General features: G+C 43.3%; 1 protein-coding gene across 1 annotated transcript; it reads left to right on the top strand.

Annotated features, from left to right (window-relative positions):
- Nucleotides 1-207: 207 nt before the first annotated feature.
- Nucleotides 208-57,131, top strand: LOC311128221 (neurogenic locus notch homolog protein 1-like). The gene is made up of 34 exons (XM_084160255.1): nucleotides 208-438; nucleotides 2,482-2,563; nucleotides 17,876-18,138; nucleotides 25,411-25,749; nucleotides 30,551-30,673; nucleotides 30,847-31,080; nucleotides 31,375-31,530; nucleotides 31,864-32,049; nucleotides 32,322-32,435; nucleotides 33,714-33,827; nucleotides 34,310-34,543; nucleotides 34,771-34,881; nucleotides 36,005-36,197; nucleotides 36,317-36,462; nucleotides 36,672-36,785; nucleotides 37,758-37,877; nucleotides 38,004-38,156; nucleotides 38,261-38,489; nucleotides 38,997-39,198; nucleotides 39,458-39,611; nucleotides 45,869-46,053; nucleotides 46,611-46,743; nucleotides 46,971-47,228; nucleotides 47,374-47,486; nucleotides 50,017-50,588; nucleotides 50,901-51,341; nucleotides 51,597-51,742; nucleotides 52,044-52,257; nucleotides 52,331-52,421; nucleotides 52,611-52,773; nucleotides 53,482-53,780; nucleotides 54,038-54,185; nucleotides 54,373-54,470; nucleotides 54,760-57,131. Exons 1-34 carry the CDS (start codon nucleotides 381-383, stop codon nucleotides 56,029-56,031), a joined length of 7,458 nt encoding a protein of 2,485 aa, XP_084016381.1. The 5' UTR covers nucleotides 208-380; the 3' UTR covers nucleotides 56,032-57,131.
- Nucleotides 57,132-72,089: the final 14,958 nt, after the last annotated feature.

Consider the following 72,089-nt stretch of genomic DNA (forward strand, 5'->3'; position numbering starts at 1 on the left):
TGCTAATTTGGCACTGACAGTGAAACCATAACGAATGAGTTGAGTTCATAGGCAGCCGTTGGTCTACCTGATAGCCGTTGGTCTACCTGATTTGAAGGGTAACCCCTATTGGCTGAGGACATTGGGGTGGGGAGGAGGAACTTTCAGAATTACGCGATAGACTACTCTTCATTCGGAACTCGAAAGCGTATGCGTCGACATCTCACGTATTGAGTTCTCACGGAGACGATTCTCTCCGGGGTGAGTCGTCTGTCAGTCGAATTTATTTATTTACAAAGGATATTTTATTTTTTTAATTGAGCCACGTCTGCAGCTAACGACACTGGATCTATGCAAACCCTACGAATTGTACGACTTTTTTTTAATTGAAAAGAGGAGGAATGTATCGTTTCTTTGTGAAACTAACGTTTCTTATTCCAGTCATCGTCATAACACAAGGTAAAGTGCCTGGAAAAAAGCTACTGTAAAGTTATTTCTCCTAACGATTTAAACAATTGTGGACTGAATGTTTTAATTAAAATCACTATTATTAAGTGGAGTTGAATGACTGTTATGTTGATTTTGTTGAGTGCTGCAAGGAGATCACTTTTCGTTCATTTCAGTAAATGAGGGTTTAATGTTTGGGAAATAGGCTTCTGGTGTTCTGCAGTCTACGGATTGAAGTGGTACGGTAATCTGATATGGTTTAGAAGGCGCGTTGGCTATTTGATTTGCTTTATTACGGATCTCTGATCTTCTGCGTCTTTCTCAGTGCGAACAAGTTATGGGAACTCATTCCTCTGTGCCTTGGCACGTCAGTCTTTATCGTCTTTGCTTTACATTTTAGTTATTTAGCAGACGCTCTTATCCAGAGCGATGTACAGTTAGTGAGTGTATACATTTTTCATACTGGCCCCCCGTGGGAATCGAACCCACAACCCTGGCGTTGCAAGCGCCATGCTCTACCAACTGAGCTACGGGAGGGCCTTTGAGTTGTGAACTGTGTAATTTGCAATGTAAAACGTTTAGCCCACTAAGCATGTAGGCTATTGTTGATGTGTGCCTTTTTTTGAAAGTAAAAAAAAAAAACTTGCACTTGATTTCGTCTAACTAGGCTATGTCTAGATTTTAAATTAGATACATTTTGTTTTCTTTCTCGTGAAGTAGGCAAAGGCTTAATTTTCACTGTGGAGCGAGAGTTTTGTGGTAGGCTATGGAACGCGTGTGTTGCGGAAGGCGTTGGTGGTATTCTCTCTCTATGGGAGAGAGTGTGAGTCCCATAGGGGGTTGGGGTTTGTGGCTCGTTTTCTGGCTCGTGCTGGACTGTGATTTCTTTTGTTCACACATCTGAGCTCAGCAGCTGTTGCGCTTTCGCGCAAAGCTAGCCTTGACAGCCGCTAGTGGGTACTATGTATCTCCAATCATCTGGGCTTGATGTGCCCAGACGGTAATACACTCGTGTCCCCAGGCGACTGGTTCGTACATCTTTCTAGAGCGCAGACCTGAAGATCACTGACGTCATGATTTGACCTCGTATTTTTCCGAGTTCCCAGTTGTTTTGAATGCGGCATCAATGTGGGCAAACATTATGCATATACTGCCAAGATACAGGTCTCTCCGCGCTAACAATGGGAGTCGGCACCGCGGGCTGTCTAATTCCTGCCTATCCTTTTTTGGGAGATTGGTGGATACATCTCATTATTGTAATCCTTTTTTTCATATTCGATGAGAGTGGTTCACGTTAACCGCCTGTATTCAATGGAGAGAGATGCTATGCTACTAGCGTCATGCCATGAATATGCATAGCCATCTCGAGACAACTCAGATATAGTGTTTTCAAAGTTGTCAGGATGTCACGTGTCCTACTTATCAGTACACTCGTAACAATTTAACCATTACGAAACTTATATTCAATCAAATAAACCTCACGTAGCAAATTAGCCATTAATTTTTTGTTGTTGACCAAATTCGACAAATACAAAAACTCATGTCTTGGTGGGCGAAACAAAAAAAAAACGCCACCTGCTGGAGGGAGACATTGCTTTGGCAATGTAAACATATGTTTCCCATGCCAAAAAGCCCCTTAAATTGAATTGACAGATTTCTGGCCGAGTTGGGCCTCTCTCTTCCTCTCTGATGTGGGGAACATCAGGAAGTAGCATTAGCCACCACCATGCATGCTACTAGCCTCACCGGCCAACAAGTTGTCTAGGCCTACAGGGTCCCCCAAACCACAGCGTGCACATTACATGATTAGTTTCAAAGCACACATCTCAGTTGGCATTTAGCAAAAATGGTTATTGTGCAGGTATTATTAATGTGAATTGGCTTTTAAAGTTCCACTTTCTGCAGCCTATGTCTTACGGTAAAATAATGTTTTTACAGTGGGCCTATTAAGAGTTTCATGACTGAATTATATGTGTGGAATATGTTTTTGTGTGAATTACTGTGATTTTGTGAGAGCGTTACTGTTGCTCCTTTATAACAGATTTTTCTCTACAGGTCTAAGATGCTCTCGAACTACTGAATCATGTCTGAACGGAGGGAGGTGTGAGGCCTCCCCTGATGGAAACGGAGAATGCAGGTAAGTAGTCCATAGTCCACATATTAACAACACTTCGCTGAATGGCTTTACTTGTTTGATATCAACATCAGAACTTTTCCCCCAATACCAGGCCAGTTATTACAACCGTGATCAGGATTTTGAGTTTGGGTGTTTCTGAGCACTGGAGTTCAAAGTTGGGTTATTGGAACTCTGAAGTTATCCTTGGGTATTTTGTAAGGTGCATGGTGCAGTGTTATGGGTATTGTAAGGTTTTGATAATAGTGTGTGGTATTAGACATATTAGATTGTTCTTTGGTAGGCTATAGAGGCAAGGGGCCTTGTGTTCCCCCTCATTCCAGCCTTTGAGAGGCAGCTCTGCTCGGCAACTAGAGGCCCTCAACTTTCCTCTGAGCAAGGTCCTTCCTGTAGCCACAGAGCACCGCACGTCTGCACTTAAAAAAAAAAAAAGACTGAAAGAGAAGTGCCCCCCCCCCCCCCCCCCCCCCCCCCCGCTTATGAATGCAGGACCCTTCCCCGGCGGAGTGAGGGACGCGTCCCAGTCCTAAATCTTGTTTTTCTGCTCTTTCATGGGGCGACAGCTGGGGATTGCATGCCGCCCGGCGACCATTGTCCCCTAGTCAGAGTAATGCTGTGTGACTAATCAGAGTGGGGCTTCCCAAGAACGCTACAACTACTATCCCCCCCCCCTGCAAAAAACGCCACAACACACCCCAAAACCCTTGCCGTACCCCGTTCGAGGGCTTGTCTCCTGATTTATGAATAGGCACTCTCCCCCTTGTGAACTCCAGTAGAGGGCCAGATGGCGCTGAAATGTAATTAGATTGGATGTTATTGGTGGAGTCAGATTAATTGGAGTAAACTGAAGAAATTTGAAAGCAAACAAGTGGGAGTGAGTGGAGCAGATGAGGGCTCTCTAGCCTGGGCCTGATGCTGGTGCAGGGATGGGCAGTGTATGTTACAAAATACTATGTATTTATATACTTAGTATTTTTACATTTGTATTTAAAGACCTGCTGCAAAAACCCTTCATGCAATTTATAATGAAGATACAAAAGACCTGTGTTCATCCCTGAAAATATGTTGTTGCAAAAAATGATGTCTCTTTTTTTATCACCATGGTGCTGGTGGCCTCTCTGAAGGAGTTCAGTGGTGGGCTACTGGGTGGGTGTGGCCTGATGGCATTTGGGGAAGGCCCCACTCTTGGGACAGAGGGACCCATGCTAGCCCATGGGCCACAACTCAATTACATCTGAATTGGATGTGCCTTTTGTTAAGTAAATCAGTTTTTAAATGAGGTTAAAAGGAGACTGGATTGCCAAGACAGGATAGGGGCATCTAGTGGGCCTCATCAGAGGGAGATGTGGATGTCTCTGTCCACTCTCTCCTTAGGCCGTGTTTACATAGGCAGCCCAATTCTGATATTTTCAAAAGACCAATTAGTGAAAAAAAGATCAGAATTGGGCTGCCTGTCAAAACGCAGCCTTAGTCTTCCTCTCATTCATCATTTATCTCTACTTTCCTCACCAAGCCAAACAACCATCTATCATACTGGACATTTAGGTGTGTCAGTGTCAATATTCAAGGGTCAGTGTGGAGCATCACTGGGAGGGAATTGATGATTATCAAGCTCATGTTTATTTATTAAGTTTATGATACACACATGGGTCGTTCCACCTCAAAAAATACAAGAAAGAGGATTTAGACACCCACCATCTCAGATAGTTCTGAAATCGTTTGTTTTTAGAAACAGAAAAGATACGGATTCCTGCAAGATTGTTTTGTATTTTTGAAATATAATTTGATATCTGAGAAATTAAGCTAATTGATTGAACCCAAATTTGCCATTTTAATTTATAATATTCAATAAATATAGTACCTAACATCCGATTTGGACTAAACTTATTTCTAACAATGAGTTAGATATGAGGAATCCAAACGAATGGTCAAAAGCCACCCATTGACACCCCACGCCAATCCCACCCCAACAACAGTTATATAGTATCAGTTCTCTATGTTTGACAAGTAGTATGGAGCTGCGGCTCAGAGTATTGTTTCTTCATCCTATGTCATTTATTCCCAGTGAATTTGGTGATGTTTTTTCACCCTGCTCAGATAATTTAGTAATTTAAGTTGTTATGTTTGTGTCCCATCCTACATCCTGATATTACCAGATTCTGACCACTAGATGCTGTTTCAAATCATCCTAAAGTATCTCAAATTCGATCGTGTAAAATTATTTGGATATGAAGCGTGAAAATACTAATATAGGTACCACTGACTTGCATTGGATTTGTGCCACAAAAAAGTTAACATTTGAAACAGTGGCTAGGTAAACAAAACCAAAGGACTGGTTGCTGTCATATCTTGTCTATAGACTGCTTACAGGGTAAGGAAACCAATATGATATTTTAAAAAATATCACCTAACAGCAGTAACAGCACCATCTAGTGGTCAGAACCTGGTAATATCAGTATGTAGGATGGGAAATTACATTTACATCATTTAGCAGACGCTCTTATCCAGAGCGACTTACAAATTGGTGCATTCAACTTATGATAGCTAGTGGGACAACCACCTTTTTTTTATCGGGGGTGGGGGAAGAAGGATTACTTTATACTATTCCAGGTATTCCTTAAAGAGGTAGGGTTTCAAGTGTCTCCGGAAGGTGGTCAGTGACTACGCTGTCCTGGCGTCGTGGGGGAGCTTGTTCTAACAACTAATGGATACCCAATAAACCTAACAACTTCAATGACTAATATCTCTGAACAGGGGGGGAAAAAACATCACCAAATTCACTGAGAACACATTACATAGGATGAAGAAAAACTACTCAGAGCCGCAGCTCCGTACTACTCCATACATAGAACTGATACTGTATAATCGTTGGGTTAGGATTGGCGTGGGGTCTGTTGGTTGCTTTTGACAATTTCTTTGGATTCCTCATGTCTAACTCAGTTTAATTTCCCAGAGATCAAATTATATTCCAACAAAATAATGTTGCAGGAATTCTAATCTTATCTCTTTCTAACTACAGAAACGATTTCAGGACAATCTGAAATTGTGGGTATCATGGCTTGCTGAAATGACATGGAATGACCCCCAACTGTTTACGTGGAATAACCTAAGGTAGCTATGTTGTCTTGGGAAAAGTTTGCCCTAGTTTCAGTGTGTGGTTTGATTGATGTGATGGTGCTGAGTTCCATCAGAGGTGGGCAGGTGGCAGCAGCAGAAATGTCAAAGGGCATTTAGCACGTCATCTGGTCATTTGATCACCCTTTTACTTATTTTTAGGAATTTACAAATGACAAGTCATTCTTGATAAAATGATCCAGAGATTGGGCCCATGACACAGATGGCAGTTATGATGAGGTGGAGTTTGACTCAAGAATATACTGGGATAGATTTCAGACAGACTCAATCAGAGACCTGACAGGTCAAAGATTTAGAGGGAGTTAGAATGGGACATGGTAGGGGCTTAGCCTGGTCCAGATATGCATACTTTAGTTCAGCCAACTTCTCTGACAAGCAAAATTAATAGAACGTATTCCCATTCAAGTCAATGTTTTATGATGGATGAACTGGTGGCCATATTCTATATATGGTTAAAGGACCAAGCTAAAACGCATCCAGATCTGGACCAAACTAGTAGGGATTAGGTTTGGGTTTAGAACAGGACATGGTTTTACTGACATTTTTCCGCTGCTCCTTCCTGCAGGATTGCCTCCCCTCCCCGAAAACAGGAAGTACTTTTTTTTGGGGGAAAGTCGCCCATCTTTTCTGTCCTCCACCTCCGGCTCCAAGAATAGCTATTTTATTTAAAGCCTTTCGACATGGATCATCCCCAAAACAGAATGTTCACCTTATGGCTTCCCATCCTTCCCTCCACTTGTATCAACATTAGTTTGGTCTGAGGGAGTTTTGTCTGACAAGGAGTTTGGTCTGAATGGCACACCTGGTCACTTTCACACTGCCTCCACTCAATCTCAGGAGTGACTGAGTCAAATGTGTTGTGCCAATTTACCGTTTATGTGGCACTACAGACAGACCAAATTGTGGTTCTCAGTAGGTTCTCAGTAGCTCAGCTGGTAGAGCACGGCGCTTGTAACGCCAAGGTAGTGGGTTCGATCCCCGGGACCACCCATACACAAAAAAATTAAAAATAAAATGTATGCACGCATGACTGTAAGTCGCTTTGGATAAAAGCGTCTGCTAAATGGCATATTATATTATTATTATAGACCACATCAGTGTGCCCTCATGGGAAAGGCCTCAGCAGCAGGGATTCTGCAAAGTGAGAGGTTATCTCAAGTCCTGTGTTGGTGTGTGGTGAAGCTTCCTGTTTCTCACAGTGTCTGAATGTTCTCTAATAGCCAAAATGTGTGTTTGTGCGCACACGTGTGTGTGTGCATTTGAGTCCAATTTACAGTGATATCAGTCATGGTCAGGCTTTAGATGTTGAGATGTCGTTGCCCTCCCAGCTCTTTTAGCCTTATCGTCTCCTGTGAATAAAAGTTGACTTCAATGGTCTGTGTTTGACAGTCTTCCGAAATTGCAGCCTAATGGATACCCCAAATACTAATGATATGTACATGGTCTGGTTACTTAAGACGTAGGGAGGTTGGTTGGGGAGGATGGGTGGATGTATAACGCAAACATTGGGTGTATAACGCAAAGGTTGCGTGTTTAAATCGCGTTAGAAACAACTTGAACATCTTGGCTAATTAGCAACTTTAGCTAACCACAACCATAGTGTTTTGCAACTACTTAGCATGTTAGCTACCCCTTAAAGTGTCCGCATGCTTCCCATCTGAAACAGTTCGCAAACAGTTAGTGCATATACACTGCTCAAAAAAATTAAGGGAACACTTAAACAACACAATGTAACTCCAAGTCAATCACACTTCTGTGAAATCAAACTGTCCACTTAGGAAGCAACACTGATTGACAATAAATGCCACATGCTGTTGTGCAAATGGAATAGACAACAGGTGGAAATTATAGGCAATTAGCAAGACACCCCCAATAAAGGACTGGTTTTGCAGATGGTGACCACAGACCACTTCTCAGTTCCTATGCTTCCTGGCTGATGTTTTGGTCACTTTTGAATGTTGGCGGTGCTTTCACTCTAGTGGTAGCATGAGACGGAGTCTACAACCCACACAAGTGGCTCAGGTAGTGCAGCTCATCCAGGATGGCACATCAATGCGAGCTGTGGCAAGAAGGTTTGCTGTGTCTGTCAGCGTAGTGTCCAGAGCATGGAGGCGCTACCAGGAGACAGGCCAGCACATCAGGAGACGTGGAGGAGGCCGTAGGAGGGCAACAACCCAGCAGCAGGACTGCTACCTCCGCCTTTGTGCAAGGAGGAGCACTGCCAGAGCCCTGCAAAATGACCTCCAGCAGGCCACAAAGGTGCATGTGTCTGCTCAAACGGTCAGAAACAGACTCCATGAGGGTGGTATGAGGGCCCGACGTCCACAGGTGGGGGTTGTGCTTACAGCCCAACACCGTGCAGGACGTTTGGCATTTGCCAGAGAACACCAAGATTGGCAAATTCGCCACTGGCGCCCTGTGCTCTTCACAGATGAAAGCAGGTTCACACTGAGCACATGTGACAGTGTCTGGAGACGCCGTGGAGAACGTTCTGCTGCCTGCAACATCCTCCAGCATGACCGGTTTGGCGGTGGGTCAGTCATGGTGTGGGGTGGCATTTCTTTGTGGGGCCGCACAGCCCTCCATGTGCTCGCCAGAGGTAGCCTGACTGCCATTAGGTACCGAGATGAGATCCTCAGACCCCTTGTGAGACCATATGCTGGTGCGGTTGGCCCTGGGTTCCTCCTAATGCAAGACAATGCTAGACCTCATGTGGCTGGAGTGTGTCAGCAGTTCCTGCAAGAGGAAGGCATTGATGCTATGGACTGGCCCGCACGTTCCCCAGACCTGAATCCAATTGAGCAAATCTGGGACATCATGTCTCGCTCCATCCACCAACGCCACATTGCACCACAGACTGTCCAGGAGTTGGTGGATGCTTTAGTCCAGGTCTGGGAGGAGATCCCTCAGGAGACCATCCGCCAACTCATCAGGAGCATGCCCAGGCGTTGTAGGGAGGTCATACAGGCACGTGGAGGCCACACACACTACTGAGCCTCATTTTGACTTGTTTTAAGGACATTACATCAAAGTTGGATCAGCCTGTAGTGTGGTTTTCCACTTTAATTTTGAGGGTGACTCCAAATCCAGACCTCCATGGGTTGATACATTTGATTTCCATTGATCATTTTTGTGTAATTTTGTTGTCAGCACATTCAACTATGTAAAGAAAAAAGTATTTAATAAGATTATTTCATTCATTCAGATCTAGGATGTGTTATTTTAGTGTTCCCTTAATTATTTTGAGCAGTGTATTATGATGACAGTTTGTGACGTTTTTGTTCGTTTTGTTCTTCGGCATAGGGTTTTTCGGCTGTTCGTGCACACACACAAAATTCTCGAGGCAAGCCGAAGTTCGGAAGCCGAAGTCTACGCCCTGTCATTGGTCAACATGATTCTTCAATGAAGTGTTTGTTGTTATTCAATGATAGAAGACTCGTTTTCATGCAAATTTTTTCACTTGAGAAATACTGCACCAAACATCTTAGTTAGATGTAAAATTGCACGACTAAGATCTCCTCGGCAAAAACATCAAAATGAGTCAGAAGTTTACATACACCTTAGCCAAATACATTTAAACTCAGTTTTTCACAATTCCTGACATTTAATCCTAGTAAAAATTCCCTGTTTTATGTCAGTTAGGATCACCACTTTATTTTAAGAATGTGAAATGTCAGAATAATAGTAGAGAGAATTATTTATTTCATCACATTCCCAGTGGGTCAGAAGTTTACATACACTCAATTAGTATTTGGTAGAATTGCCTTTAAATTGTTTAACTTGGGTCAAACGTTTTGGGTAGCCTTCCACAAGCTTCCCACAATAAGTTGGGTGAATTTTGGCCCATTCCTCCTGACAGAGCTGGTGTAACTGAGTCAGGTTTGTAGGCCTCCTTGCTCAGACACGCTTTTTCAGTTCTGCCCACAAATTGTCTATAGGATTGAGGTCGGGGCTTTGTGATGGCCACTCCAATACCTTGACTTTGTTGTCCTTAAGCCATTTTGCCACAACTTTGGAAGTATGCTTGAGATGTTGCTTCAATATATCCACATAATTTTCCTTCCTCATGATGCCATCTATTTTGTGAAGTGCACAAGTCCCTCCTGCAGCAAAGCACCCCCACAGCATGATGCTGCCACCCCCGTGCTTCATGGTTGGGATGGTGTTCTTCGGCTTGCAAGCCTACCCCTTTTTCCTCCAAACATAACGATGGTCATGATGGCCAAACAGTTCTATTTTTGTTTCATCAGACCAGAGGACATTTCTCCAAAAAGTACGATCTTTGTCCCCATGTGCAGTTGCAAACCGTAGTCTGGCTTTTTTATGGCGGTTTTGGAGCAGTGGCTTCTTCCTTGCTGAGAGGCCTTTCGGGTCATGTCGATATAGGACTCGTTTTACAGTTGATATAGATACTTTTGTACCTGTTTCCTCCAGCATCTTCACAAGGTCCTTTGCTGTTGTTCTAGGATTGATTTGCACTTTTCGCACCAAAGTACGTTAATCTCTAGGAGACAGAACGCGTCTCCTTCCTGAGTGGTATGACGCCTGCGTGGTCCCATGGTGTTTATACTTGTGTATTATTGTTTGTACAGATGAACGTGGTACCTTCAGACATTTGGAAATTGCTCCCAAGGATGAACCAGACTTGTGGAGGTCTACAATTTTTTTTCTGAGGTCTTGGCTGATTTCTTTTGATTTTCCCATGATGTCAAGCAAAGAGGCACTGAGTTTGAAGGTAGGCCTTGAAATACATCCACAGGTACACATCCAATTGACTCAATGATGTCAATTAGCCTATCAGAAGCTTCTAAAGCCATGACATAATTTTCTGGAATTTTCCAAGCTGTTTAAAGGCACAGTCAACTTAGTGTATGTAAACTTCTGACCCACTGGAATTGTGATACAGTGAATTATAAGTGAAATAATCTGTCTGTAAACAATTGTTGGAAAAATTACTTGTGTCATGCACAAAGTAGATGTCCTAACCGACTTGCCAAAACTATAGTTTGTTAACAAGAAATTTGTGGAGTGGTTGAAAAACTAGTTTTAATGACTCCAACCTTTTCTCGTTTTTCAAGCGAAGGTCTATTAAGGGAGTATGTGAAACTCTAAGATTGTGTTCAGAGGAACGCATTTAGCCTCTGCGATGCTCCGCCACGATTCAAGGAATGCTGCTCTTCATTTGTCCTCCTATAGGATTACTCTGTGCTCTCTGGCAAAGCTCAGCTCATAGTTGAGGCTTAAGGCTGTATCAGGAGCCGGCCAATGTGGCACAGGGTCAAGCGCCAAGCATGTGGGCAGGTGTTGGGCATTTATTGGCTTTTAAGTCTCAAGGGCCGAACCATTCCCAAGTGCTGAATTTCCATTGGAGATTTGCCCCAAGTTTTACCAAAAGGCCCAACTGCCCAGCTCCAGTGACTCACTGGGCCATGGTCTCAGCGGACCTGATCTGACTTGGGGCGAATGCAAGGCCGCTGGGAAATGTTATATAACATTTGCTAACTGTGGACATGGGTTAAAACTTTCCACGGTTAACACCTTCTCACAAAGCAACTGTTTTGATAATGCAGCAGTTGTTGATACTGCTCCTCACAATTCCTCAGTGTCAGCCCTAGCTATGTAAACACGCTTCCCAAAAAATAACACTAGACCTTACATTAATTAACATAATCACTGGAGACACTCTAGTGCTGCTATTGAAAAAAGCTGAAGATGCCTGGAGCTCTGATACGGGTCTAGGGTTGGGGGCCGGTGGTGAGTCAGGTGGGCGCCGGGGGGCACTCTAATCTCCCCAGACGTAGTTTGGCTAGACTTAGTTTGAAGAGAGCAGAGTTGGAGAGAGACTCTTGCACTTTCTCTTGAGCTATGTTTTATAGCCTACCTTTTTGGAGTTGGGCGATTTTCAGACAGAGACAAATATGGGTAATCAATATGTATTTCTAGACAATGTAGTAAATTATATCCTAATCATATTTAGGAAGTTAATATCCTTGGAATGATAACTGCCCCGTGCTTCTCCGCCCATGCATAGGCTATAGAATACAATTTTAATTGAGACCACACGCGCACCTGATCTCACACCTATGGCTACTGAACTTAAAGCAGCAAGAATGATGAGAGCGGACACTTGCACTTTCTCTTGAGTTACATTTGCATGTAGGATATAGCCTACCTTTTAGGAGGACGATTTGCAGGCTGAGACAAATAAATGGGTAATCAATATTTATTGAAAATAAAAAGGCGCAACTCTCGCTCACAATGGTAGCTTAGTCTACACCCCATCGTCAGTGATTGATCAACAGTACTACTCCTAGTAGGAGTGGGAAGATGAAGTGTTGTCATTCAACGAGAGACGACCAGATTTCATGCACATTTTTTCACTTGAGAAATACTGCACCAAACATCTTAGCTAGAATTAATGACAGATTTCTTGATTTATCTTAGATTAATTCGGACTATTTTGAGGAAGTGTTTCTGGCTATGTTGTTGCTACAGTGGCTCAACAGGGACAAATAACAGTAATATTGCCGTTTTTTTTTTCATTTTTTAAGCGAAGGTCTTTAGGGAGTATGAGAGCCCAGACGGTCGCTTCGCCTAGCCAAGTTCTGCTAGGAACAAACCAAACCTATGTACTCGGACGACTTTAAGGTGCTCCGATATTATTACAATTGGAGTTCTACACTTGTAGGCTACTTACTTTCTTGTCCAAATGGTGAGAACCAAGCAAACCGTTTGACCACCTGCAAAGTGAATGCTGATTTCATGGGTAGGGTATAAACAAAGAACTGTACAGCAGTTGATACACCAGCTCAATGTATAGTCGCAGACACGAACACATGAATGAACACACACACACACACACACACACACACACACACACACACACACACACACACACACACACACACACATCAACAGAGTGGTTATGCTCCCAGTCCAACTAGCTAGCAGATGTAGACCTCCAGGGGTCAGGGCCTGGGTAATGATTAAACAAGGGAACTTCTAGAAGACTACAACCTCTCCCTCAACTTGAGCAAGACAAAGGAGCTGATCGTGGCCCCAGGAAAAGGAGGGTCGAGCACGCCCCCATTCACATCGACGGGACTGTAGTGGAGCGGGTCGAGAGCTTCATGTTCCTTGGTGTCCACATCACTAAGGACCTATCATGGTCCAAACACACCAAGACAGTCGTGAAGAGGGCACGACAACGCCTCTTCCCCCTCAGGAGGCTGAAAAGATTTGGCATGTGACCTCAGATCCTCAAAAAGTTCTACAGCTGCACCATCGAGAGCATCCTGACTGGTTGCATCACCGCTTGATATGGCAACTGCTCGGCATCCGACCGCAAGGCGCTACATAGGGTAGTGCGAACGGCCCAGTATATCACTGGGCCGAGCTTCCTGCCTTCCAGGACCTCTATACCAGGCGGTGTCAGAGGAAGGCCATAAAAATTGTCAAAGACTCCAGCAACCCAAGTCATAGACTTAACTCTGCTACCACACGGCATGCAGTACTAGAGCGCTAAGTCTGGGATCAAAAGGCTCCTGAACAGCTTCTACCCCCAAGCCATAGGACTTCTGAACAGTTAATCAAATGGTTACCCGGACTATTTGCATTGACCCCCTTATTTTATTATAATTTTTTGCACTGACTCTCTTGAAAATGCTCGATGTACACTCACTGGACTCTAACCACACACTCACACATACTACACTGACACTCCAACACAGAGACACACACACACACACACACACACACACACAAAACACACACACAAACACACATACATTCACATTCCTTCACACTCTTCACATACGCTGCTGCTACTGTTTATTATCTATGTATAGTCACTTTACCCCTACCTACATGTACATATTACCTCGACTAACCCGTACCCCTGCACATTGACTCGGTACTGGTACCCCTCGTATATAGCCTCGTTATTGTTATTTTATTGTTACTATTTTTCCTTTAGTTTATTTAGCAAATGTTTCTTACTTACTTTTTAAAAACTCTGTTGGTTAAGGGCTTGTAAGTAAGCATTTCAAGGTAAGGTCTGCACCTGTGGTATTCGGCGCATGTGACAAATATAATTTCATTTGAAGACAAACATAATGATGAAGGGGCGGAAAAAGATGAACAAGTAAGAAGGTTGAACAAGTAAGAAAGGGGGTGGTGGTGTGGGGAAAGGGAAAGGAGGGAGTTTACTTGAGCAGTGGCAACAAACAGCTTGAAGTGTCACACTTCTTCATGCACACACACATAAACACCAGAATGTTTTTTTTTGTCCGCGCTACAGACGGCTATATCGGCCCGCTAATAAAGGACTAGTAAAGGCCCAGTGCACTACGTTTGTGAAGGAAAAAAAAGTGGGAGTTGGGGGCTGTTTTTGTGTAGGAGGCTAAAGTCACCCTCAGTGGCAGATGGCAGATCAGGCCCTATATGGGGAAGGGAGTAGGGGAGGAGAGGGGGCTGACCCAAAGTCACAAATGTGTTTGGGGTCAGGGTTCAGGGAAGCATCTGCTCTGGCCCTGAGGGGACATTACATTGCTGGGAGAGACCTGTTGCTGTGGTGTGTTGCCGAGGCCTGATGGGTTTTACAGCGTGGGGGGGGGGGGGGCTGACTTCAGGACAAAGAAGATCCGTTACAGTGAGGGGATGGGGGAAACACACATAGGCAGGCACGCGCATAAATATGCAGACACACACACACACAGACTCCACCTCCGTCTTTGTCTTTATTCGTCTATTTCGCACAAACACAACTCTCTCCATACATATTGTACAATAGTACTGTGAGCCCCTGACACATCCAAAAAAGGTTATCCTGCTGGACGTATTGAGTCATGTTACAGTGAAAAGTGAAGTCTGCATGGGAGGCAAAGAAACTTCAAAGACACGGTTTTGCCAATTGCCTCTGGTTGGACCCCTGGGGAGGGTAGAGCGGTTAGCCTCACCTCCAGTCCTCATATCGTAGTGAGTCAACCACAGAGTCTCCCAACAGGCACGTGTGAGGTCTGAGATGAGGGCTGTAAAAATTACAAAAAAAAACAGGGCTGAGAGCAATGACTGTATATATGAATGGACAAAGCCATCAATCACGTGACACCATTCATTCCTATGTGAAGACTCAATAGCGCATTGAAGCCAAATAAAGTCGGTTAAGATGGCGTCGCATGGAGACATAACATGCGCAGTTTGAGCCACTCCAGGGTGACGTTGCAGGCTAGCTCAGTGCTGCCTCCTCTCATTGAGTAACTCCAGTTGAAGGCAGAACGGGGTACTGCAGGCTGCCATTAGCAACTAAATTATCCTTAACTTCGTCTGTGTGCGATTAAAAAAATAATCTGTTCAAGGACATACATCTGGTGCATTACAAACAATTATTGGTACCATGGTTGTCTTCAGAAAATATATTTTTCTATACACGAAGATTCACCTCGGCAGATTTTTCCATTCACTGTAATGGTGGAATCTGTTTTCTGCAGTACCGTGGTCGGCCTTGAACTTCTGTGGCTTAAATGAGAGGGGCAGTCGTTCTCCCCTGGCTGAGCGTGAAAGAGATCATGGGTCATCACTTTCATGGCAGTAAAGCTTTTTTTGAATTTGAGAGGGAGAGAGAGAGGATTCACAAGTGAGAGTATTTAGAGGAAGTAAGCAGTGGTGTTGCATGGTGTACTGAAACTTCTGTACTTTTTCGACACTATAACACAAAACGCTCAGGTGTTAGAATTTGTTACTTTCTGTTCTTCTATAAAAATGTGTTGCACATTTTGGAAATCACCTAAATGTATTGAACTTATTAGAAAATTAATTAATTAGCCCAAGCTTATCATAAAACATGAACAGATTGCGTCAATGATTCGTATTCCCTGCGACTTTCTGAAGAGGTAACGGCACGGGAATGCCCCTGTCTGTGTGTGCGGTGCGTGTATGTCTACCACTTTGTGTAGCCGTTAGTGATGCTAATGATAACCGTCTTCAGGTAGATGGAAAGGCTTTCCCAAAAATCTTATTAATTAAAAGTTAAGTACAAAGTAGCCTATACCTACCTGGCAGAATCATGATTATTTATGTCAATCCAGTGGGCATTTGTTTTGCAATCTCCATCTCATGTGCGCTACAGAAACCGCTAACCAAACAACAGTGCTAGCTGCATGCACACTTGAATTAAACTGGGAAAAATCTGTCCTTAAATTTTTTTTTTGCTGTGGTATTGTTTTGGTATCGAGTATCATGATACTAAACCTGGTATCGGTATCAAAGTGAAAACTCAGGTAACGTGACCATACTAGGTGAAAGGGTGACTCCGGTAAAGGTCTCCACACAGTTAATGTACGTCGATGTGCTCTTGGGTGGAGTCATATTTTTTGTAGCAACAAGCACCTTTTGGTAACGTGATACCCTCGCCGTTCCATGTGTTCCTAGACCCCCGAATAGCAATATTCACAAGGGGGCGATAGCAGAAATTTCCTTTTCATCTGCCCATTTGTGGTAAAAGCAAAGAAGAATCATGTTGAAAGCATCACCAAAGAAAATCAATTGCATAGTTGAGTAATAGCTACATGTAATGAAAGTTTAGGTTTGTTTTACATTACCTTGTTTTGTGCCTGCCAGTTAGCTGTAGGCTACTCCTCTAGCAGCTTGCTAGCTAGCTGTCTAAAAACAGCACGCAAGCTAGCCTTTTAGCTTCCCACATGTGAAATAATCTGATTTATAATTAAATAATATGCCCTGGCAAATATTATTATACTTACCAGTGTAACCTACAACATCATCCCAGTTTGATATGCTGCTTGAATGTATATTTCGCTCCCATATCAGCTAAAAATAGAATGTCATCATGTTTGGTCACAGAGAAAGCACATGGCTAGTAGCTATTTTTACCATTTGAAAATAGCCTGGAATCGTGTAGTTATACTTCTAAACAAAATACCTTTTGGGGGGGGGGGGGGGGGAATTGTAATAAGGCTACCATGTTGTTTGGTTTATTGTTTGAACAGTCCCTGAGATTATATTTGGTTATCAATGCATAGCCTATATAGATCAAATCAAGGAACCAAGCGAGTTTGGTGGTAAAATACAGGTTAATTGCGTACACAACACTTCCCCCACGGCTGTGCAAGGAAGACGCTCCTTTTGTGACGAAAAACGCATCTGCCCTCTAGAGGACAGCATCCCACCTCTAGAGGACAGAGAGGAGGGGAGAGGGGGAGGAGGTGTGCCTAACAGCTGCCTTCATTAACATGCGCACCTGCTCCCTGTGGAGATTCTACGAGGCCAACAGATGCCCTCTCTGACATGCATAGACACACTTACACTCCCTCTCTATCTCTCTCTCACACACACACACGATTAAAAACACAGATTCTCTAGATCGCAGTCTAGATCTCTTAGTATAAACGTTAGATTATTACAGTGCTGCCTAGTCAGACTAGTTTTCCCCTGCTAACCACATCTGCTGCCAGGGTTGGGGATGGGGGTGAGGGTCTTTCTGGGAATAAAGAGGGTGTCTCATGATGTGATGATGGTTGGGGGTGGGGGGAGGGTTGGACAAGGAGACTGTTGCTGTGTCTGACTATGGTGGGAGTGTGGAGGAGGGGCACAGAGGGGCTTAGTAGCCTTAATGCGGTGCTCCATGTCTGGGCAGCTGGGCCGATCAGGGCCCCTTGATCTCTAGGGTCATGACGGGATGAGGGTGGACAGCCTGGGTTGGAAAAGGTAGCTGGGAACGGGACGGCACAACGAGACTGTCCCCAAAGCCTGTTTTTGGTGGCGTCTGTTGTCCCAGCAGAGTGTGTTTTCAAAGTTCTGAGGGACATTTAATCCAGGGAGACACACTAGAAAAACAGCCCACCCTGGCCTGGCTCTCGCTCCATCCCTCCCTCCCTCCCTCGCAGGGCTGCTGTGGGCCTCTGTTGAGCGGGAAACTGAGAGGGCCACTATCCACACCCATCCTCTTGCTTCCCTCCACTCCTGGCTCGTTAGTATCATGTGTTGATATAGAGTTTGGGGAGATACAATTCTATTGTACTGCTAAGAGAAACTGCAATATAATTCCACCACATTCTATCCTCATATCCTCCACATAAAACAAGTGGTTCACTTTAGACTGTTTTAGACTGTTTTCCACCTGTGTTTCGACCGCCTCTAACTGTCACTGGTCTCCTTTCTCTCCAGGTGTACAAGTGACTACGTGGGTAGCCGCTGCCAGTACCCCAACCCCTGCAACCCCTCACCATGCCGCAACGGCGGCGAGTGCCGCGCCGTATCCCACGGCAACACTTTTGACTTCCGCTGCATATGTCGGCTGGGCTTCTCCGACCAGCTGTGCCTGACGCCTACCAACCACGCCTGCATGAGCTCGCCCTGTCGCAATGGAGGGACTTGTGACCTGATCACGCTCTCCGACTACCGCTGCCGCTGCCCGCCCGGCTGGTCAGGTAAGATATTAAGATGTATATTTTTAAGGTCATTTCTGATTTTAGTGAGCAGATAGTGGGAGAGGATGACAGTAGGGAAATCTAGAGATACACTATCTATACAAAAGTATGTGGACACCCCTTCAAATTAGTGAATTTGGCTATTTCAGCCGTGCAATCTCCATAGGAAAACATTGGCAGTAGAATGACCTTACTGAAGGGCCCAGTGGCTTTCAGCGTGGCACCGTCATAGGATGCTACCTTTCCAACAAATCAGTTCGCCCTGCTAGAGCTGCCCCGGTCAACTTTAAGTGCTGTTATTGTGAAGTGGAAACGTGTAGGAGAAACAACGGGAAACGTCTAGGAGAAACAACGGCTCAGCAACCAAGTGGTAGGCCACACAAGCTCACAGAACGGGACCACCGAGTGCTGAAGCGCGTAAAAATCATCTGTCCTCGGTTGCAACACTCACTACCGAGTTCCAAACTGCCTCTGGAAGCAACGTCAGCACAATAACTGTTCGTCGGGAGTGTCATGAAATGGGTTTCCATGGCCGAGAAGCCACACACAAGCCTAAGATCCCCATGCGCAATGCCAAACGTTGGCTGGAGTGGTGTAAAGCTCGCTGCCATTGGACTCTGGAGCAGTGGAAACACGTTCTCTGGAGTGATGAATCACGCCTCCCCATCTGGCAGACGAATCAGGGTTTGGCGGATGCCAGGAGAACCATACCTGCCCGAATGCATAGTGCCAACTGTAAAGTTTGGTGGAGGAAGAATAATTGTATGGGGCTGGTTTTCATGGTTTGGGCTAGGCCCCTTAGTTCCAGTGAAGGGAAATCTTAACGCTACAGCATACAATGACATTCTAGACGATTCTGTGCTTCTAACTTTTTGGCAACAGTTTGGGGAAGGCCCTTTCCTGTTTCAGCATGACAATGCCCCTGTGCACAAAGCGAGGTCCATACAGCAATGGTTTGTCGAGATCGGTGAGGAAGAACTTGACTGGCTTGCACAGAGCCCTGACCTCAACCTCATCAAATGCCCATGATTTTGTAATGAGATATTCAATGATTAGGTGTCCACATACCTTTGGTCATGTAGTGTAGGTTGTTTCAAAGGGCAATAGGCTGGGTTCGAACTAATGCCGACACTGTAAACGTGTGCCGGAGGCTGCAGCATTACCGTTCGGTCTAGCCAGGACACACAAGGTTTTAAGACGCTGTGTTAGGGGCCAGAAGATTTTCCTGTTCAGGTCACATGGTCAGAGACTGGGAACTCCTGGCTCTATCGATTTTTCTATTGAATTCACAACTTGATTATTCCCTCTGGAGTAATTTGATGGTTGTGGTTGAAGTGTACCCAGCTGGCACATTTGGTTCCTTGGAAGTTGTGGGAATGTACGTTTTTGGTTTTCCATTGGTTCTGGGAACGAAGCCATAAGTACCGGTAAAACAGAACATTTTAAAAACATTCTGAGATGGGAAGTGACATTTTGCCTGTTCTAGGAACCTGAATTTTTAAGTTGCAGGGAGGTTCTGATAATCTTTTACTACTGAACGTTTTCCTGGGAGGTTTTATTAACATTCTGAGAGTGGAGATTTTAGGTTATTTGGAGTTTTTTTAATAACCTCCTTAACTTTCACTGAATGTTTCAATAATACTTTTAATAACACTGCTAGATTAGTTTGTGTTAACTGTTTTGAATTCCAAGCACAGATATGACACATGGAAATTAATTTGCTTCCACATGAATCATGCAAACATCTTTTTTCTTTTTTGTGACATGCTGTCAGTGAGATTCAAACCTATGGTCTTCTGTCCTCATACCAATGGAATTAGCCCAATGTGCCACCAGGATGGAGCTAGCATGCCATGTTTTTTTTTTACTCATACAAAGCTGTTCATTTTAGTCTATTCAAACAGACCCCATTTAAAAGGAAACAAGCACTCACTAAGATCAGGTGTGGCCAATTAGTGGGCGCGGCCAACATACCTGAAAACACTTAACAGGATTGAGGATAGAGAGAGTTTTGTTGATTCTGAGAACGGAATGTATATATTTTTGTTAGCTATATGTGTGACAACTCCACCAGTCCTATTTATAATATAGTTTACAAAGATTATACCGTTTTTAATGTTTATCTTCCAAAAAATAATGATTTTTAAAATCAATTAGTATATTTGAGTTTAACCATAGTATTGGTTGTAATATTTGTTCTGTCTTTTCTGGTGGATTAAACTGAAATTACAACCAACTTTCTATGGCTTGTTTAACTATAGCTACACAATCCCCCGAACTCAACCAAATTTAGATGGTTTGGGGTGAGTCGGACCGCAGAGTGAAGGAAAAGCAGCCAACAAGTGCTCAGCATATGTGGGAACTCCTTCAAGACTGTTGGAAAAGCATTGCAGGTGAAGCTGGTTGAGAGAATGCCAAGAGTGTGCAAAGCTGTCATCAAGGCAAAGGGTGGCTATTTGAAAAATCTCAAATATAAAATATATTTTGATTTGTTTAACACTTTTTTGGTTACTACATGGTTCCATATGGGTTATTTCATAGTTTTGATGTCTTCACTATTATTCTACAATGTAGAAAATATTTAAAAAATAAAGAAAAACCCTTGAATGAGTAGGTTTTCTAAAACTTTTGACCGGCAGTGTATATTTTGGAGATTATTTCATTTTCAAATAACTGAAAGTGAGAGGTTGTAATCTGAATAAAGGGGAAAAAGGCCGTTCTTGGACATGGGGTGAGACATTCTTACTAATCTGCTAGAGAACCAGTTCGGTTTTAAGTATAACGTTTGTATGACTGAAGCCTTTAGTGAGAGGTCTAATGCTTTAATATTTAATCATTTCTGCCCTCTGAATTCATATTCATTATATATATATAGGCCCTTTTAATTTTGTTTGGCTTGCCATTCCAAACAAAATTTAATATTTTTTGCTCATATAATTTAAAAAACAAGTCGATAGGTGTAGGCAAGGCCATAAGCAAATGGGTAAACTGGGATATGACTAAAGAGTTAATCAGGGTGATTTTTTTCACAAATAGACAGGTATTTTTCTTTTCCATGGTTTCCAACTTTCTATTAAAATGTATTGTATTGAGAATTTATTGATTTCGGGATATGAATACCGAGTATGTTCAGTTCACCGTCAGACCATTTTATTGGTAAACTACACAGTAATGTAAAAGTTGTATATTTTAGTGATCCAATACGTAATATAGTACAGTTATCATAATTTGGTTGTAATCCAGAGATGTTAGAACAATTATCTAGATCCTATGAGGCTGTGGACGGATCCAAATTGTGGATTAAAAAAAATATGAATCATCAGCGTACAATGGCACTTTTGTTTTAAGCCTTGGATTTCTAGCCCCTTGATATTATTGTTGGATCTGATTTTAATAGCTAACATTTCGATGGCCATAATAAATAAATATGCCGATAGTGGACAACCTTGTTTTACTACTCTTGACAGTTTAATACTTTCTGAGAAGTAGCCATTATTTACTATTTTATACCTAGGGTTACTATACATAACTATATTTTAACCCATTTTATAAGAGATTCTCCAAAATTGAAATATTCCAAGCATTTATATATAAATTCCAGTCGTACTTTATCAAAAGCCTTTTCAAAGTCAGTTATGAATACCAGGCCTGGTTTCCCACATTTTTCATAGTGTTCTATTGTTTCCAGTACTTGTCTTATATTATCTCCAATGTATCGTCCATGTAAAAAACCTGTCTGATTTAGGATTAATAATATCCGACAATACCTTTTTTAAATTCTATGCGCTATGCGTTTTGCTAGAATCTTTGCATCACAACACTGAAGTGTAAGGGGCCTCCAGTTTTTTTAATGGACTGGATCTTTATATTTAACATTTGGGTCCTGTTTCAGTAATAATGAAATCAGACCTTGTTGAGTATCTGAAAATCTACAGTTTTTATAGGAGTGGTTAAAACATCCTAATAACGGTGCTCTGAGTACATCAAAAAGGTTTGGTATACCTCAACTTGTATGCCATCCAGCCCTGGAGTTTCCCCAGACTTAAAGGCTTTAATTGTATCAAGAAATTCCTCCTCTGTAATTTGGCCTTCACATGAGTCTTTCTTCTGAACAGCTGTTCATTTTACATTATTAATAGAAAAAGATCCTTACAATTCGGTTAGTGGAGATGGAGGAGATTGAAACAAAAACATATGCTTAAAGTACTTTGCTTCCTCTTTCAAAATATCGTTTGGTGAATTATGGTCATTTGTTTCAGTAAATTATTTTTTGGTAGCTTTTCTATGTTGAAGATCCAAAAAAAATAATTGGTGCATTTTTCCCCATATTCCATCCAGTTCACTTTATTTTTATATTACGCTTGATCTTTGTTGAATAAGTTCCTCCATTTGTTTTTGTTTTTCCTCTAACTTATTATGTGCCGCTATGGTACAGTTTTATTGCTATCTATCTGTACTGTTAGTCCCTCTATTTTGTTTGTTAATATGAACTCTTTTGACCTAAATTGCTTTTGTTTTAAAGATGAGTATTGAATTGCATTGCCTCTAAAGGCACATTTAAGTGTCCCATATAATAAGGGGATCTGCTGTAGCTATGTTATGTCGGAAAAAGTAAGTTATAAATTATTCTGTCCTAGTTAAAAACAAGTTGTCATCCAATAGGCTTTTGATTAAATGTTAAATATCCTCACCCACGTGGAAATTCTGTAAGTGTAAAGTATATGCCAATTATTTGATAGTCTGACCGCATTCTGTCTGCTATCAACACTTTTTTTAAACTTTTGGTGCCAGTGAGAATTACATAAGAAAGTAGTCAAGACGACTAGCTTGATTGAGCCTCCACCATGTATATCTCACTAGGTCAGGATATTTAAGCCTCCATATATCCACTAGTTCCAATATATCAATGATAATCCTGATTTCCATTAACTGCATGAGGGTGATAGTTTGTGGTGTGATTTCCTTTACGGTCCATTGCGGTATTTTAAACCGTATTATAATCTCCCTCCATAATAAGGGAGATTATAGTCTTGTCTGTTTTCCACACAACTTCATCTAAAATTGTTGAGTGAGTTTCCTGTAACAATAGATATTATATTCCTTCTCTTTTAGCCAGGTAAATACTGATCGTCTTTTCTTATTATCTGCTAAGCCATTACAATTATAACTGGCAATACTTATTTCACCATTTACCATAATGAGATACAAGTTTCAACTCTATTTATCATAATATATGTTTATAAACTTACCATTAAAAAGTACCGTCATGATTGAGTGTCCATATAGCTGTACCATGATATTTGCACTGCTACTAAGTAAACCTCCAATTGTTGATCTATGGGTCTTTAGCTAAGTCCAGCTAACCTTTTGATATGCTGATGATATGCTGAGCATCATGACTTGCTTACATTTTTTACATTTAGTTATGCTCATGTCAGTTATTTTATTTGTCCTTCCTCTCTTCTTAAGGGATAGAGTCCAGACAAGCTATTTTAGGAAACGTTATATTAGGCCTATAGTGTAATGCTAAAATAATGTAGCATATCAAATGAATTGACAAGGAAAGTTTGAAGAGGGAGAGAGAGACAGCTATAGTATTACTAGAGACGTTGGTTATGTCATTATTATCCCAGCATGTGCCTTATTCCAGAGGAAGATTTGCACTGGATTAGTTTTTCCTAAATGCCCCATGTAATTCTTACTTTTTTAAATTCAATTGAGTCTATGCCGGAAGCCTGGTGGTTTTCATTCTAGGCATAAGGATATTTCAACATCATGTGTAGATGATAAAAGGCTACACTGATCACTTGTGCTTCGCTGCCAAATGTATAGGTGTCCCCATAGGGTTAATATTTAAATTGAGGAAATGTGATCATAATCATTATTTTAACGATCCACGTTAGACGTCCCTCCTAGTCAAAAGGCTCTCCATCCTGCTGAAATGAACTGCTGGACAGTGCACTTGCACTTGATATGCATTTATGGATGAGAAAGTGAACTTGCCATTTCCAAAAAGGAGCTCAGTGGGGAATCGGGGATTCCCTGCTTTGCGATCTGTTGCCTACGTCAACAGCCACTGTCAGCCAGGGTTTCATTAAATAGGCCTAGGCACTATACTTTTTTATTGCACATTTAATTCAACTGACGATTTGGAGATATTCATCTTCAATTAATTGGCACAAAATGGACATCAGAAAAATATATATTTTTGTCTCTGGCTTGCATAACATAGGTGGTGGTCGCCTAAATTCATTGTAGTAGGCAAGGCCTAATATATAGGCTAGCATACGAATGGTGGATTAATAGCCCAGCCTATTAATTAACTTCTAATTTACACATCTCAGTCTTTACTTCTCTGTTCCCTTCTTGCGCAATTCATGCATCTCCGCTTGCATCTCCACTGGCCTCTCTCTCTTCCATCCTCTCTCTATTCCTCTTATAGCTCTTGAACCAGTAGCCTAGCCCAATACGTGTCCCAGAAGTAGCAATATAGTTTGGTCACTTGTTTTGAGCAATTAAAAAATCATTATATTCGAGGAAAGAGGCACCTTGCTCTTGCTTGCTGGATATAAAATAGGCTACAGCTTTCACAATGAACTAGCAGGGAAGTTTGAATGGCAAGAGCTTCTCTGGTGTAATGTGATCACATTGGCTGGTGGTAAAAATGCAATAAACGGGAATCTTCCGTTCTCCACACGCCCCCAATGTTTATGTTTACAATTAAATGTATTACGTCAGCATGCCCAATGTTACCAATCAAATGTATAAATTAAAGTTTTCATATCAATTTAATTTGCATAAATATTGTGATTGGATGATAGCTGTGAGGGTTGTTGAATCAGGATTAAATCCTCTGATCTCCTCGAGCTCAATAATGATATAATGTTCATATTTGAAGATTGCCGAAAGGCCAGTCTCTTTGGGAAATGATAGGAGTGGAATGTAATAGCTGAACAGAGACGGCAACCAGGCTAATGAGATACCAAGTAAATAACGTTTATATAAGTTCCTTAAATGTGCTGAGAATGTTCCAAAGCCAATCAACTATCCTGCACCATTCCCAGAAGGTTGTGGGAAGGTTGTATGCAAAATAACCATAGGACAACCACACTCTCACCAAGCTCGAAGAAACATATGGTTATCAGAACATTATGTGCTAGCTGGGGATGGCCTAAATGATGTAACCAAATGAAATACTTGTTCATGCAGGTATGTTTGACGTGATTTCATTGTTAGTTTTTTCTTTGTTGTTGTCCTATCCTCCTCCTCTAGGGAAGACATGCCAGATCGCCAACCCCTGTGCCTCCAACCCCTGTGCCAACGGTGGACAGTGCTCGCCCTTCGAGTCCCACTACATCTGCGCGTGCCTGCCCGCCTTTCATGGCCAGACCTGCAAGCAGGACGTCAATGAGTGTACCCAGATGTCATCACCCTGTCGTAACGGGGGAGTGTGTGTGAATGAGGTGGGCTCCTACCACTGCCGCTGCCCCCAGGAGTACACGGGTGCCCACTGCGAGACCCCCTATATGCCCTGCAGCCCCTCTCCCTGCCACAACGGGGGCACTTGCGTGCAGAAGGGGGACACCACCTATGACTGCAGCTGCCTGCCAGGTAACCCTTCACCCCTTTGCTCAAATCTATTAAAATACTTTATCTGTGCCTGTTTGAGCGTGCCTGGCGTTGACTTTTCAATAATTTGTGTTTACCAAAGAGGTACTGGCAGGAATTGATTAATAGAGAGCTGTTGTAGCTTGGATGTGATTGGTGGATATAGGGCATTGCCAGTCTCTGGTTTCTGCTGGCAGGATATTATTGCACAGATGTTTCCCAGCTAGAACATTTGGTTCCTTGGAAGTTGTGGGAACGTACGTTTTTGGTTTCCCATTGGTTCTGGGAATGAAGCCATAAGCCTGAACGTTTTTTAAAATGTTCTGAGAACGGAAGTGAAAATTTAGCCTGTTCTGGGAACGTTAATTTCTAGGTTGGTGGGGGGTTCTGAGAACGTTTTACTATGGTTCCTGAAAGTTTTACTGGGAGGTTTTATTAACGTTGTGAGAATGGAAATTCTAAGTTATTTGAAGGTAATTCAACAACGTTCTGAGAACATGTTTCAGTAAGACTTTTAATAACACTGCTAGCTTAGTTTGTGTTAACTGTTTTAAACTCCAAGCACAGATAGGACACAAATTAATTTGCTTAGGCATTAATCGTGCAAATACATTTCTTTTTTATTGTGGCACAGTGTCAGTGAGATTCGAACCTATTAACGGTTCTCTATCCATGGAATTAGTCCACTAATTTGAGAACATGCCTTTTAAATAGAACCATGAGGAAACCTGTAGGAAACGTTATAATGAAGTACTGAAAATCCCACAGAAGAACGTTGTTTCTTAACGTTCTCTGAACTATTTTAGAAAATGTCCAAAGTCAAACCAGTTTGAGAACGTTCCTAGAATATTACCAAAATTACAATGAAATCTAACCATGTTTGAACGTTTAGGAAAGTAATGAAATACAGAGAAAATTATGTTTTTTTTGTTCCTTAAATGTGCTGAGAACGTTCCAAGGCCAAGCAACTATCCTGCACCATTCCCAGAAAGTTGTGCGAAGGTTGTATAGAAAACAACCATAGGACAACCACGCTCTCACCAAGCTCTAAGAAACATATGGTTCTACAAACGCTATGTGCTAGCTGGGTTCCCCCTGATAACTACACGCGCGCACACACACACACACACACACTCTCACACTCACACACACAGAAACACACACATCACACAGGTTTTCTGTTTTCAAACGGTTTGACAAGCCAATTGTGATTCCGCCTAGGTGGGAGAACTACAGTTGTAGAGCTATTGTGTAAGATAGTGGTTAATGGTGGTTAGGGCTGTTATGGTGACAGTATTACTGCAATACCGGTGGTCACGAGTCATGGCCGCAGTCAAATTTTACCTGGACGTTTAGTCACGGTAACTATGCTTCTCCAAAACTGCGCTCTGATGCTGCTGGTGGTCATTAGTAGCCTACTAATACTTGCTAACTGCCAGTCGCTAATGGCCTGGTACTCAGTGATCTATTGTCCCTATAATCACTCTGACGTCAATACAAATGCAATCGAAAATCAAATCAAACACTTCATGAGAGCCCATGAGCTCATGTTGCGCAACATTTCTATAGACATTTACATTTACATTTTCGTCATTTAGCAGACACTCTTATCCAGAGCGACTTACAAATTGGACTATGCAATTGCGTGAGAAAACAGTTTTGATGGCCTCTATTAAAAAGAGGAGGATCCCATCAGCTTTCTGTAGGCTTACTATATTTATTTGTCAACTTTCCTAATATTAAGCACATTGCTTTTGCTTTACAACAGGAATATAGCCTACCTGGCTGGCATGAAAATGAACAACGGGAAAAGAGTCCTCCATTCGCTATTTAAGTGCATAGATGACATGTATTTTTTCACCCTGCCCTTGTTCCGACAGGTGCATGATAATGGTCTATTCTAAATCAAAAATAATTTCACACATATTATTTAGTATTTGTAAAGACAAGATTAAATTAAGAATAGTCTGATGGGTGACTATTATCACTTGTGAATGATGCCCAGCATGTGCAGTAAGGCAAGAAACAGCACGTTTTTTTTTGTGCAAAAAAAAATCATAGTCACACACATCATGTAGCTATAGTCCATAGGCCTATATGTTTTGGTAAGGTTTGTATCACAACTAAAGTGACCAAATAACTCCAAATGTACAGTGCCGGGATAAAGTATTTGCCCCCTTTCTGATTTTCTCTATTTTTGCATATTTTCTATACTGAATTATCACATCTTCAACCAAAACCTAATATTAGATAAAAGGAAACTGAGTTAACAAATAACAAAAAATAGTATACTTATTTTATTTATTTAATTAACAAAGTTATGCAACATCCAATTCACCTGTTTGAAAAAGTAATTGTCCCCTTACACTTAATAACAGGTTGTGCCACCTTTAGCTGCAATGACTGCAACCAAATGCTTCCTGTAGTTGATCAGTCTCTCATATAGCTGTGGAGGAATTTTGGCCCACTCTTGCATGCAGAACTGCTTTAGCTCAGCGACATTTGTGGGTTTTCAAGTATGAACTGCTTGTTTCAAGTCCTGCCTAATTGGGATTAGGTCTGGACTTTGACTAGGCCATTCCAAAACTTCAAATTTGTTGCATTTTAGCCATTTTCATGGAGACTTGATTGTGTGTTTTGGATCATTGTCTTGCTGCATGACCCAGCTGTGCTTCAGCTTCAGCTCACAGACGAATGGCCTGACATTCTCCTGTAGAATTCTCTGATACAGAGCAGAATTCATGGTTCCTTCTATTAAGGCAAGTCGTCCAGGTCCTGAGGCAGCAAAGCATCCCCAAACCATCACACTACCACCAACATGCTTGACCGTTGGTATAAGGTTCTTACTGTGGAATGCAGTGTTTGGTTTTTGCCAGGCATAATAGGACCCATGTCTGTCCTTTAGGTGCCTTTTGGCAAACTCCAAGCGGGCTGTCATGTGCCTTTTTACTGAGGAGTGGCTTCCGTCTGGCCACTCTACCATAAAGGTCTGATTGGTGGAGTGCTGCAGAGATGGTTGTCCTTCTGGAAGGTTCTCCCATCTCCACAGAGGAAATCTAGAGCTCTGTCAGTGACCATCGGGTTCTTGGTCACCTCCCTAACCAAGGCCCTTCTCCCCCGATTGTTTAGTTTGGCAGGGCGGCCAGCTCTAGGAAGAGTCTTGGTGGTTCCAAACTTCTTCCATTTAAGAATGATGGAGGCCACTGTGTTCTTGGCCCTTCAATGCTGCATACATTTGTTGGTACTCTTCCCCAGATCTGTGTCTCGACACAATCCTGTCTCGGTGCTCTACGGACAATTCCTTTGACCTCATGGCTTGGTTTTTGCTCTGACATGCACTGTCAACTGTGGGACCTTATATAGACAGGTGTGTGCCCTTCCAAATCATGTCCAATCAATTTAATTTACCACAGGTGGACTCCAATCAAGTAGTAGAAACATCTCAAGGATGATCAATGGAAACAGGATGCACCTGAGCTCAATTTCGACTTTCATAGCAAAGGGTCTGAATACTTATGTAAATAAGGTATTTCTGTTTTTTATGTTTAACAAATTTGCAAACATTTCTAAAAACCTGTTTTCGCTTTGTCAGTATGGGGTATTGTGTGTAGATTGATGAGAAAAATAAATATTTAATCCATTTTAGAATAAGGCTTTAACGTAACAAATGTCGAATGCACTGTAATTTTGGCAATTTACTTTAGGAAAAGCTTCCCCTAATCTTATGGACTCGCTGCCTATGCTTGCATATTAAAAACGTAAGCATATAGGAGGACCTGTTTATTTGTTAACTGTTCAACTCAGAATAGCTGCATGTGCGCACTCCCTCAGAAATCGTTTGGAGAAAATATCCTTTCTATTTTATTCAGCTATGTTCAACTGTATTCTTCATACTATAAAATAATATAAAATAATGAATTCTAAGCAAATCTTGTCTGCTAGATGAACTGTGTAGCCCACAGCCATATGGCATAGCCAGATCAGGGCCTAACATAAGGACAACTCAGAATATGCAATTCTGTTCTTCTGAAATAGGCTACATTTTCTTCATATCATGTTTCTTTAGACCTGTCTAAAATAAATAATGGATTTATTGTGATTGTGTAGTCTATATTAAATGGATTCATGTAATTGTTCCAATGGTCGGCATCAGTGGCTTGTAGACTATTCATGGCAACCAGGAGATGCTAAATGTGTTTATGGTAAGTTCTGCATGCAGCTGCCGAGACTCTCTCATTCCCAACGGCTCAGAAACAGACGGAATTCCCAGATTTGTCTCCTTATCAATCCCTTCCTCCTGATGATAGCGAAGCATGCAGTTGGTGGTGTTGGCCTAAAGGTTGAGGTTTCAGTGGTAATCAAAGTTCAGTCACCTGTAGAACAATCCCAAGTGTTTGAGTGAAGGAGGGTTTCTTTGTGATGGAATGCGGACAGAGAGTGAGGCAAGCAGGAAACCTGCAGAGCTTTGGGTTGATCGTTAACCTGAGTTTTGGTTTGTAAAACGCTGACACACTACTCAGAGAGCCTTTGATGTGTGCAAGGAGGTAGGTTATACTGCTGTCTGTCTTAAACAGACGGCCATGGGAATATGCAGATCTTATCTCTGGTTATAAAGAATTGTAACAATAATAAGAAGGGTGGGTCTGATTGATGTGCAGTGAAATTGTTTCTTGTTTCTATGCTGAATGACTGACGTCTCATTTTCCTTTTTCTTTCCCTATTGTCTCTCTCTTTCTCCCCCTCTCTCTCATCTCTTACTCATCTCTCTCTCATCTCTCACTCACTCTCTTACTCACTCTCTCAGGATTTACAAGTCAGAATTGTGATCACAACGTTGATGACTGCCCAGGCCACAACTGTCAGAATGGTGGCTTGTGTGTGGATGGGGTCAACACCTACAACTGCCAGTGCCCCCCTCACTTTACAGGTAACCTTTATACCCACAAACCCTCCAATCTTCAAGATGGACAAGGTCTCTCTTGAAAATGAATGAACTTGAGATTACATGAACAAAAACTATTTCAAATTTCCACCCACATTGGCCCTATATCCATCTCTTATGGCCCCTGTATGATGTAATCCTTGTCCTCTGCCCTCTAGGCCAGTTCTGTACCGAGAACGTGGATGAGTGTGAGATGATGCCAAACACGTGCCAGAACGGTGGTACATGCCACGACACCTACGGCAGCTTCCACTGTGTCTGTGTCAATGGCTGGACGGGCGATGACTGCAGCGAGAACATCGACGACTGTGCCAGCGCAGCCTGTTATCACGGCGCCACATGCCACGACCGCGTAGCCTCCTTCTTCTGCGAGTGTCCGCACGGGCGCACAGGTACTACGATCTCACATGTCCCACACTAACCACACACACGCGTTGGAAGAAAAGTGATTAAAAATAAGAAACTGTTGAGAGCTTTGCACACCAGGCCACACTGAACTGAGGTGGCCTGGTTACACCCCCATGATAGTTGCTTGAAGATATTGAGATACTATTTTCAGGTGGGTACTTCACAATGTTAGTTGTTGAGGTGAGTCAGTTCTCCCCCTTTACAGTAGAAAGCATTTTGTGCCCCTGGAAATGCACTGCCTATAGAAATCCCATTAATCATAATTTGTCTTTCCTCAGGATTACTGTGTCATCTTGACGACGCCTGCATCAGTAACCCGTGTCAGAAAGGCTCTAACTGTGACACCAACCCTGTCAACGGCAAAGCCATCTGTACCTGCCCTCCAGGTTACACCGGCTCTGCATGCAACCAGGACATTGACGAGTGTTCCCTAGGTGAGTGACTTCTCTCTCTGCTCCTCTCTCGTTTCTATAGGAAGGTACCTGTCCCTGAACATTCAGGATGACAAACTCTGCCAATGTGCTATTTGCCAAACACTCCCTTGAGAGATTTTCAATTAGACTAACTTGGATACATTAAGGTTAAATAAAAATAAATGATTGTCAGTGTGACGGTTATGCATTTTGGTAATAGTTTGGCATCAGAACACTGAAGTGTAAAAGGCCTCTTTTTTTTTATATCTACCTCTTGTGTTAATGATAGAGAAATTGCGCGGGGTGAAAGTGGGGATATAAGTGGTGATGTATATCCTGTGTTTGACGTTTCAGGTGCCAACCCTTGCGAGCACGGTGGGCGCTGCCTGAACACTAAAGGCTCGTTCCAGTGCAAGTGTCTCCAGGGTTACGAGGGCCCGCGCTGTGAGATGGACGTCAACGAGTGCATGTCCAACCCCTGTCAGAACGATGCCACCTGCCTGGACCAGATTGGAGGATTCCACTGCATCTGCATGCCAGGTACGACGACACATTGGAATGTACCATTTAGGGGGATATTTCGGTTTGTAACACTGTCTTACTGACATAGACACTTTGACATGTTGTTAGGTGTAAGAATAATTGTTCATGATTGGAGTCATCTTTCTGTTCTCTGCCCCTGCTACAGAAGACAATACTAGCTATCTAAAAATGGCAAAATATTTTTGGAGCCTGTGAACTCAAAGTAATGTTACCTGAAACTGTGTTTCTGTAATATTGTCATAAACGTGTGTGTGTGTGTGTGTGTTCAGGTTATGAGGGGGTGTTTTGCCAGATCAACACCGACGAGTGTGCCAGTATGCCCTGTCTGAACAACGGGAAGTGCATTGACAGGATCAACTCCTTCTACTGCGAGTGCCCCAAAGGTGAGAGAGATGGCGGGTGGAAGGAATTGAGGGATGGATGGGTGAAAGGAGGAATGGAGGAAGGAAGGTGTACAGGGATGGAGGATTGGAGGAGTAGATGGAGGGTGGGGGTCCTCAGCTCCTGATAGGGTTGGGTGGGAGTGGGGTCACTGGAGGGTAAAGTAAAGTGAATGATTACCATAGGGGGGTGTGTGTGTGTGATTAATACTTTTCTGAGGTTGACTAGTGTAGGCATTTCTGATGAGGGCAGGGAGGGTGGTAATAACAAGGTCCCCCCTACATTAGCATAATTGGCGGACAAAATAGTTTGCACAAGACCTTAGCGCCCAAAGAGGGGGGTATAAGGGGTGGTGGGGGTGAGCAATTGTGTATTTGGAGCTCCTGCTATATGGGTTGTGTGTGTGTTGAGGGGGGTATCATTATAAAGTTCAGGATCCAGGGTCCTCCAGACCTACTTTATTAAATTAGTTTCCCCTCCATTTTCCATTTTCTCTCCTCTGCATATGCACTGTAGAGCCACAATAAAGGCTAGATTACGTTTGAAAGATGTGGTAAAATAATTAAGAGCGCAATTACATTCAGCTAACGTTAGATAGATATCTTTTAGGCCTACATTACAAATTCAGCATATTTAAATTACCTTAGGACAAACCAGGCTTCATTTTATCAATATCATGCAAATCATTACATGAGGTGAAAACAAATTCAGACTGAAAACTGTTAATTGACTGGGGAGTTGATCCTGCTTGCCATTGCATTGTTCTGAGATTCCTTTCTTTCTTTCTTTTTAAAGCTACGGCGACAATTTCAGAATGTAACAGGCTATTAGTGCAATTTCAGGGGAAAACCCAATAAAGCAAATCTCAAATTAAAGGAAAATATCTATACATTTCTGCTCTTTCAAAAACATTGTTCTGCTATTAAGATTTTTACTGTATGAGAATTTGGCTTGAAAAGACAATTCTGTTTAGGTTCTACAGAACTAGTGGTCGCGTACGAGACATGAGAAATGTGCATCTTTACATGACAGTAATATGTTCATACGCTGGTATTATTTTGATAACTCTTGTAAATGTATCATAGTGTAAATGCTCTCCAAGACAACGCAGTATTTTAATCTTAAAGAACTGTCCCCAGATGTGTAGCCTACAAATAATGTTAGATGTACATAAACTTGGATTCAATACGAGACAAATAACTAAACTGTAAGAACAGCAAAACAGCACAGAAAACAATAACAGAAAGGAGTATGGCTGATATATATTCTTCCTTGTCCAGGCTTCTCTGGTGGTCTATGTCAGGTTGACATCGATGAGTGTGCCAGCACGCCCTGCATGAACGGAGCCAAGTGTACCGACGGCCCCAACAAATACTCATGCGAATGCACTGAAGGTATAGTAGGCTGGCACATGGTTAGAACGGTTTGAGGCTCAATTCTTGTCTTTAAATTAATACACTTTATAGGGTGGTACATGGACCAAGGCCAAGCCTACTCCTGGACCGAGTTTTTTTTTTTTGTGCAACGATAGGCTTCCTCTGGTTCGGCGGAATTTCCCCCTCTATAAGATCTCTTCATCCTAGAACATAAGCTACATTCCGATTCTCTACCCTTATTCTGAAATGTGCGCTCATACACTCCCTTTCATGGATTTAAAATACATGGATTGGTGTGAGGAATATGGTGGAAACTCCTTCCAGCTATGCTTGCACCAATGCAATGCTTTTGAAATGCATGAGGGGGAGGTATAGTTTCAAATGAAATATCATTTTCTCTACTCCAACTCAGTATGTGCTGCCCCAATGATCCAGTTCCTTAATATTTTGAACTCAGTAGTTAGTTTCTTTCTGTGTATCTATCTTCTCCTCCTTTCCAGGTTACTCTGGGCAGCACTGTGAGACTGACATCAATGAGTGTTACTCGGACCCCTGTCACTATGGCACCTGTAAGGACGGCCTGGCCACCTTCACCTGCTACTGTCGCCCTGGTTACACGGGCCGCCTGTGCGAGACCAACATCAACGAGTGTCTGAGCCAGCCATGTCAGAATGGAGGCACCTGCCAGGACAGGGAGAACACATACATCTGCACCTGCCCCAAGGGCACTGCAGGTACAGGAACACACTCTCTCTCACACACACACACACACATGCGCATGCAGGAAGACACACGCAGAGACACGCACCCACACAGGCAGGCAGACATACACACACATACACACGCACACACCATACTACAATCCTACATATTTTACAACACAGGCAGCCACATCCAGGCATATGTGTGAAACTCTGCCAGTGTTAGTAACATTGTACCCCCTACTGTGGTTGTTTGACAGGCTTTAACTGTGAGGTGAATCTGGATGACTGTAAGAGCAAGCCCTGTGACTACGGGAGGTGCATTGACAAGATCAACGGCTATGAGTGTGCATGTGAGCCAGGTTACTCAGGTGAGCACTGGGTTGAAGAGAGGGGGGAAAGAGAGGGGGACAGGCAGGACAGGTGGCCAGCGAGCTGACTCAAACAGAAGAGTGGTGTCATATTCCCTGTGTGGGACAAGGCGGGAGAACAGAGAGGCAGCCCCAAACCTGATACACGTACTCTCTCACACACTCATTCACTCACACACACATCTGCTGCATGTGCACCTGGTGTGTATAGACTGTGTTCTTACACCTAAGCACTGACCTTTTTATAAGTTTCCCGGTATCAGTGAAGAAAAGGTGGATTATTTTGCCCAAACCATTCCTGGAATAACAATTCCAGTCCACCTATTCCCATGGGGCTACCGTTTCAAGACCCTGTAGGGCCTGTTTTCTCTACTTGTATGTGTGTGGAAACATCCTGTGTGTTTGTGTGCACACATATGTGTCGCATTTTTGTGTGTGTCTGTGAATACTTAATAAACTCTTAGGTTGGGAGGGTCGTGGGTTTGCAGGCAGGCTGCTGTTGTGCCCCTGCTCCTCTGTCTTTTTGTCCTCTTTCCTCTGTTTTGTGAGTGTTGAGGGGCAGGGCTCACGGACAGAGGGCCATTGTAGTTGTAGAGCAGGCAGTTGGGCCCTCCCCTTTCTGATTGATGGGGGAGGGGGGATGTAATTGTTGCTCACCGGCGTGTGAAATGGGGCCCTTCTGTCTCTCCTTACCAGCCCTGGGTTAAGGTGGCCCTCCCTCCCCCACTGTTCCCCCTATGAAGCGAGGAGGAGGGGGTGGCGAGAGGCTTTGTGTGTCCCATTGTCACTGGTATAAAAGATCTGAGCTTACACCCCCTCAGATCCAGCTGAAACATTCCTTCTCCCTCCTTACCAGAGCACCTCTTATTATTCAATGGGCAGGGAGAGGGAAAGGCCACACTGCTAATCTCCAGTGGCTAGCCTGGCAGCCTCACCCTGCCTCTATATACCCTTTAGTAATGTGGCCCTGTGTATTGTGCAGACTCCCCCCATCACCTCAGCAACTAACAAAGGATTAGAGATAGAGAGCGAGAGAGAAGAAAACAAAATGTCCAGCTGTGGTTTCTTTAAACAATGGCCATATATGAGTGAATACTCACCCCCTGCTGTGTTGGATTTTCAGGGGCCATGTGCAACATCAATACCGACGATTGTGCCATCAACCCCTGTCACAATGGTGGCACCTGCATCGACGGCATCAACAGCTTCACATGCCTGTGCCCAGAGGGCTACAATGATGCCACCTGTCTGTTGCAGGTGGACGAGTGTGGCAGCAACCCCTGCATCCACGGCCGCTGCCAGGACCTGGTCAACGGGTGAGCACACACACACACACACACACACACACACACACACACACACACACACACACACACACACACACACACACACACATATTTCGATTAAAGCTTACCTTTCTCTATCTGTATTCCAGCTACAAGTGTTTCTGTGACTCTGGCTGGAGTGGGCCTAACTGTGACATCAACAACAACGAGTGTGAGTCCAACCCGTGTATGAACGGTGGCACCTGCAAGGATATGACCAGTGGATATGTTTGTAGCTGCCGAGCCGGCTTCAGTGGTCAGTTCAATTCAACGTGTCTTCCCTTACTGTTTCTCACTCTCCCTATCAGCTCCTTCTCTCTCTCTCTCTCTCTCTTTTCTATCTTCTCACACCTTACCCTCTCAATCCTGCAACTCTGTTTGAGTGGGTGTGTGTGGTGGATATCATCCCTAATAAGTCTGCGACTCTAACCCATGTGTGTTCTCTAATCCCCGGCCATGCTGTAGGACCTAACTGCCAAACTAACATCAACGAGTGTGCCACCAACCCCTGTCTGAACCAGGGCACCTGCATTGACGACGTGGCCGGCTACAAGTGCAACTGCTTACTGCCCTATACTGGTATGATAACGTATTGATTTTCGCGGAGCCATATAGGCCTAAAGAGATGTGTACAGTAGCCTTATGGCTCTGGTTTTGGTTTGGCCCTCTACTCAGAAAGGCCTGTATGGCTCCGGAATAGAAGACTTCTTGAACAATGGTATAAAAATACATTTCTGAAATCCACTTGTGCGCTGACTACTGAGGGCTCTTCAGTAATATTGCTGAGATCTACAAATAATCCTGTGTAGAGCCCATCCCCTGGGAGAGCAATATATGCAAATTGTTATTCAGACAGCAGACTTATTTTAGAAAACATAGGTTGACTAATGCCCACTAACTGTGTGGAAACAGGCCTTATGTTTTGCTCCTCTCTGTCATTTGTGGAAAAATCCACCCTGTCTACCATGTTGTGATAACTTTGTGTGTGTGTGTGTGTGTGTGTGTGTGTGCGTGTGTGTGTGTGTGTGTGTGGGAATAACATGCTATAGACCGGGAGGGCTGGGAACTGGGACCTGTGGCCACTTCCTCTTCCTGTCTCTGGGCTACACAATAGCAGGAAACAGGAAGCAGCTTCCTGCCTGGTCTCTGGTTACTGTGGAGCGGATAGGGAAGTGGATAGGAAACTGGGATTTAAAAACTGATGTCACTCTTCAGGGGAAACTCCTCTGAGTGTGACTAGAAAAGGGAAATATCATGCAATGCAGCCATTTTCATTTCCATTTCGCTTTAAGACAACTTTGAAGAAGTCAACTCTACCAAGAGTTTAAAAGCATTGAATTGTGATGTAGTACTTCTCCAAAGATGTCTAACTGCAAAAGGGAAGTGGAGAGTGAAATACAAATGTAACATGAACGAAACATGTATGAATGGAACAAACATTCATGGCTCTTACTCAAAAAGCGTACAGACCGATGAATGATCTGTGATGGATTCCCTGTAGCACTTGAGGGCATTTGTTTGAGGTGTGTGTTGTGTTCCTATCCCTACCAGGTGAGACATGTGAGACACTGCTGGCCCCATGCAGCCCCCGGCCCTGTAAGAACGGTGGCGTGTGTCAGGAGTCTGAGGACTACCAGAGCTTCTCCTGCCTCTGTCCAGAGGGATGGCAAGGTAAACTACTCATCTCTTCCTCCATCAATCTGTTCTGTTTATTCCTCCATCTGTCCACCCATCCATCCATCCAATAGAGGGTGTTCTTTGAGAGACTGACTGCCCCCCCTCTCTCTCCTCTCTCAGGTCAAACATGCGAGATAGACATCAACGAGTGTGTGAAAAGTCCGTGCCGCAACGGCGCCACGTGCCACAACATGGTGGGCAGCTACCGGTGCAGCTGCCGTCCGGGCTACACCGGTCAGAAGTGTGAGATGGACATTGACGACTGCAAGCCCAGTAAGGAACTTCAACTCCTAGCTCTATCTTGTAAAGTGAACTTGGCCCAACTGTATCACTTACCTGATACATCTCTCTCTCTGTTTCTCTTTTTCTCGTTCTAGACCCCTGCAGTAATGGAGGTCTGTGCAGAGATGGAGTGGACAGCTTTGTGTGCACTTGTCTGCCAGGGTTCCGTGGTAGCAGGTGTGAGCAGGACATTAACGAGTGCGAGAGCAACCCGTGTAAGAATGGGGCCAACTGCACCGACTGTGTCAACTCCTACACCTGCACCTGTCCACCCGGTTTCAGTGGCATCAACTGTGAGAATAACACCCCCGACTGCACAGAGAGGTACAGAGAGCAGTTCACATACTGTGTTTCTGTTAGTGGCAATTCAAAAGCATGGGAAAGAGCCCCTTTTTGCAAGAGAAACCCTCTTCAAAGAGTATCTTAAATGAATATTTTCTTACTAGCGCTGAATTTACTGAAAATGTACTTTCTACGACTGTGATGTGGTTGTCTCCCCCAGCTATCTTAAGATGAATGCACTAATTGTTAAGTGTCTCTGGATAAGAACGTCTACTAAATGACTAAAATGTAAATTTCAAATGCTTTTGAATACATCCTAAGAGAAACAATCAATTTCCACATTGCTTGATAAAAACAATGTTGACCAGAATATTCTGGATGTTGCTAAATAACCAACTAATAATTTTAGAAACAGATTGGAAGAAACAACAACAGGAACATTTTAAATAAGCTGAAGTAAAAAAATATATTTTTAACATCCCTTTAACTAATTTGGTTACTATACTTATAGTCTCAAAACTCTCCCATTGTTGTGTGTTTTTTCTCTAGCTCTTGCTTCAACGGTGGCACCTGTGTGGATGGCATCAATACCTTCACCTGCCTGTGTCTTCCAGGCTTCACAGGCAGCTACTGCCAGCACGACATCAACGAGTGTGACTCCAAGCCCTGCCTCAACGGTGGCACCTGTCTGGACAGCTACGGCACCTACAAGTGTACCTGCCCTCATGGCTACACTGGAGTCAACTGCCAGGTATGGGCGGGCAGGAGCCATCTTGACTAAGGGCAGTGGGTTCATGTGTTCTGGCTAGGCAGCCATATCTCCTGAGTGCATTTGATTGTATATAATAATTTTCCCTCTATTTTCCCTCTTTCTATTGATATAATTTAATAAACATCTTAGAAACAACTGAGACGTAATAGTGGTAGTCCGCTCAACAGCGAGTGAGTGAGAGTGTGTGTGTTACACATGGGTGTATTTGTGTGTTAATGTGTTTCTGCTCTGCTTGCAGAACCTGGTGCGGTGGTGTGACTCATCTCCCTGTAAGAACGGAGGCTCATGTTGGCAACAGGGCTCCTCATACACCTGTCAGTGTCAGACGGGATGGACCGGCCTCTACTGTGATGTCCCCAGTGTCTCCTGCGAGGTGGCCGCCAAACAGCAAGGTAAGCACACAGAGTAAAAACAATTCCGATTATACAGTGCCTTCAGAAAGTATTCACTCCCCCTGACTTTTTCCACATTTTGTTGTGTTACAGACAGAATTTAAAATTGATTAAATTAAGATTGTTGGTCACTGGCCTACACACAATACACTATAATGTCAAAGTGGAATTATGTTTTTTGAAATTTCTACAAATTAAAATGAAAATCTGAAATGTCTTGAGTCAATAAGTATTCAACCCCTTTGTTATGGCAAGCCTAAATAAGTTCAGGAGTACAAATTTGCTTAACAAGTCACATAATAAATTACAATGATTTTTTTGTTGTTGGGACTACCTCAGCTCTGTACCCCACACATACAATTATCTGTAAGGTCCGCCAGTCGAGCAGTGAATTTCAAACACAGATTCAACCACAAAGAGCAGGGAGGTTTTCCAATGCCTTGTAAAGAACGGCACCTATTGGTAGATGGGGAAAAAAATTAAAAAGCATACATTAAATATCCCTTTGAGCATGGTGAAGTTATTAATTACACTTTGGATGGTGTATCAATACACCCAGTCACTACAAAGATACAGGTGTCATTCCTAACTCAGTTGCCAGAGCGGAAGGAAACCGCTCAGGGATTTCACCATGAGACCAATGGTGACTTTAAAACAGTTAGTGTTTAATGGCTGTGATAGGAGAAAACTGAGGATGGATCAACAACATTGTAGTTTCTCCACAATACTAACCTAATTGACAGAGTGAAAAGAAGGAAGCCTGTACAGAATACAAATATATATATATATATATATATATATATATATCCAAAACATGCATTCTGTTTTTGCAAAAAGGCACTAAGGTAATACAGCAAAACAAATGTAGCAAATCAATTAACTTTTTGTCCTGAATACAAAGTGTTATGCTTGGGGCAAATCCAATACAACACATTACTGAGTACCACTCTCCATATTTTCAAGCATAGTGGTGCCTGCATCATGTTATGGGTATGCTTGTAATTGTTAAGGACTGGGGAGTTTTTCAGGATAAAAAAGAAACGGAATGGAGCTAAGCACAGACAAAATCCTAGAGGAAAACCTGGGAGATTCATTCACCTTTCAGCAGGACAATAACCTGAAACACAAGGCCAAATCTACACTGGAGTTGCTTACCAAGAAGACAGTGAATGTTCCTGAGTGGCAGAGTTACAGTTTAGACTTAAATCTGCTTGAAAATCTATGGCAAGACTTAAATGGTTGTCTAGCAATGATCAACAACCAATTTGACAGAGCTTGAAGAATTTTGAAAATAATAATGGGCAAATATTGCACAATCCAGGTGTGCAAAGCTCTTATAGACTTACCCAGAAAGCCTCACAGCTGTAATCACTGCCAAAGGTAATTCTAACATATATTGACTCAGGGATGTGAATACTTACAGTGAGGGAAAAAAGTATTTGATCCCCTGCTGATTTTGTACGTTTGCCCACTGACAAAGAAATGATCAGTCTATCATTTTAATGGTAGGTTTATTTGAACAGTGAGAGACAGAATAACAACAAAACAATCCAGAAAAACGCATGTCAAAAATTTTATAAATTGATTTGCATTTTAATGAGGGAAATAAGTATTTGACCCCCTCTCAATCAGAAAGATTTCTGGCTCCCAGGTGTCTTTTATACAGGTAACGAGCTGAGATTAGGAGCACACTCTTAAAGGGAGTGCTCCTAATCTCAGCTTGTTACCTGTATAAAAGACACCTGTCCACAGAAGCAATCAATCAATCAGATTACAAACTCTCCACCATGGCCAAGACCAAAGAGCTCTCCAAGGATGTCAGGGACAAGATTGTAGACCTACACAAGGCTGGAATGGGCTACAAGACCATCGCCAAGCAGCTTGGTGAGAAGGTGACAACAGTTGGTGCGATTATTCGCAAATGGAAGAAACACAAAATAACTGTCAATCTCCCTCGGCCTGGAGCTCCATGCAAGATCTCACCTTGTGGAGTTGCAATGATCATGAGAACGGTGAGGAATCAGCCCAAAACTACACGGGAGGATCTTGTCAATGATCTCAAGGCAGCTGGGACCATAGTCACCAAGAAAACAATTGGTAACACACTACGCCGTGAAGGACTGAAATCCTGCAGTGCCCGCAAGGTCCCCCTGCTCAAGAAAGCAGCACATATACAGGCTCGTCTGAAGTTTGCCAACTGGGAGAAAGTGGTCAGATGAGACCAAAATCGAGCTCTTTGGCATCAACTCAACTCGCCGTGTTTGGAGGAGGAGGAATGCTGCCTATGGCCCCAAGAACACCATCCCCACTGTCAAACATGGAGGTGGAAACATTATGCTTTGGGGGTGTTTTTCTGCTAAGGGGACAGGACAACTTCACCGCATCAAAGGGACGATGGATGGGGCCATGTACCGTCAAATCTTGGGTGAGAACCTCCTTCCCTCAGCCAGGGCATTGAAAATGGGTCGTGGATGGGTATTCCAGCATGACAATGACCCAAAACACACGGCCAAGGCAACAAAGAAGTGGCTCAAGAAGAAGTACATTAAGGTCCTGGAGTGGCCTAGCCAGTCTCCAGACCTTAATCCCATAGAAAATCTGTGGAGGGAGCTGAAGGTTCGAGTTGCCAAACGTCAGGCTCGAAACCTTAATGACTTGGAGAAGATCTGCAAAGAGGAGTGGGACAACATCCCTCCTGAGATGTGTGCAAACCTGGTGGCCAACTACAAGAAACGTCTGACCTCTGTGATTGCCAACAAGGGTTTTGCCACCAAGTACTAAGTCATGTTTTGCAGAGGGGTCAAATACTTATTTCCCTCATTAAAATGCAAATCAATTTACAACATTTTTGACATGCGTTTTTCTGGATTTATGTGTTGTTATTCTGTCTCTCACTGTTCAAATAAACCTACCATTAAAATTATAGACTGATCATGTCTTTGTCAGTGGGCAAACGTACATTTTTTAAAATTTTATTTTTTGATTTCACCTTTATTTAACCAGGTAAGCCAGTTGAGAACAAGTTCTCATTTACAACTGCGACCTGGCCAAGATAAAGCATAGTAGTGCGATAAAAACAACAACACAGAGTTACATATGGGGTAAAAAAAACATAAAGTCAAAAAAAATACAACAGAAAATATATATACAGTGTGTGCAAATGTAGCAAGTTATGGAGGTAAGGCAATAAATAGGCTATAGTGCAAAATAATTACAATTAGTATTAACACTGGAATGCTAGATGTGCAAGAGATTATGTGCAAATAGAGATACTGGGGTGCAAAAGAGCAAAATAAATAACAATATAGGGATGAGGTAGTTGGGTGGGCTAATTTCAGATGGGCTGTGTACAGGTGCAGTGATCGGTAAGGTGCTCTGACAACTGATGCTTAAAGTTAGTGAGGGAGATAAGAGTCTCCAGCTTCAGAGATTTTTGCAATTCGTTCCAGTCATTGGCAGCAGAGAACTGGAAGGAATGGCGGCCAAAGGAGGTGTTGGCTTTGGGAATGACCAGTGAGATATACCTGCTGGAGCGCAGACTACGGGTGGGTGCTGCTATGGTGACCAATGAGCTAAGATAAGGCGGGGATTTGCCTAGCAGTGATTTATAGATGGCCTGGAGCCAGTGGGTTTGACGACGAACATGTAGTGAGGACCAGCCAACAAGAGCGTACAGGTCACAGTGGTGGGTAGTGTATGGGGCTTTGGAGACAAAACGGATGGCACTGTGATAGACTACATCCAATTTGCTGAGTAGAGTGTTGGAGGCTATTTTGTAAATGACATCGCCGAAGTCAAGGATCGGTAGGATAGTCAGTTTTACGAGGGCATGTTTGGCAGCATGAGTGAAGGAGGCTTTGTTGCGAAATAGGAAGCCGATTCTAGATTTAACTTTGGATTGGAGATTCTTAATGTGAGTCTGGAAGGAGAGTTTACAGTCTAACCAGACACCTAGGTATTTGTAGTTGTCCACATACTCTAGGTCAGACCCGTCGAGAGTGGTGATTCTAGTCGGGTGGGCGGGTGCCAGCAGCGTTCGATTGAAGAGCATGCATTTAGTTTTACTAGTGTTTAAGAGCAGTTGGAGGCTACTGAAGGAGTGTTGTATGGCATTGAAGCTCGTTTGGAGGTTTGTTAACACAGTGTCCAATGAAGGGCCAGATGTATACAAAATGGTGTCGTCTGCGTAGAGGTGGATCTGAGAGTCACCAGCAGCAAGAGCTGCTTCAAAATCAGCAGGGGATCAAATACTTTTTTCCCTCACTGTATGTAATTTTAAATATTTCTGTATTTCATTTTCAATAAATTTGCAAACTTTTCTAAAAACATGTTTTGATTTTGTCATTATGGGGTATTGTGTGTGTATATGGGTGAGATTTTTTTTTATTATCCATTTTTAATTCACACAACAAAATGTGGAATACAGTGGGGGAAAAAGTATTTAGTCAGCCACCAATTGTGCAAGTTCTCCCACTTAAAAAGATGAGAGAGGCCTGTAATTTTCATCATAGGTACACGTCAACTATGACAGACAAATTGAGAAAAAAAATTCTAATAAATTGAATTTATTTGCAAATTATGGTGGAAAATAAGATTTGGTCACCTACAAACAAGCAAGATTTCTGGCTCTCACAGACCTGTAACTTCTTCTTTAAGAGGCTCCTCTGTCCTCCACTCGTTACCTGTATTAATGGCACCTGTTTGAACTTGTTATCAGTATAAAAGACACCTGTCCACAACCTCAAACAGTCACACTCCAAACTCCACTATGGCCAAGACCAAAGAGCTGTCAAAGGACACCAGAAACAACATTGTAGACCTGCACCAGGCTGGGAAGACTGAATCTGCAATAGGTAAGCAGCTTGGTTTGAAGAAATCAACTGTGGGAGCAATTATTAGGAAATGGAAGACATACTGATAATCTCCCTCGATCTGGGGCTCCACGCAAGATCTCACCCCGTGGGGTCAAAATGATCACAAGAATGGTGAGCAAAAATCCCAGAACCACACGGGGGGACCTAGTGAAGGACCTGCAGAGAGCTGGGACCAAAGTAACAAAGCCTACCATCAGTAACACACTACGCCGCCAGGGACTCAAATCCTGCAGTGCCAGACGTGTCCCCCTGCTTAAGCCAGTACATGTCCAGGCCCGTCTGAAGTTTGCTAGAGTCCATTTGGATGATCCAGAAGAGGATTGGAAGAATGTCATATGGTCAGATGAAACCAAAATAGAACTTTTTGGTAAAAACTCAACTCGTCGTGTTTGGAGGACAAAGAATGTTGAGTTGCATCCAAAGAACACCATACCTACTGTGAAGCATGGGGGTGGAAACATCATGCTTTGGGGCTGTTTTTCTGCAAAGGGACCAGGATGACTGATCCGTGTAAAGGAAAGAATGAATGGGGCCATGTATCGTGAGATTTTGAGTGAAAACCTCCTTCCATCAGCAAGGGCATTGAAGATGAAACGTGGCTGGGTCTTTCAGCATGACAATGATCCCAAACACACCGCCCGGGCAACGAAGGAGTGGCTTCGTAAGAAGCATTTCAAGGTCCTGGAGTGGCCTAGCCAGTCTCCAGATCTCAACCCCATAGAAAATCTTTGGAGGGAGTTGAAAGTCCGTGTTGCCCAGCGACAGCCCCAAAACATCACTGCTCTAGAGGAGATCTGCATGGAGGAATGGGACAAAATACCAGCAACCGTGTGAAAACCTTGTGAAGACTTACAGAAAACGTTTGACCTGTGTCATTACCAACAAAGGGTATATAACAAAGTATTGAGAAACTTTTGTTATTGACCAAATACTTATTTTCCACCATAATTTGCAAATAAATTCATAAAAAATCCTACAATGTGATTTTCTGGATTTCTTTTTCTCATTTTGTCTGTCATAGTTGATGTGTACCTATGATGAAAATGACAGGCCTCTCTCATCTTTTTAAGTGGGAGAACTTGCACAATTGGTGGCTGACTAAATACTTTTTTTCCCCACTGTAAGTGGAGGAGTATGAATACTTTCTGAAGGCACTGTATCTAACTATTAGACAGTTAATTTAGTCGAGACAGAGCACAAATCGTTCTGACCATCTCTAGGCCAAGCAGACAAAGATCCAATTTTGCATGTAAAATTGACCAATACAGGATGGTTAGGGGATGGTAAGAACATGTTTGTGTGCTTTGTATGCTGTGTGTGTGTGTGTACATATGTGTATGCTACATATATATGTATACACCCCCCCCTCCCTCTTGTCTGAAGGTGTGGAGGTGGCTCACCTGTGTCGTAACTCGGGCCAGTGTCTGGATGCTGGCAACACCCACTACTGCCGCTGCCAGGCGGGCTACACGGGCAGCTACTGCCAGGAACAGGTGGACGAGTGCTCCCCCAACCCTTGCCAGAACGGTGCCACCTGCACAGACTACCTGGGAGGGTACAGCTGTGAGGTATATATGCTCTAGCTAGCAAATCTGAATCAACACAAACACATAAATTATTATTAATACGTTATCCTTAATTTATGCAATTAAAGGCCCACTCCGTAATTCCAAGCACAACAAAAACGACAGCCCCGCCACTTGGTGTGCTACAGTATAATCTCTCTTTCTCTCAAGGGTAGGGTGTCAAAATTCAAGATACCTAACATTGCTCTACTTTCACACTGTTCTAATATCAAGTGTATGGACCAGGTCTCCCTTGAGTAGGGTTGCAATATTCCGGAAACTTTCAATAAATTACCAGATTTTCCAGAAATCCTGTTTGGAGGAATCAGGAGGGAATAAGCAGGAAATCCGGAATCCTCCAACCAGGATTTCTGGAAAATCTGGGAATTTATTGAACGTTTCCTGAATTTTGCAACCCTACTCAAGACCTGGTCTATACACTTGATATTAGAACAGTGTGAAAGTAGAGCAATGTTAGGTATCTTGAATCATGTGTCAGATAAGATAGTACTTAATTTCTCTGGTATTTGAATGGTTTTGGTCTGGTTTGTCTCTGTCAGTGTCTTCCTGGGTACCACGGGGTGAACTGCTCCAAGGAGATCAACGAATGTCTGTCTCAGCCCTGTCAGCACGGGGGCACCTGCATCGACCTCATCAATACCTACAAATGCTCCTGTCCCAGAGGAACACAAGGTACACACTAGCGCATGCACACACACACAAAGGCAATCTCATAAAAATCTCTCATCAGTCTACCACTGAAAAACAAGCACAGAACAGTTAGTAGCAGCATATTATTCATGTATTTCCATTCGGTAGTAGACTAAGAGGAGCTCTATGCTAAATTACATAGAATTAGATGCATGTAATTCTATTTCTATACTGAATTCCACCTAATCCTCAGCCCACCCCTTCCCCAGGCATTCACTGTGAGATCAACCTGGACGACTGCAACCCCTCTATGGACCCTCTGACCAACGAGCCCAAGTGTTTCAACAAGGGTCAGTGTGTGGACAGAGTGGGGGGCTACCACTGCATGTGTCCCGCTGGCTACGTAGGGGAGCGCTGCGAGGGTGACGTCAACGAGTGCCTGTCGGACCCCTGCGACCCGCGAGGCTCCTACAACTGTGTCCAGCTCACCAACAGCTACCGCTGCGAGTGTCGCACTGGATACACAGGTACTGACCATACCCTACGCACCTAAAATAAATTGGATTATTCTGTGTTTATGACAGATTTTACACAACAATGAAAAAAACAAACATTGTCCACACATTTGTAATGTACATAAATAACAGACATTGTTCTCCCTCTCAACTCCAGGCCAGCGCTGTGACAAGGTGTTTGACGGCTGTAAGGGGAGACCGTGTAGGAACGGAGGATCGTGTGCAGTGGCCAGTAACAACCCCGATGGATTCATCTGCAAATGCCCACCGGTGAGCACATTTACATTTGAGTCATTTAACAGACACTCTCATCCAGAGCGATTTACAGTTGTGAGTGCATACATTTTTGTAATGGTCCCCGTGTGAATCGAACCCACAACCCTGGCATTGCAAGCGCCTTGCTCTACCAACCGAGCCACACACCACTGACCAGAACACAAACTCTAAATTCACCCTGGCCATAATGGCAACATATTCCCCATATAGAGCAAAAGGGAACAGGGTGACATTTTTGACGTAGCCCCTGGCTCCCTCTGTATTTCCATCCACAATTTAGCATCTCATTTAGCATAATTATTTACAGTGGGGGAAAAAAGTATTTAGTCAGCCACCAAGTTCTCCCACTTAAAAAGATGAGAGAGGCCTGTAATTTTCATCATAGGTACACGTCAACTATGACAGACAAAATGAGAAAAATAAATCCAGAAAATAACATTGTAGGATTTTTTATGAATTTATTTGCAAATTATAATAATAAATAATATGCCATTTAGCAGACACTTTTATCCAAAGCGACTTACAGTCATGCGTGCATACATTTTTTGTGTATGGGTGGTCCCGGGGATCGAACCCACTACCTTGGCGTTACAAGCGCCGTGCTCTACCAGCTGAGCTACAGAGGACCACCCATACACAAAATTCCACCCATTATGGTGGAAAATAAGTATTTGGTCAATAACAAAAGTTTCTCAATACTTTGTTATATACCCTTTGTTGGCAATGACACAGGTCAAATGTTTTCTGTAAGTCTTCACACACTGTTGCTGGTATTTTGGCCCATTCCTCCATGCAGATCTCCTCTAGAGCAGTGATGTTTTGGGGCTGTCGCTGGGCAACACAGACTTTCAACTCCCTCCAAAGATTTTCTATGGGGTTGAGATCTGGAGACTGGCTAGGCCACTCCAGGACCTTGAAATGCTTCTTACGAAGCCACTCCTTCGTTGCCCGGGCGGTGTGTTTGGGATCATTGTCATGCTGAAAGACCCAGCCACGTTTCATCTTCAATGCCCTTGCTGATGGAAGGAGGTTTTCACTCAAAATCTCACGATACATGGCCCCATTCATTCTTTCCTTTACATTTACATTTTAGTCATTTAGCAGACGCTCTTATCCAGAGCGACTTACAGTTAGTGAATACATATATTTATTTTTTTTTATACTGGCCCCCCGTGGGAATCGAACCCACAACCCTGGCGTTGCAAACGCTATGCTCTATCAACTGAGCTACATCCCTGCCGGTCATTCCCTCCCCTACCCTGGACGAATTGTGCGCCGCCCATGAGTCTCCCGGTCGCGGCCGGCTGCGACAGAGCCTGGATTCGAACCAGGATCTAGTGGCACAGTTAGCACTGCGATGCAGTGCCTTAGACCACTGCGCCACTCAGGAGTCACGGATCAGTCGTCCTGGTCCCTTTGCAGAAAAACAGCCCCAAAGCATGATGTTTCCACCCCCATGCTTCACAGTAGGTATGGTGTTCTTTGGATGCAACTCAACATTCTTTGTCCTCCAAACACGACGAGTTGAGTTTTTACCAAAAAGTTCTATTTTGGTTTCATATGACCATATGACATTCTCCCAATCCTCTTCTGGATCATCCAAATGGACTCTAGCAAACTTCAGACGGGCCTGGACATGTACTGGCTTAAGCAGGGGGACACGTCTGGCACTGCAGGATTTGAGTCCCTGGCGGCGTAGTGTGTTACTGATGGTAGGCTTTGTTACTTTGGTCCCAGCTCTCTGCAGGTCATTCACTAGGTCCCCCCGTGTGGTTCTGGGATTTTTGCTCACCGTTCTTGTGATCATTTTGACCCCACGGAGTGAGATCTTGCGTGGAGTCCCAGATCGAGGGAGATTATCAGTGGTCTTGTATGTCTTCCATTTCCTAATAATTGCTCCCACAGTTGATTTCTTCAAACCAAGCTGCTTACCTATTGCAGATTCAGTCTTCCCAGCCTGGTGCAGGTCTACAATTTTGTTTCTGGTGTCCTTTGACAGCTCTTTGGTCTTGGCCATAGTGGAGTTTGGAGTGTGACTGTTTGAGGTTGTGGACAGGTGTCTTTTATACTGATAACAAGTTCAAACAGGTGCCATTAATATAGGTAACGAGTGGAGGACAGAGGAGCCTCTTAAAGAAGAAGTTACAGGTCTGTGAGAGCCAGAAATCTTGCTTGTTTGTAGGTGACCAAATACTTATTTTCCACCATAATTTGCAAATAAATTCATTAAAAATCCTACAATGTGATTTTCTGGATTTTTTTCCCTCAATTTGTCTTTCATAGTTGACGTGTACCTATGATGAAAATGACAGGCCTCTCTCATCTTTTTATGTGGGAGAACTTGCACAATTGGTGGCTGACTAAATACTTTTTTCCCCCACTGTATGTGTTTGATTAACTTTGTCTCTTTTTTGTATATCTTTGTGGAAAGGGAGCGGTTTGGCGATGCAAAGTAAACGTGTGTGCCAACAGACTGTTTTAAGGTACAACCTCATCTGACCCATCTCTGTGTGTGTCTCTCCAGGGCTACACAGGCTCCTCCTGCGAGTATGACTCACGCTTCTGTGGCAGCCTCAGCTGCAGAAATGGTGGCACCTGTGTCTCCGGCCACCTGAGCCCTCGTTGCCTGTGCCCCGCCGCTTTTACCGGCCCTGAGTGCCAGACTCCCACGGACAGCCCCTGCAACGTCAACCCCTGCTACAACGAGGGCACTTGCCAGAGCACCCCTGACGCACCCTTCTTCCACTGCAGCTGCCCCAACAACTTCAATGGCCTGCTCTGTCACATCCTTGATTACTCCTTTCCCGGTGGGTTCGGCCGGGATATTACGCCACCACCCGAGGTGGAGGTGAGCTGCGAGATCCCGCAGTGCGACGAGTGGGCGGGCAACCACATCTGTGACTCGCTGTGCAACAACCACGCCTGCGGCTGGGACGGCGGCGACTGCTCGCTCAACTTCGATGACCCATGGCAGAACTGCTCGGCGGCGCTGCAGTGCTGGCGGTACTTCAACGACGGGAAGTGCGATGAGCAGTGCAACAGCCCTGGGTGTCTCTACGACGGCTTCGACTGCCAGGGACAGGAGGGACAGTGCAAGTGAGTCTCAGTCCGCCTCGAATATGTCTGTTCCATCTCAACCTCTCACTATCTCACTATGCCCAGTCTCAAACCTATTTCACTCTCAGATGATTATTAAAACATATTAAACCATGAAAGAAGGATGATGATATGTTGTGTTTGTAAGAATGATGAACATTGTCTACTTCCAACTCCTTACGAGTCTACATATCCAAGCAATCTTTTCTAATCTACCTACTTTCTACATTCCTACCTCATCCAATTCCTCTGGCCTTAGTTAACTTAAGTGCTAATCCTAATGTTGACCATGTTAATGCTCTCTCTCCCCAGCCCACTGTATGACCAGTACTGTAAGGACCACTACGCGGACGGCCACTGCGACCAGGGCTGTAACAACGCAGAGTGCGAGTGGGACGGCCTGGACTGCGCCAACAACATGCCCGAGAAGCTAGCTGACGGCCACCTCGTCCTTGTGGTCCACATCCCTCCCGAGCAGTTAAAAAATGGTTTTTCCACGTTCCTCCGTGAGCTCAGCACCGTTTTACACACCAACGTGGTGTTCCGGCGCGACGCCAACGGAGAGCCCATGGTGTTCCCCTACTACGGCAGCGAGCAGGAGCTGGCCAAGCACAACATGAAGCGTTCCACCGACAGCTGGCCCGACTGGGCGGTCGTGCCGGCCAACATGCTGGGCCAGGTGAAGGAGAGCGTGGAGTCCATGGTAAACCCTCCCCGCCGGCGCCGCGAGCTGGACCTCATGCAGGTCAAAGGGTAGGTACACACACTTGTTCACTTTGTTATACATTGCTCAGTGACACGCATTCAATGATACACACACAAATGCACCCACAGTCGCTTGCTCACTCACTCACTCAAACACTCACTCAGACATTACTTGTTCAGTCTTTCCACAGAATTGTCCTTAGATTTGATATTAGAGAGGAGAGTCAGAAGAGGACTTGATTGTTCAAGTGAATCCTTTCCTTCCCTCTTATTGGTCGAATTAACTCTCCCCTTTTCTGGTAGGTCGGTGGTATACCTGGAGATTGATAACCGCCAGTGCTACCAGCAGTCCACGGAATGCTTCCAGAGCGCCACCGACGTCGCCGCGTTCCTGGGAGCACTGGCCTCCAGCGGGAATCTCAATGTTCCTTACATTGAGGCCGTCACCAGTAAGTACCAACATACAGTATCTCTCCAGCTGAAATACTCTCCATTCAAAAATCTCTCTCTCATAAAATATGACTGTATGAAAGTATGAAAATAGACCAATAACTACTTTAATGCTTGTGATTTAGATGATGATGATGGTCACTTTATTTGTATCCATTAGGAAAAATGTCTGTGTCATACAGCATGCCAATATACAGATATTCACATAGACATACGTAGAGCACATAAACATTACATACATAGTACAAGAGTCGTAACCCCATTCTGACATGCTGTACTCTCCCTGCCCCTCTCTCCCAGGTGTGCAGCCCACCCCTGCATCCTCTGAGCTATACCCCATGTACGTGGTGTTCCTGGGGCTGGCTGTGCTGGGCTTCATCTGCCTGGGGGTGCTGGTGTCGCGAAAACGCCGACGGGAGCACGGACAGCTCTGGTTCCCTGAGGGCTTCAAAGTGTCTGAGCCCAGCAAGAAGAAACGCAGAGAGCCCGTAGGAGAGGACTCTGTGGGACTCAAGTAAGTGTGTCTGTGCGTGCGTGTGTGTGTTTCATGTGTGGCTTATCTAACTGGTCTTTCCTATGTCCATCAGGCCACTGAAGAACATTTTGGACATTTCTCTGATGGACGACAGCCAGAATGGATTGTGGGGAGAGGAGGAGCCAGACTCTAGACGCTTTAGGGTAAGAGATCATCTGAAACCTACACAGACCATGTACAACCACTAAATGTATAAAATAGTGTACACATCTGGAAATTGTTGAATTAATGTTAAATACATAAACAGATAATTGCCTTTGCCTGCATAATGTGTATTGTGTGGTCACAGGGATTGTACGGTAGTTGATGGACCATGTTTGTCTCTGTGTTAGTTGGAGGAGCCGGCCATGTTGGACCTGGATGACCGCACTGACCACAGACAATGGACCCAGCAGCACCTGGACGCGGCTGACCTGCGGATCCCTTCCATCGCCCCCACGCCTCCACAGGGAGAGATCGAGAATGACTGCATGGACGTCAATGTCCGAGGCCCAGGTGTGTGAGGATCTCTCTCTTCTCAATTTTTTCTCTCTTCTCTCTCTGGCATACCCCCCTTGTCACATGACTTGTCCCGTGTAGCTCAGTTGGTAGAGCATGGCGCTTGCAATGCCAGGGTTGTGGGTTCGATTCCCACAGGGGGCCAGTATGAAAATGTATGCACTCACTTAACTGTAAGTCGCTCTGTATAAGAGCGTCTGCTAAATGACTAAAATGTAAAATGTAAATGTAGAAGTAACATTAAAGATGTCCTCCAGTGATTAAAAAAACATACCTTTTCCTGTTGAAATGGGATATCCCAAGTATAAATAAATTAAAGTGCACACACTAAAGGGTAAATCAATATGTTATGAGCTAAATAATGTTTTTTAGACACAACTGCAAACTTCAAGGAGTAGGGCATTCAAGGAGTTGGTCTGATGGGAATTTGTGATGTCATTGGCCTCCACCCTTGCTTGAGGGACAATAGAGGAGCAATAACGAAAACAAAAGAGCAAAGGCCCATACCCCCACGCCCACCTATTGAGATGTGCCTTTTGTTAAGTAAATCAGGTGTTAAATGAGGTGAAAAGGAGTCTGGAGTGCCACTCCATGCCATTCCGTTTAAATAAAGTATTTCCCCTCGGTCCTAATGTGTGTTTTTTTTTTCTCTATCTACCACCCTTTCTCTCCCTCCATCCATCTCTCCGTCCATCCCTCTCTCAGACGGTTTCACTCCTCTAATGATCGCATCGTGCAGCGGAGGAGGCCTGGAGATTGGGAACAGTGAGGAGGAGGAGGACCCTTCGGCTGAGATCATCTCTGACTTCATCTACCAGGGCGCCAACCTGCACAACCAGACGGACCGCACGGGTGAGACCGCTCTTCACCTAGCCGCCCGCTACGCCCGTTCCGACGCCGCCAAGCGACTGCTGGAGTCCACGGCCGACGCCAACGTCCAGGACAACATGGGGCGCACTCCGCTGCACGCCGCCGTGGCCGCAGACGCACAGGGAGTCTTCCAGGTACTACTACAGTACTCTAGTAGTAGTGCTCCTTTGAATTAATAAATACATTCATTTTATATGCCACTTTTCATTTGTGGACTATCAAAATGCTTTTCTAAAGCATGTGCAAAAAGGTGCATTTACGTGAATTGAAAATGATATTATATACAATGCCATATGTAGCATTCCCTATTACCAGTTAAGCATTTGGACTTTGCTCTCAGATTTAGCCTGTACTGTACATGTTCACTAAAGGTGTCTGTCTTTTCGTTCAGATTCTCATCCGGAATCGGGCCACTGATCTTGACGCCCGCATGCATGACGGAACGACTCCTCTGATCCTGGCCGCCCGATTGGCTGTGGAAGGCATGGTGGATGAGCTTATTAACTGCCATGCTGATGCCAACGCCATCGATGACTTTGGTAGGTTACACTGATTTTACTTTGGTTGTATTCACATCATATCTCCCACACAGTGTACTAATGGAATTTGCCCTTAACCGGCTGACCCATCTTCATGGACTGTAGCCCTCATGGTCTAGGAATTTGCAGGTTATTTGAATTTGTATTAAATCATCATTCCTTTTATTTTTTTTATTTTTTTCTCCAGGTAAATCTGCCCTTCATTGGGCTTCAGCTGTCAACAACGTGGATGCTGCCATGGTGTTGCTGAAGAATGGCGCCAACAAAGACATGCAGAACAACAAGGTGAAAAACATGGCTCACACATCTCACACAAACATGGCTCTTACATCTCACACTAGTTGACACACTAGTGAAACTACTACTTGCCAACTTGTGTAGTTGTTATGTGTGTAATTGTTACATGCTCAATGGTGTATTTCGAAATGTTGAGAAATATACTAAAAGCTCATTGTGCAATGTCATTCCAGTAAATGCCACCATTGTTCAGGGGATCAAAGAATAATCACAATCGAATGTAAAATAAAGTATTGTATTAAAACATTTTCTCACTCACTGTTTGCTGTCTCTCTAGGAGGAAACTCCTCTCTTTCTGGCAGCCAGAGAGGGCAGTTACGAGACGGCCAAGGTGCTGCTGGAGCACTTTGCCAACCGCGAGATCACCGACCACCTGGACCAGCTGCCCCGGGACATCGCCCAGGAGCGAATGCACCATGACATCATCCATCTGCTCGATGAGTACAACCTGGTGAGGAGCCCAGGGCTCCATAATGGGACCCTGAGCGCCACCAGCCTGTCCCCACCTCTGTGCTCCCCCAACGGATACCTGGGCAGCCTCAAGCCCACCGCCTTGGGCAAGAAGGTCCGCAAGCCAGGCTTTGGAGGGAAGGACGGCGGCAAAGATATGAGGATACGGAAGAAGAAGTCCCTGGACGGGAAGGGCAGTCTGCTGGACAGCTCGGCCGTCCTCTCGCCCGTCGACTCCCAGGAGTCGCCCCACGGGTACCTGTCCGACGTGGCGTCGCCGCCGATGACGTCGCCATTCCAGCAGTCTCCGCCCATGTCGTTCAACCACCTGCAAGGCAGTGGAGACAGCCACCTGGGTCAGATGGGCATGGGCATGGGCAAGGGGCAGGACATTGGGCGTATGCCCTTTGACCCGAACCCTCCCCGCCTGTCCCACCTGCCCGTTTCCAGCCCCGGCAGCCAGGGAACCATCACTATGGCCATGGGCGGCGCTGGGGGTAGAGGACAGTGTGATTGGCACTCCAGGATGCACCCGGGTCTCGGGCAGCAGGGCGGCTTCAACCAAGGCCTTCCCATGATGGCTCCCCTCCACGGGGTCCCCACCGCCACCCTGTCCAGGATCATGGGCTACCAGGGCCTGCAGACCAGTCATCTGGGCACGCCGCCCCACCTCATGCAGCAGATGCACTCCCGGCAGAACCCACAGCTCCAGCATCAGAACTCCAACTCCACCACAGCCGGCCAGGTCCTGAGCCAGAGCTTCCTGAGCAGCGAGCTGAGCGGCTCGGACCTGCAGCAAGGCAACGGGGCAGGCCGCTCGGTCGCTATCCACACCATCCTCCCCCAGGAGACCCAGATTCTCGGCACACAGTTCCTCACCCCACCCTCCCAGCACAGCTATTCCAGCCCTATGGACAACACACCCAATCACCAGCTGCAGGTGCCTGACCACCCCTTTCTAACTCCCTCCCCCGGATCCCCTGACCAATGGTCCAGCTCCTCTCCACATTCCAATATGTCTGATTGGTCAGAGGGCATCTCCAGTCCACCAATGAGTTTGCATTCTCAGATGGGCCTTATCCCTAACCAGTTTAAGTAGAGTGGGTCACAGAGGACAATGGACAGAAGAACTCGTCAATAGGAAAACAAAACAAAAAATACTTTTAGATGGACAAAGGATAAGACAGCTGACCTGACTGAAGATTCTCCTTTTTTATTACCAATTTTTATACTAACGACAATAACTGTTTTTATTTGTATTTATTTATGTACTTTTTTGACATGATATAAAGAAGATGCTTTTATATTTATGCGTAAAAAAAATTGGAAGGGAACCTGGGCTGTGTGTGCGGGGAGACTGGACAGGGGGTCAGGAAAGGAGTATGTCTATCTACTGTGACTGAGACTACTGACTTATTGGTGTCTTATGTTGCTCTCATCACTGGATCGTGCACCAATTTTCACTGTTTTATTTTGGGAGTGCATTGTCATTATGATGCTTTGTATAATATATATTTTGTTGTAAAAGTTCCAGTATTAATTGATTAGATGTATAACCTCTTATTTTTTAACTGAAGCAAGTTTGTTACTGAACTACAATTCATTAAGTCTTAACACTGAGTATGTACTAGAGGATGGATGATCGAACCTGTGTCTTAAAATGTGTCCAAAATGCCACCCCTGTCAGTTAAACGGTTGGTGTCTGCGGTAAAATGAGTTTGGGGGATTTGAATGGGACCAGATTACTTAATCAGATTTTTTTTATTAAACAACGAGCGGTAGTATCTTCTGTTCCTCATCTGTTGAGTCCGTCTGGGAAACTGTGTTAACTGAAAGTGCAACGGTAAGCTGGGTTAAAGACAAATTACATCTTACACATGCCTTATTCTACAATGGTGTGTCACGGTTATTTTGCTTCTTTGAAGGAAAATATGTAATGTTTGGTGAGATTCCCAGTGAGTGTCCTCTAAATCGAGGATGCTTTTTGTGGAAGTTCTTCTTGTGTGTTTGACATCACCTGCGCTTTGTGGGGAGCATGGTTTAGGTGTCACGTTTATAAACTAGATCAGAGATAAGTGTTTAATTAATGTAATTCAAAAGTGTATGTACATGCAAAGTTTGCAAACAAAAGGTATTTCCTGTCAAAAATGAGTTGTGAAATATCATCTTGATTCAATAAAGGGCACTGTTAAGCTTACAGTTATGGATTTATTTTTGTATTCTTTATTAACGTTACATGCACACAATAATGTGATTATTGTGGGTAGTCAGATTAATAAAATAGTTAGATTAGAACGTTTACATGCTTTGCAAGAAGAACGATTTCCCTAATAATCCTGTTTACATGGACACATCTGAAATCAGGCTACCTGATGTGACTTTGATAAATGCAGTTAGTGCATTCATCTTAAGATAGCTAGCTGGGACAACCACATATCACAGTCATAGTAAGTACATTTTTCCTCAAAGTAGCTATCAGCAAAGTCAGAGCTAGTAAGGGGGAAATGCATTTTTTTCTCTTTATTCAACCCGCCCACCACCCACCCTCCCTTCATCCACACAATATTTGATGACCCTAAACCCGACTGCGGGTTATGAGTCAACTTGGCACTGCATTACTGTTTCTGACAGACACACAGAGACAAAGGATATTCACAGTTTACTAGGTATACCTGGGTCGGACCCCCCTTTGCCTCCATAAACAGCCTGAATTATTCGGAGCATTCTACAAGGTGTCTGAAACATTCCACAGGGATGTTGGTCCATGCTGACACGATGGCATCAAGCAGTTGCTGCAGATTGGATGGCGGTACATTCATGCTGCGAACAGCCCGTTCTATCCATCTGAAAGATGCTCTATTGGGTTGAGGTCTGGGGACTGCACAGGCCACTCAAGTAAACTGAACTCGCTGTCATGTTCCAGGCAGTAGCGGTGCGTGGGTAAAATCACTGGGCAAGCCAAACCAGTAAAAAAGCCAAATTACAACCTACAGTGAGGGAAAAAATTATTTTTATCCCCTGCTGATTTTGTAAGTTTGCCCACTGACAAAGACATGATCAGTCTATAATTTTAATGGTTGGTGTATTTGAACAGTGAGAGACAGAATAACAACAAAAAAATCCAGAAAAACGCATGTCAAAAATCTTATAAATTGATTTGCATTTTAATGAGGGAAATAAGTATTTGACCCCTCTGCAAAACATGACTTAGTACTTGGTGGCAAAATCCTTGTTGGCAATCACAGAGGTCAGACGTTTCTTGTAGTTGGCCACCAGGTTTTCACACATCTCAGGAGGGATTTTGTCCCACTCCTCTTTGCAGATCTTCTCCAAGTCATTAAGGTTTCGAGGCTGACGTTTGGCAACTCGAACCTTCAGCTCCCTCCACAGATTTTCTATGGGATTAAGGTCTGGAGACTGGCTAGGCCACTCCAGGACCTTAATGTGCTTCTTCTTGAGCCACTCCTTTGTTGCCTTGGCCGTGTGTTTTGGGTCATTGTCATGCTGGAATACCCATCCACGACCCATTTTCAATGCCCTGACTGAGGGAAGGAGGTTCTCACCCAAGATTTGACGGTACATGGCCCCGTCCATCGTCGCTTTGATTCTGTGAAGTTGTCCTGTTCCCTTAGCAGAAAACACCCCCAAAGCATAGTTTCCACCTCCATGTTTGTCGGTGGGGATGGTGTTCTTGGGGTCATAGGCAGCATTCCTCCTCCTCCAAACACGGCGAGGTGAGTTGATAATGACCACAAAACTTTCACCCAGTTCTCCTCTGAATCATTCAGATGTTCATTGGCAAACTTCAGACGGCCCTGTGTATGTGCTTTCTTGAGCAGGGGGACATTGCGGGCGCAGCAGGATTTCAGTCCTTCACGGCGTAGTGTGTTACCAATTGTTTTCTTGGTGACTATGGTCCCAGCTGCCTTGAGATCATTGACAAGATCCTCCCGTGTAGTTCTGGGCTGATTCCTCACCATTCTCATGATCATTGCAACTCCACGAGGTGAGATCTTGCATGGAGCCCCAGGCCGAGGGAGATTGACAGTTATTTTGTGTTTCTTCCATTTGCGAATAATCACACCAACTGTTGTCACCTTCTCACCAAGCTGCTTGGCGATGGTCTTGTAGCCCATTCCAGCCTTGTGTAGGTCTACAATCTTGTCCCTGACATCCTTGGAGAGCTCTTTGGTCTTGGCCATGTTGGAGAGTTTGAAATCTGATTGATTGATTGCTTCTGTGGACAGGTGTCTTTTATACAGGTAACAAACTGAGATTAGGAGCACTCCCTTTAAGAGTGTGCTCCTAATCTCAGCTCATTACCTGTATAAAAGACACCTGGTAGCCAGACATCTTTCTGATTGAGAAAGGGTCAAATACTTATTTCCCTCATTAAAATGCAAATCAATTTATAACATTTTTGACATGCGTTTTTCTGGATTTTTTGTTGTTGTTATTCTGTCTCTTACTGTTAAAATAGACCTACCATAAAAATTATAGACTGATCATGTCTTTGTCAGTGGGCAAACGTACACAATCAGCAGGGGATCAAATACTTTTTTCCCTCACTGTATGTTTTGATATAAACCGTTGTTTCCTCTATAACCCATTCGTTCATATGCCACCGTGATATACAATAAGGCCATGACAAAAAAAGACAGTTACACAGTGGAGGAATAAATTCAACTACACATATGTTTGTTTCATCACAAAACCGGAGAGCAACATCTGTCCGGTGAAGTCCACAAAGCAAATATTGCATGTAACAAAATATGACCTGCAGCATTGTCAAGCAAGTTAATGTTTTTGACAGTTTACTAAACAACTGCTGATTTAGAACCACGGCGGTTTACAGCAACTCAGCACAAAGACAACAGGCCTCTGTTATTTCAGCACCATTTCAACTTAAACATTTAAACATAATTAAATCAACAAGACTATATAGGCTTACTTTAATACACAGAAGAAAAAAAACATAGCCCAATCAATGTTGCTAAATATCATGTGGCTGTCCATGGGACTGATTTGTGTGTGTGAGTGCACGTGCGTGAAAACCATTGTTTGGGGTTGAACGACAATGCCGTCCTCCTCTCTTTCATGTTGGCAAAACAGTCTGTTCGCTTTTACTTTTTTTCATTGGCTACCTAGCTAAAATGCTTACTAGCCTAACTTCCTCGCATGGTAAATAATGAACTAGCTAAGTTAGCTAGCTAGTTAACGTGAGCCTACTAGGCTACATCTAGGCTACATATTGAACTTCAATCGTCTCAGGCCAGTGGCACAATATATTAATTTATGGTTAGGTCAGAATCGCCATCATAATCATTGGCCTGTACAGAGAATTAAGACACATTTTTCTGAAAATGATGACCTTTTGCTCAGGATGTGATTTGATTGGTGTGAAGCCAAATCCAAACTGGCCTCCCTTGGGGGGTGTTTTGCTGTGCCAGGACAACCCACAGTTGAGTTTGCTGGCATCAATCAATCAAATGCTACTTCGGCAACATGTCATACTCTTTTGTTCCAGACAGCATCAGATACATGGGCGCTGTTTCCCTCGCTCTGATGATTTCTCTGGTGAGATTCAGTAACTTGCGAATTGACAGAAAATTATGAAAACAGAGAGACGAAAGATCAATTATTATTTAGTTTTTGTTTTTTTATTGTTCAAATTGTTGTGGAAGCCTGGCTTCCCTTGGTATACATGAATACAAGCCACTGGTTCCAGGCAATGTTTTTCTACTCAATTGTCACGTGCCCACTGGAGCCGCTTCTTGTTTTTAGCTGATAGGAGAGGAAACCGGTATGGTCGTCTGCTACAATAGCCCATCTGTGTCAAAGATCGCCGAGTTGTGCTTTCTGCAATGCCGTTCTGCACACCACTGTTGTACTGTGCCGTTATTTGTCTGTTTGTGGACCGCCTGTTAGATTGCACGATTCTTGCCATTCTCCTTCGAACTCTCTCATCAACAAACTGTTTTCACTCACAGGACTGCCGCTGACTGGATGTTTTTTGTTTGTCGCACTGTTCTCTGTAAACCCTAGACACTGTCGTGCTTGAAAAGCCCAGGAGGGCGGCCGTTTCTGAGATACTGGATCTGGCACGCCTGGCACCGACGATCATACCATTATCAAAGTCGCTTAGGTCACTTGTTTTGCCCATTCTAACGTACAATCGAACAGTAACTGAATGCCTCAATGCCTGTCTGCCTGCTTTTTATAGCAAGCCTTGTGAATCACTGTCTGTAAGAACAATCCATTTTCTTGAACGGGGTGGTCTCAGTCATATATACAGTGCATTCGGAAAGTATTCAGACCCTTTTGCTTTTTCCACATTTTGTTACGTTACAGCCTTATTCAAAAATGTATTTTCAGTTGTTTTTTTCCTCATAAGTCTACACACAATACCTCATAATGACAAAGCAAAAACAGTTTTTTTGAAATTTTTGCAAATGTATTACAAATAAAAAACAGGAATATCTTATTTACATAAGTATTCAGACCATTTGCTATGAAATTTGAAATTGCGCTCAGGTGCATCCTGTTTCCATTGATCATCCTTGAGATGTTTCTACAACTTGATTGGAGTCCACATTTGGTAAATTCAATTGATTGGACATGATTTGGAAAGGCACACACCTGTCTATATAAGGTCCCACAGTTGACAGTGCATGTCAGAGCAAAAACCAAGCCGTGAGGTCGAATGAATTGTCCGTAGAGCTCCGAGACAGGATTGTGTCGAGGCACAGATCTGGGAGAAGGACAAAAATAGTGCAGCATTGAAGGTCCCCAAGAATACAGTTGCCTCCATCATTCTTAAATGGAGTTTGGAACAACAAAGACTCTTCCTAGAGCTGGCCGCCCGGCCAAACTGAGCAATCGGGGAGAAGGGTCTTGGTCAGGGAGGTGACCAAGAACCCGATTGTCACTCTGACATAGCTCCAGAGTTCCTCTGTGGAGATGGGAGGACCTTCCAGAATGGACAACCATCTCTGCAGCACTCCACCAATCAGGCCTTTATGGTAGAGTGGCCAGACGGAAGCCGCTCCTCAGTAAAAGGCACATGACAGCCCACTTGGAGTTTGCCAAAAGGCACCTAAAGGATTCAGATCATAAGAAACAAGATTCTCTGGTCTGATGAAACCAAGATTGAACTCTTTGGCCTGAATGCCAAGCGTCATGTCTGGAGGAAACCTGACAGCATCCCTATGGTGAAGCATGTTGGTGGCAGCATCATGCTGTGGGGATGTTTTTCAGTGGCAGGGACAGGGAGACTAGTCAGGGTTGAGGGAAAGATGAACAGAGCAAAGTACAGAGAGATCCTCGATAAAAACTTGCTCCAGAGCGCTCATGACCTCAGACTGGGGCGAAGGTTCACCTTCCAACAGGACAACGACCCTAAGCACACAGCCAAGACAACACAGGAGCGGCTTCGGGACAAGTCTCTGAATGTCCTTGAGTGGCCCAGCCAGAGCCCGGACTTGAACCCGATCTAACATCTCTGGAGAGACCTGAAAATAGCTGTGCAGCGACGCTCCCCATCCAACCTGACAGAGCTTGAGAGGATATGCAGAGAAGAATGGGAGAAACTCCCCAAATACAGGTGTGCCAAGCTTGTAGTGTCATACCCAAGAAGACTCGAGGCTGTAATCTCTGCCAAAGGTGCTTCAACAAAGTACTGAGTAAAGGGTCTACATACTTATGTAGATGTGATATTTGCAACAATTTCTAAACCTGTTTTTGCTTTGTCGTTATGGGGTATTTAATCAATTTTAGAATAAGGCTGTAACATATCAAAATGTAGAAAAAGTAAAAGGGTCTGAATACTTTATGACTGAGATTGGGGGAGGGGGGTGTGGGTCACCTGCGGTGGTGCGGCTTCTGGACCGGGCTCTGTGGATCCTGGTGGTAGTGAGCTCGGCCCCCCAACTTCCTGGACCTGAAGGTGAGCCTGTACAATACTGACTGGTTCTCAGTGCAGCTGGACGGGGTGTTCAGGGCCATGTTCAGGGGTCTGGATGTCTTGCTGGTAGACACCTGGGAGATGACCCTTGCCCACTACCTCCCCCATGCCTTCCACCCGGATACAGTCATTATCAAGAACACGATAGACACTATACTCTCTCAGAGAAGAGCTAGCAGAGTGGGGATTTGGACAGACAGACTATAGAATTAAGCAATGTGGACCATTATGGAGAAAACAGGATTGCATAAGCCTTAAGAAAATGTGAGTCTGATTACAAATGTACGGCTTATATACATTTATGCAGCTGCTTCAAACAGTGTAGTAATTAGAACAATCAATTAGGATATTGAATGAAAACATGTGCTTATCATCCCTTGTCTCTGTGCGTGTCAGAAAAAAAGTATGCTGTGCCAAAGCCTTGATTTGTGGTAAATATGTGCCACCTAGTGGGGGGAGATGGAAATTAGTCTTATGATTCTGACCAATGCCAATACAATAGAGAGACAATTTTTACCCAGCTTGCCTGTTCTGGCTCAGGCTGTGCCCCAACCCTGACAGGAGGCAAATCTTTCTTATCACAAGAGCCCTTCTATATTGACAATCCAAATTCTACATGTACGAGAGGATAATGCTTTGAAGAAGGTCCAAAACAGGGAAGTGAACTCGACTTTGAAAGCAAACACACTGTTATTGGCACACTATCACTACACTTACTAGTGATGCACAGGTCAGCTGTTTGTTCATGGGTACCCGCCTGCAATTGCTAATAACCCAACCACAACCGCCGACTATATGTGATATCTGAGGCCCGCACCCGACCCTAACCTGCAAATAGGGCTATAGAAAATGTGCTGTACAGTCAGATGCCAGAAAGATTTCTTGACAGGAAAAATAAATAAATAAATACTAATTTAGAAAGGCCTATGTTTCTGCTTATAATTTCCAACCTTTCTTAGTCAACTTGTCTATAATTACTGTAGATACATGCAGCTTCTCTTCTGTCATTAGGCTGCTTGTTGCCTTAGAAGACTAAATAAACCCTTGATCTCCAGAAAATATGTCATAAATCGATAGAATGAATGCTTCGGTCTAGTTGACTTTTTTTTTTTTTTTTTTTTTTGGCGGGGATGGATCAGCTTAATATTGCAGATAGATTGTATCTTCTATCAATGTAATTGTCTGCATCACTTCCAATCCCCCATGTTTTTTATATACATACTCCCCTTTATTACTTTTCAACCCCGCCATCCTTTCCCTACTTGGAGTAAATTAGTGAACAACAATGCCCAGGCCTCTACTTCCAGTCTATAGTTACTATCTACACCTTATGGACACAGTTAATTTTACAATAATTATATTATATGTATATATAAATATATATATTTTTTTTCTTCTACTCTCAACCTCTCCGATCATTTTCATGATGTCCATCCGGTTTGCTTCTATATGCCATATCTTTCTAACTGTGCTCTTTCCCAAAAGCTCCCAACATACAACCTATATACTTATTATGGACACAGTATGCTTACATTATTAGCTATCTTTGTTATTATTTGTTGTTATTTGTTATTAGTCCCATCCTTCAACTCTATTCAATACCTCCCATCTATCTCTTAACAGCATCCATATAGGATTTCTATTTGCCATATATATTTCAACCGTACTGTGATGTTTTACAAAAGTTCTGAACCTTTCTATTCTCATTGCTTCTACAGATTGTGAATTAAAAATAAACATTTTTGCTAAAAGTATTATTATATTATTGATCGATTGACTATGACTTTTCAGATCACCCAGTAATGCTATCTGCAAGGTTAGCTCCAGGTAAATATTGCAATCCTTTAGCCATTCCTGGACCTGTGTCCAAAAACAAGCTACAAATGGACAGAACCAAAACAAATGATCTAATGATTCTGTCTCTTCACAGCAAAATCTGCAGAGCTGGGAAGATTGTATCCCCCATATAAATAACATTCTATTGATAGCAATAATTTTATATAATAATTTAAATTGAAAGATTCAAATTTTTGAATCCGGTGTTGTTTTGCATGTCAGTTCATAAACACTATGCCATGGGATCGGTACGTCAAAAATCTCTTCCCAACTATTTTGCAATCTATATGGGACAGCTGTCAATCCTTTGGTCCTTAAGTGAAACTGATATACTTTTTTATTTATCACAGTTTTCCTTAACCAATTATGTTCTTTAATGCAAGGCCGACAGACAAGTTCCTTACTTTCTCCCCCTTCCACTTTCCTCTTCCACTTTTGCGGTAAGGCTGCAATTATTTGGTTGTAATTTTGGGTAGAGCAGACATTTCCATATGTTTTTGTTAGCTGCATGTGCGACATAACTCCACCAGTCCTACCGATGATATCATTTACGAAGATTATACCTTTTTTAAACATTCTGTCAAAAAATAAAGGTTTTTTGTCAATTAGTATATTTGAATTTAACCACAATATTTGTTGCATTATTTGTTCTGTCGTTTCTGGAGGATTAAATTGAAATTGCAACCAACTTTCTATGGCTTGTTTTAGAAACAGTGATATTTGGGAGATGATTTCCTTTTCAAATAACTGCAAAGGAGTTGTTGTAATCTGAATAAAGGGAAAAAGGCCTTTCTTGAACATTGGGTGAGACAATCTTACTAATTTGCTTGAGAACCAGTTCGGATTTAAGTATAACTTTTGTATGACTGAAGCTTTTAGTGATAGGTCTACTGCTTTAATATTTAATAATTTCTGTCCTCCGAATTCATATTCATTATATAAATATGCCCTTTTAATTTTGTCTGGCTTGCCATTCCAAATAAAATTGAATATTTTTTTCTCATATAATTTAAAAAACTGTTCGCTAGGCGTAGGCAAGACCATAAGCAAATAGGTAAACTGGGATAATACTAAAGAGTTAATCAGGGTGATTTTTCCACAAATTGAGAGGTATTTTCCTTTCCATGGTAGTAAGATCTTATCTATTTTTGCTAACTTTCTATTAAAATTAATTGAAGTGAGATCATTTATTTCCTTTGGGATATGTATTCCGAGTATATCCACATCACCATCAGACCATTTTATTGGTAAACTACATGGTAATGTAAAAAATTAATTTTTTAGTGATCCAATACGTAATATAGTACATTTGTCATAATTTGGTTGTAATCCAGAGAGGTTAGAAAATTTATCTAGATCCTCTATGAGGCTGTGGAGGGATTCTAGTTGTGGATTTAAAAGAAAACATGAATCATCAGCGTACAATGACACCTTTGTTTTTAAGCCCTGGATTTCTAATCCTCTGATATTATTATTGGATCTGATTTTAATAGCTAACATCTCGATGGCCACAATAAATAGATATGCCGATAGTGGACAACCTTGTTTCACTCCTCTTGTCAGTTTAAAACTTTCTGAGAAATAGCCATTATTTACTATTTTACACCTAGGGTTACTATACATGATTTTGACCCATTTTATAAGAGATTCTCCAAAATTGAAATGTTCCAGGCATTTATATATAAACCCCCAGTCGAACTTTATCAAATGCCTTTTCGAAGTCTGCTATGAATAGCAGGCCTGGTTTCCCATATTTTCCATAGTGTTCTATTGTTTCCAATACTTGCCTTATATTATCTCCAATGTATCTTCCATGTAAAAAACCTGTCTGATTAGAATGAATAATATCCGACAATACCTTTTTAATTCTATGCGCTATACATTTTGCTAGAATTTTTGCATCACAACACTGAAGTGTAAGGGGCCTCCAATTTTGTAAATGGACTGAATCTTTATATTTTCCACTTGTATCCTGTTTCAGTAATAATGATCAGAACTTCTTCTTGAGTGTCAGATAATCTACCATTTACATAGGAGTGGTTAAAACATGCTAATAACGGTCCTCTTAGTATTTTATTTATTTATTTTATTTCACCTTTATTTAACCAGGTAAACCAGTTGAGAACAAGTTCTCATTTACAACTGCGACCTGGCCAAGATAAAGCAAAGCAGTGCGATAAAAACAACAACATAGAGTTACATATGGGGTAAAACAAAACAAAGTCAAAAATACAACAGAAATATCAAAAAAGGTTTGGTATATCAAAAAAGGTTTGGTATACCTCGACTGGTATGCCATCCAACCCTGGAGTTTTCCCAGACTTAAAGTCTTTAATTGCATCCAGAAGTTCCTCCTCTGTAATTTCACCTTCACATGAGTCTTTCTGTGTGGCTGTTAATTTGACATTATCAATAGAAAAAAAAATCTCTACAATTAGCTTCAGTTAGAGGAGATGGAGGCGACTGAAAAGAAAACAAATGCTTAAAGTACTTTGTTTCTTCCTTCAAAATATAATTTGGTGAATTATGGGTGACTCCGTCAATTGAAACCAGTTTCATTAAGTTCTTTTTGGTAGCATTCCTATGTTGAAGATTAAAAAATAATTTTGTGCATTTTTCCCCATATTCCATCCAGTTTGCTTTTTTTAAATAATATATTACACTTGATCTTTCTTGAATAAGTTTCTCCATTTCTTTTTGTTTTTCCTCTAATTTATTCTGAGCCTCTATGTTACAGTTTTTATTGCCATCTATCTGTTCTGTTAGACTTTCTATTTCCTTTCTTAGTATAAACTCTTTTGACCTACATTGCTTTTGTTTTCGAGATGAGTACTGAATTGCATGGCCTCTAAAGGCACATTTAAAGGTGTCCCATACAATAAGGGGATTCGCTGTACCTATGTTATGTTGGAAAAAGTCAGTTATAAATTGCTTTGTTCTAAATATAAATAAATTATCATCCAATAGGCTTTGATTAAATTTCCAATATCCTCGCCCACGTAGAAACTCAGTAAGAGTAATGTATATGCCTATTATATGATGGTCCGACCGCATTCTGTCCCCTATCAACACTTTTTTTACTTTTGGTGCCAACGAGAATGAGATAAGAAAGAAGTCAAGATGACTAGCTTGATTCAGTCTCCGCCATGTATATCTCACTAGATCAGTATATTTAAGCCTCCATATACAGTGGGGAAAAAAGGATTTAGTCAGCCACCAATTGTGCAAGTTCTCCCACTTAAAAAGATGAGAGAGGCCTGTAATTTTCATCATAGGTACACGTCAACTATGACAGACAAATTGAGATATTTTTTTCCAGAAAATCACATTGTAGGATTTTTAATGAATTTATTTGCAAATTATGGTGGAAAATAAGTATTTGGTCACCTACAAACAAGCAAGATTTCTGGCTCTCACAGACCTGTAACTTCTTCTTTAAGAGGCTCCTCTGTCCTCCACTCGTTACCTGTATTAATGGCACCTGTTTGAACTTGTTATCAGTATAAAATACACCTGTCCACAACCTCAAACAGTCACACTCCAAACTCCACTATGGCCAAGACCAAAGAGCTGTCAAAGGACACCAGAAACAAAATTGTAGACCTGCACCAGGCTGGGAAGACTGAATCTGCAATAGGTAAGCAGCTTGGTTTGAAGAAATCAACTGTGGGAGCAATTATTAGGAAATGGAAGACATACAAGACCACTGATAATCTCCCTCGATCTGGGGCTCCACGCAAGACCTCACCCCGTGGGGTCAAAATGATCACAAGAACGGTGAGCAAAAATCCCAGAACCACACGGGGGGACCTAGTGAATGACCTGCAGAGAGCTGGGACCAAAGTAACAAAGCCTACCATCAGTAATACACTACGCCGCCAGGGACTCAAATCCTGCAGTGCCAGACGTGTCCCCCCCAAACACACCGCCCGGGCAACGAAGGAGTGGCTTCGTAAGAAGCATTTCAAGGTCCTGGAGTGGCCTAGCCAGTCTCCAGATCTCAACCCCATAGAAAATCTTTGGAGGGAGTTGAAAGTCCGTGTTGCCCAGCGACAGCCCCAAAACATCACTGCTCTAGAGGAGATCTGCATGGAGGAATGGGCCAAAATACCAGCAACAGTGTGTGAAAACCTTGTGAAGACTTACAGTGTCATGAACCCTGCGTCCTGAGTCTGTTCCTGCCTGTGTTGCCGTTTTTCTGCTCTGAATCTCCTGTTTTCCTGAAGGTTCCTGAACGCACCCTGTCCGGTTGCCGGGCGACGTTGCTAGGCGGGTGATCTCTCGATTACCCGCACCTGCTTCTCATCAGCTTCAGCACACCTGGTCCTGATCATCACCCCTTCATAAGCTCTGACCTGACATCCATTCCCTGCCGGATCGTTAGCCATGAACAGTATGTTTTTTCAGCGTATCAGCCTCTGAGTTACTAGTGTTAGTTTTGTTGTTTTGCACCTTGTTGGCCTGCCGTGTACTTACCTCCGTTTTTTTCTGTCTACAGTCATTCTCCCGGGACCTTCACCCAACCCCTGCCTGGTTGTCGGCGGCTGCCGTGCCATCATTGGATCTGCCACTTCACCTCCACCAACTCATCTCCGCCGCCCGCTCCGTCTCCTAGATTACTCTGCATTTTTTTTGAATCTGTTAATAAATACTCACCTTTGTTCAACTCACCTTGTCCTGGTCTGCTTCTGGGTTCTGTCGTAGTGAACCATGACATACAGAAAACATTTGACCTGTGTCATTGCCAACAAAGGGTATATCACAAAGTATTGAGAAACTTTTGTTATTGACCAAATACTTATTTTCCACCATAATTTGCAAATAAATTCATTAAAAATCCTACAATGTGATTTTCTGGATTTTCTTTTCTCATTTTGTCTGTCATAGTTGACGTGTACCTATGATGAAAATTACAGGCCACTCTCATCTTTTTAAGTGGGAGAACTTGCACAATTGGTGGCTGACTAAATACTTTTTTCCCCCACTGTATCCATGACATTCACAATTTCCTTAAGAGCATGTGGGTGATTGTTTGTTGTGTGATTTCCTTTACGGTCCATTGAGCTATTTAAAACAGTATTATAATCCCCCACCATAATAATATTGTCTTGAATTGCTTGCAGGGTTGATAATTTATTATATATATTGTCAAAGAATTGTGGATCATCATTATTTGGCCCGTAAAGGTTAATGAGCCATATCTGTTTATGGTCCAATAACATATTTAAAATAATCCATCTACCTTGCGTATCTATTTGGACAATTTGCACATTCGGATCGAAATTACTATTAATTAATATCATCATTTCTTTGCCCATGGGAGAAGTATATTTCCCCCCCCCCCCCATTCTTTTTTCCACGCTACTTCATCTCGAATTGTTGAATTAGTTTCCTGTATACAATAGATATTATATTCCTTCTCTTTGAGCCATGTAAATATTGTTCTTCTTTTGTTATTATCAGCTAAGCCATTACAATTATAACTGGCTATACTTATTTCACCATACACCATAATGAGATAAAAGTTTCAAGTCTATTTATCATTATATATGTTTGTAAATTTACCAATAAAACATACCGTAATGATTGAGTGTCCATATAGCTGTACCGTGATATTTGCATTGCTACGGAGTAACCCTACAATTGTTCTCCACTAATTCCCCCGCTAAAGCCCCTCCCCATCCCAAGTTGAGCCGTCATCCCAGTGATCAGTATCCCACCCACGTCCCTCCGGATCCCTAAGGCCCCGAGAGGCCAGGACCCATCCATCGAAAACAGCACACAGTGCCACCCACAAAACAGAAGCAGATTAACCGCCAAAAGCATTTCCAATGCTTTCACCTCTATATATATATCTATATAACTATTTTAAAAAATGTATGCATATCCTATTTTCCATCATTATCAATTAATATGCGTAATAATGTTGGCAGTTCACGCGTAGGATTCTAACATATAACCCGGATTGCCATTGTATTACATTTAATTCATTGACAAGCAATTATTATCCTAGCAAATAATTCCCGTGGTCCATCCCATACCCCCCCCCCCCACAACACCCCCCCCCCCCCCCCCCCCCCACAACAGATGCCAGACAAGCACACACGCACATACTCACATACTCAAACACACTCAACCCCCCTCCTCCACAATCCACCATAAAATCAGATACTCAACGGCTGTTATATCCCAGAGCCCAACTCGAGAAATAACCTGATTTACGAGTGCACATACAGTTAAAGCTGATTGAGAGAGCATGCAGATTGAGCAGAAATTGATAACAATGTGAGATTTGATTAATCTACTTAATCTATGTCAAGTCCTAGGTGATGGAGATCAGATCCACCCTCTTCACCTGAGACACAAACACTCTGATCCCCTGTTGTAACCATTTTCCCAAGCATCTCCGTGCGGTCAGACCTTTGATTATTTTGTGCCACCTGGGCCACAATGATAAACCCCCTCTCTGATTGTCCGAGTGTGACCCCCTCCCCATGGGTTACTGCAGCCAGTGTTGCCAGCACTGCCACTACCTGGGTGGGCGTACCCCACCGGAATCCCCACCGGCTAGGTAAAAGGTTGTCAAGGTTCTCATTAGCAGCTTTGAGAATTTCCTTGTATATTATGCTCTCCCATCAGGGGACTCTGGCTTTGTAGGACCAACCCTGCCAGGCAGGCTCAGAATCTTGAGGGGGCGGTGCTGCTCAAGTAGGTCTCTGACCGCATTTATTTCTCTGTTTAGGCTGCATACTCACAGCAGGTCCATAAAAGAGATGGGAACTTCTCTTTGGTGTATGGGTCGCTCAGGTGGGTGTCCAGGTTATAGGGTTAGGGATCTTTCCATCATGATAGGACAATGAAAAAGTTGATTAGATGTATACTATATTTAAAAATGTATATCTCTCATCTAATATTATCTACACAAAATTGAAAGGTCTCTCTCACTACCCCTGCTCATAGACCCCCGGTCGGCTCTGGGATATGCAACCATTTCCCCTCTAACTCACTTAACGCCGCACCTTTTCAAACACAAAAATGCACACCACATGGTTGACTGCGGAAGAAATGGGCAGAGCGTGCAAACGCACCCGCATCCACATCTGCCGCAAGGGGGAAAGGACGCCAGAGAGAACACAGGACCAACCACAACAACCATCCGCCAAAACAACAACCTCCCGCCAAAAAAGCCATGTTCTAATTATTTGTATTTAAAGATGTATTATTCTGCTTGTTATGTCTTTTGATCCTTTTTATAAAATACTATACTTACTATAAATGTTATTTAATATTACAATCCCTATCATTGCTAGTATCGGGTGCTCCAATATTTGACTCCTCTATTACAACTTTTAGAATAG

This window comes from Coregonus lavaretus (assembly GCF_964263955.1).
Source record: "Coregonus lavaretus genome assembly, chromosome: 4".
NCBI lineage: Eukaryota > Metazoa > Chordata > Actinopteri > Salmoniformes > Salmonidae > Coregonus > Coregonus lavaretus.

Coding starts and splice junctions, on each gene's coding strand:
- LOC311128221 (XM_084160255.1), top strand. CDS start 381: ATGTATCGTTTCTTTGTGAAACTAACGTTTCTTATTCCAGTCATCGTC. Junction 32,436..33,713: donor CTACTGCGAGTGCCCCAAAG/GTGAGAGAGATG, acceptor TTCCTTGTCCAG/GCTTCTCTGGTGGTCTATGT. Junction 52,422..52,610: donor CAGACTCTAGACGCTTTAGG/GTAAGAGATCAT, acceptor TCTCTGTGTTAG/TTGGAGGAGCCGGCCATGTT.